The 72,089-nt window shown below is 41.6% G+C and overlaps 1 protein-coding gene across 1 annotated transcript; it reads left to right on the top strand.

Annotated features, from left to right (window-relative positions):
• Positions 1 to 23,555: 23,555 nt before the first annotated feature.
• KDR (kinase insert domain receptor) lies at positions 23,556 to 51,291 on the top strand. Its single transcript, XM_042812351.1, has 30 exons — positions 23,556 to 23,646; positions 24,710 to 24,809; positions 25,238 to 25,434; positions 25,860 to 25,984; positions 26,297 to 26,465; positions 27,474 to 27,613; positions 27,784 to 27,952; positions 29,358 to 29,469; positions 29,564 to 29,727; positions 30,518 to 30,674; positions 31,876 to 31,996; positions 32,540 to 32,648; positions 33,378 to 33,722; positions 34,679 to 34,825; positions 34,983 to 35,114; positions 36,369 to 36,475; positions 36,874 to 37,009; positions 37,272 to 37,376; positions 38,161 to 38,274; positions 39,245 to 39,333; positions 40,885 to 41,041; positions 42,439 to 42,539; positions 43,868 to 43,990; positions 44,121 to 44,232; positions 44,619 to 44,718; positions 44,833 to 44,938; positions 45,902 to 46,053; positions 48,398 to 48,494; positions 48,604 to 48,692; positions 49,481 to 51,291. The coding sequence occupies exons 1-30, from the start codon at positions 23,595 to 23,597 to the stop codon at positions 49,698 to 49,700; spliced, it is 4,047 nt and encodes a 1,348-aa protein (XP_042668285.1). The 5' UTR covers positions 23,556 to 23,594; the 3' UTR covers positions 49,701 to 51,291.
• The last annotated feature ends 20,798 nt before the right edge of the window (positions 51,292 to 72,089 follow it).

Genomic DNA, 72,089 nt, shown 5'->3' with positions numbered 1-72,089 from the left:
TCATGGAGAGAGGAGAGCCCTGGGAGTTGATCCAAGTTCTGCATCTGTGCTGTCTTCTCCTTGCTCCTTGTGGCCTACTGGCTTCAGCTGGATGATGAGAGTTAACGCTAACTCACCTTTGGCTGGGAAACCAACCGTTTTTTTTGTGACAGTCTCAGAAAAGATGGTATAGAAACATCTGAAGTGATTCAGAGTTACACACTGCACAGCGTTAATGCACACAGTATTATTACCATGGTTCTCCATCTTTATCCCATTTATCTGGAAGAAAGATTTAAATTTGAGCAAAGAGAAAACAAAGGATGCTAACAATAAGTGACTAAAAGGCAGTAGAGTTCTGGGCTCTTACATTTCTGCTACAAAATTCATCTGAAGCGTATCTTTAAATCCGAATCAATGCATCTAATAAAATCACTTCTAGAATCTTCAGTGAAGAAAAGCTCTTCCTGCTAACCCTTCACAGAATCTTCATCCACAAAAATGGTTCTCACAATGGAGTGTGCTTTGCACTGGCTCATACAGAAAGATGTAAACTGCTCAAAGTTACTCTTCCAGTCACATTTCTCCGTTGCTGAGACATCTTCAGAAAGTTTTTTTAGGTAACAGTGCAGCTGTTTTGCTCATCTGTAATAGAGGTTGTCCTACTACAGTGCTATTGGGCTCCACACAGTCAGTACTGGCACTGAATATCATTTTGAAGAGATCCCTCAAAGATTCATAGCTGTTAGAGTAAAAGAGGTTCTTCCTGTTGCTACACATTTGTATATGGTTGTACCTTTGCATTTTCTAACAGATATTTCTAACAGTTTAATAACAAGATTATTAAAGGAAATCCTTTACAAATTCAAAATTGCATAATTACTTTGCAAGAAGGTAAAATAGTTGTTTTCAGTGCAGCAGGAACTCTTTCCAACTGCACTGACTCTGAAGTTTTTCAGACTTGAAACATGCAGCTCTGCACAGCTTCAGTGCTGTCCTACAGACTTGTCTGGCATTTCTACCAGCCCTGCCTATGGGACAAGCAGAAAACTCAGACCATGCTGCAGAGGTGCCCTGTTACACATTCAGCTGGTTCAGTCGGTGCGTATGGCTTATCAGGTAAATATGTATTGACATTCAGCAAAAGCAATAAAAACTAAGCCCCGAGCTTAAATCTTATCCCTGAATTTCCATTCTTCCTCCTGTGTCCTGGTTCCTGCCAGCCATTTACTGCAGGAAGCTATACACTAATCAGACTGTAAACCGCTGCCCTGGGGGAGACCTGATCCCAGCCACAGGCTGGGGCAGATAATGAACTCGCCTCACTTGACAGAAAGATAAAAGAGTGCATTTTGTTCCTCGTTATTTGGCTGGTTTGGGGAGGTGGGTTCTCTCTTTTGTTTCAGTGACATAAACAACATGGAGCACCACAACAGGAGTGGGAGCCTGCTGATGCAGCCTATAATTAGAACATTTCCACATGTACGGCAAAAGGGGAATCTTCAGCCACTTGCCAGCCCACTCATCTGTAGATCAAAAACCCAGGGAAGACACTGATAAGACACTAGCCAGGAAGTGAAGCATACTTGAGGCAGCCTTGTTTTTTGTAGTGGTGTGTCTGCCTAGGTATGCATCTGCAGTGGATTTGAAAAGGTGGCAAGGTGCTGCCTTCTGGGTGCCAGGCATTTTGTCTTCCTTCCTTTGCTCTTCTTTCTTAACCAGAGTGTAACACTATGGACTCTGTGTAGCACCATGAGAGATGACAGTCTTGTGCTCATACAGCCAGGGTGTTCAATTCTCTGACTCCTGCTCAAGGGACATGAGCTCACCTGTCCCCAGAGGCTACAAATACCTCCTACACTTGACTCAATAGCTCCTGTTTTCTGCTACAGACTTTTCTATCTTTGCTTCTTTTCATTGCTAGCCCATATTTCTCACTTAAAACTTCGATTTTTAATACTTTCTGTCTGCTTACATGCCAGGGAGGTTCAGGTTGGATATTTGGAAAAATTTATTCTCAGAAAGAGTGGGGAGGCTTTGAAACAGGCTGCCTAGGGAGGTGGTAGAATTGCCATCCCTGAGGTGTTCATGAAATATTGTGGATGTGGCAATGAAGAACATGGTTAGTGGGCATGGAGTGATGGGGTTGATGGTTGAACTAGATTACCTCAGTAGTCTTTTCTAACCTCAGTGATTCTTCGATTTTATGAACCTGGCATCTCTCCTCTCCTCTCCTCTCCTCTCCTCTCCTCTCCTCTCCTCTCCTCTCCTCTCCTCTCCTCTCCTCTCCTCTCCTCTCCATCACTTTTTGGTATGAAGAGCAGATAGCTGACAGGCTGTTGCAAAGCCCAGCTGCTGGGACTAGGGAAGGCAGTGGCAGGATGAGTGTGGGATGAGTTCTGTGCAGTATGATGCAAGCTGAAGCCTAAGTTAAAACTCAGGGGGTTTTAACTGTGATGGCATCCAAGCTGAGCTGACTGATGAGACTGATGTCTTAATTCTCATGAAAAGACCATGGGCTCTGCAGCAAGGACTGGAGGCCAAGACCTCAGGCTCACAGCTCGGCAGAATGCATGCAGCAAATTCTCACAGGCCAGAAAGCTAAGATCATCTGTCAACAGCTCTGTCCCATAATGTGCTGAGAAGTCTGGCCCAGGTCCAGGACTAATTTTAAGCATGTGAGTAGCTTCTTGCAAGCCAGAGGGAGTGGTGTGGTAAGCTGCAGGCTCAGGCAGCAGGATGCTGGGCTCTGCTGTAACCGGATTCCAGGTGGCCCTCTCCAAATGTGAGCACACAGGGTAGCAGACCAGAGCCACCATGCACACTCCCCAGCCCCTTGAGCAGTGCCAGCAGTGCTGGACTGCTTATATTGCATAGGATTTCCTGTTCTGCATGGTCAAATCCCATGTGCTGTAGGACAAGCATATGGGACATGTCTTTTCCTGTATTTTTGCAGTGATCTGCCACGCTTCCGGATGCTTGGGAGTCCAGGCTGATTGTTGTCTGAGAGAATGGCCATTGCACACGTACGGATGGATTGTGCTGCGTGAGCCAGAACTGTTGTGCTGTGCTGTTCATTGGTATATGCAGTGCTGTACAGATGCTCAGTTATCTGTCTGGGACAAAATACAGTTAGAACCATTATCTGGGGCTCTAAAAGACTTAACACAACAAACCCAGGCAATAGTACTATCCTCAATCCTGGAGGGAATTGCTAACCTGTATCAGTGAAAATACACAAGGCAATGCTGCTTGTTTACGACGTTACTGTAGCGTTTTGCTTGACATGAACGTTTGTGAGTCAGTAGTTTTCTGCAGCTGTCGTGTAGATCTTATTTTTATCAACCAAACAGCTTTCAGCCGTTACAGTTGCAGTTACCTACTGAAACGCTCCTGGAGACACGCAATTATTAGGAGAGTAGATTAGTTTCAGGCGGCAGAATTGTTTAATGAAGTTTAAGTCTTCAAAGTCAGTAGCACACACATCTTTTATCCAAAATCTCTCATTATGTCAGTGAAGGTCACATCTATTAGGGAGCAGCACTTATGTGGAAAACTCTTGTTATCTGAGCATATTTAACTAGTGAGATTCCATGTACCTAGGGTCATCCAGATAAAGAAAGCTACTGTATATTTAGGACATAGCCTGCAGAAAAATTCTTAATAAAATATAGTATCACGTGAAACTCTGCTTTATTAAAAATGACTCGATCTTTAACATCCTTTTCAGAATCCCATCAAATCTAATCGTTTTTTTAGAGTTTTTTAGTTATGCCTCCCCAGCATTCTATCTAGAGTTTGTTGCTCTGTACTCATTTCCCGAAGACGCAACATCTTTCTTTGCTAGCAAATGCTATATAATGCTATATGTAGCATTACAGATACAGATATGATGTTAAATAATGCTAGATATATTAGCATCATAAACCATACTAATGTACTGAAAGGGTACTGACAAGTGATTGAATGGTTTGTGCTCCATACTGTGTTGAAGCAGGCAGCTATTGTGTTTATGAAGCTGCACCTCTGAGAACCAAATGGCGCTCCAGGCAGCAGTGGGTTGTGCTGGTTGCTACGGTTGGGGCATTTTTCTTTTTGTGAGGTGCACCATAGCCCTGCCCAAAGAGGTGCACTTAAATTCCTCTATCTGCTTCAGGGGCTATGAATTCAAAAATCAATCCAATCCACATAGGATGAAGTCAGAAAACACTGACAGTTGCAAATTAGAATCAAATGTTTTCTTCAGAGGTGCTTCTTCTTTTTTTTTTTTTTTTTCTTTTTTTTTTTAAATTTACAATAAGTATAAACTCAGGAACTCCTGTTATCAACGAGGAAGCATAGGAACAATAGCTCTTTCCTGTCACTATCATTAAAGTGATGGACTAAACAAGCACTCAGTAGCAAATCTACCTGCACTGGGCATGCATTGAAGGTAAGGATTGCTGCTGAGAAATGAAATTATACAGATTTACTAATATCTCCTGTCATGTTGCAAGAAGGGGTAAATGATCATGAGGGCAACAACATACAGTGAGTGCTGGTGAAGTGCAGTGAGGCTGTTTGGTATTCAATTACAGCTCCACATGCCTCCCATGCAGCTGTGCCACAGCTGCATTTCGAATTATGGTCTGGAAAAAACAATCACTGCTTTCTGCTCTGGCCTTGCGACCTGCTGGAGATAGCAGTTTTGTGTTTGACCCAGCTCTTAGTGGCTGTCATGCCTCACATGGGACCTGCATGTGTCAATGTGCATCAGACTGTTGCACGGCCGCTGGCTGCTCCCTTATCCCGGGTGTGAGAGACCTAGCACCAGTCACCTCACTATGGGTTGAGCATGGAAGCATCGGTTGCTCTCACTTAGTAAAATAAAAGCAAGATTATGAGAACTACGCCTTGAGAATATCATCTTGCTAAGTGCTTAATGGGCCCACACTGAATCCTGGGGGCCTCTTTTCCTGCAGACAGGAGCAGATATGGACTGGCTGTCGCCGTGAGACGGAAGTAGCTCCAGGAAGAAAGCAAGACTCAGAGATGTGGTGAAGAGGAAGCTAGGACTCCATGGGGAGGAAGGCAGGATCTCTGGGCTGCTGTATAAATGGTTCTTTGCAGTAGTGACATAAGGTGCCTGTGGGCAAGCCTGTGCCTCTGCATAGCTGGGAGTCTTTAGGTAGAATATGTGTTAGGGTCATAGCATAGTTGGAATCACTGCAGTTTGTTCGGTTACAGTCAGCTCAATAAAATGCTGTTCTTGTGTCACAGTGAGTGAGTAAGGAAAACCCCAACTTATTTCATTGCTCCAAGTCCCTCCTTCACATCATGACTTTCTTCCATTTCCAATGGTTTCAGTGAAAATTCTCCTTCAGGCCCACCACACTTCTGGCTCATCCTGCATCTGTGCAGAGGTGTGCTCCTCTGACGTGTGCTGCAGGCATTCCCACCTTGAATGCCCACGATGACAGCAAACGGCTTTTGCTCAGAAATAAAGCTAGGCAAATTCATAGGGAAAACTTGTTGAACTTGGCCTCATATTTCCAGGAGAAAGGAGTAGTAAGCAAATTTATTTGTCATAAATTCTTAGTTGAGTGATTTCGGCAGATAATTTTTTAAGTTTTTATTTAATATTGGAGATTTGCTGTAGGGTGCATGAGAAATTCCTTGGCTAAATGAATGTAACTACTAGAACTAGGTTTCTTGAGAAAATTATTGCGTACAAAAATCCGTATTTGCTTTCTGAGATAGTTTATAGTATACAGATGATCCTGCCAGGAACTTAGTGGACTGTCCCTTCTCCAAAAGGCCACTTATACCTGTGCTTAACTTTAAGGACAAGATTAGTACCCAGAAGTCAGGCTAAATGTAATTGGAGCACGTGTAAGAGAAAAAGCAATACAGTTGGTTTAGGATTATATGATCATGAAAAAATGTGTGTCTTTTCTTAGTCCTGAAAATGTAACAGACTTTCATTTTTTATTAAATTAGATAACTACTACAGGCTGCAGAAAGATGCTTCTCAAGTCCTCATAAAAAGCCTCGTATTGGATGCATGTTTGAAAATGCTGGCTACATTTTACTTCTAGCAAAGCATCCTTTAGCAGTCTGCCTTTAGAAGGGAGTCTGTGACTTTGAGACTAAAGCTCTGAGGTGTGGTGATCCAAGGAAACCAGGAGACCAAGTGGGCACTGATAGAATTTTGCAACATTTGAGAAGAACTTCGTTCTCACATCAGGGCAAAGAAAAAGGCACACAAGGGTGGTAAAGGAACTCTGTTTATGGTAGACCTATCATAGGCCACCACACTGTAGCTGATGTTCATAACACAGAATCACAGAATCACAGAATCACCCGGGTTGGAAGGGACCTCAAGGATCATGTAGTTCCAACCCCCCTGCCTAGCAGGGCCACCAAACGTACACATTTAGATCAGGTTGCCCAGGATCCCGTCCAACCTGGCCTTGAACACGTCCAAGGATGGGGCATCCACAACCTCCCTGGGCAGCCAGTTCCAGGGCCTAACCACTCTCCTTGTAAAGAACTTCCCCCTAACATCCAACCTAAATCTCCCCTCCTTCAACTTGGATCCATAACACAAAACACAACCTTATTTTCCTGGAATTGGTGGAAGAAAAATATTAAAGCAACAACTGATTTTGAAGGGTCCATGTTTCCCTTTAAGGATCTGCTCATCAGAAGGCAGTCTGGAGCATTTTGCACCTTATTTCACCCATTGCACAGCTCCAAGATGCCAAATGCTCCCTGACTGCTACATGTGACTTGTAATACCAGAACTGTAGGCTGACCTCCTGCAACCTAATGTTCTACTCGGGGGCAAAACTCCCTGCTGCCCTGATTCATCCTCCGTTTGTTCTGTAGGAACAGCAGTCACACCTGGTGGTGCTGTGTATGTATGGATCTTCTTCCTGTTGCAGGAAGGCTCCTGCCTCCCGCAGTGGGTTGGAACAATGCAGCAGGACCACAGCTTGTGTAGGAGACATCCCCATTTCCTTTTTGTCCCCTTTTCAAAATAAACTAATCAAACAGCAGGTACACTCACCTTCTTCCCTCTCGCAGGAGAGATTTTGGATAACCTAAGCAATTTTTGTACATTTTGCAGGAAAGCATTTATGAAATTTTTATTTAAAAAAACCTCTCAGTAGGACCTTGAATCCTCAGAATCACAGAATCACAGAATGGCCAGGGTTGGAATGGACCTCAAGGATCATGAATCTCCAACTCCTCTGTCACATGCAGGGCCACCAACCTCTCCACTTAATACTAGACCAGGTTGCCCAGGGCCTCATCCAATCTGGCCTTGGACACCTCTAGGGACGGGGTGTCCTCAACCTCTCTGGGCAGCCTGTTCCAGCACCTCACCACTCTCTCTGTAAAGATCTTAAACCTTAGAGCTTAGGACTTGAGCCTTAGCACTGAGCTAATCTTGCAAGAGAACTGAGTCTTCCCTTTCTGGAAGTGGTCCCTGGGATGATGTCTGGAAACACTGGCACTGCAATACAGAAAAGCTGCCCTTTTCTCTGTTAGGAATCAGAGGGCTTCAGATTCTAAACTTCACAATTGTCATCTCACCCCCTTCTGCTAAAGCTATTTCTATTAATAAATACATAAAATTAAGTGACAGCTTGAGTGAGGTCCCACCAGTCTACCTCAGCAGTTGTGGTCAAGCCCCATGTGAGAAATATGTTCTCACAGCTGCTATCCTGTTCGCTTTAGCTATTTTGTTATTTTGGCTAAGTTGTCAAAGTACTCATTTCCTGATGTCTGGGAAGCTGATGGAGCGGCATCGACAGCGCAAGGCTCTGCTGCGGGCTGTGAGATAGAGGGAGGCTGGTACTGGAGTGCAGGCCCTGCACAGGCGGTAAGGCAAAGAAAGAGCTGCTCTTAGTTCCTTAGTACAAATTTTATCTTATCTGCACACACTGCTCTTTCCAAATCAAGACCAGCTTTTTCATTATTATAAACAACTGCAGAGTGGGAAAATATTCCCTGAGGCAAGGAGCAGTACTTGAACTAAAGCACTGTAATGGAAGCTGTAGAATGCAGCAAAATAAATCACTCCTTGAGATATGCTTCTCCAAATGACATGCAGCCTGGTGTTAACTCCATGAGTCAGTGAGACCCTATGAGAGGACAACAGCTTTTAACAAAGTGAGGCTCAATCTCACAGTGTTCCTCTTCTAAGTGTCCCAGCCCCAGTCCCGCAGTGTCTGCCAGCATCTGCCTCAGCTCCAAAGCTCTTCTCCATTTGTGCAAGGCACAGCAGACAGTTGTGCTTTATACTGAGTACTGCTCTTGGGAGTAGCAGGACCAAGGTGAGCCAAGCCATTAGCAACTGGCCCTGCAGTCAGAATATGGCTCCTGTTATTCAGTTCCCTTCTTTAGGGATTTTTGTCAATGAACCCTGTTGCATTTTATGACCTTTCTCAGTACTTCAGGGTAAGAAAAGCAGCTCAAAGATTGTGAGACTGCCTCAAGTTGCACCAGAGGAGGTTCAAGTTGGATATTAAGAAACATTTCTTCTCTAAAATAGCGGTAAGGTTGACCAGAGAAGCGGTGCAGTCATCACCCCGGGAGGTATTCAGGGAACATGAAGATGTGGCACTGAGTGACATAGTGGGCATGGAGTTGTGAGTTGGCAGTTGGACCAAATGATCCTAGTAGTCTTTTCCAACCTTAGTGATTCTATAATTCCTCCTGCACTGTGGTGCTGCTATTTTTGTTAGTTGTTTCAGTCATTCCATCATTAGCACTTTTACTATGGGTCTGCTCGCTTGTTGTTAAATGCTGACTGGGTGTTTTGCTGTGCTCATGTAGGTATCACTTCACCTGGTATTTTCTCCAATACAGTGCCTGAGCCTGCCCCTAATCGGGACTCAGTGTCTGTGAGAGTGTGGTCAAAGTGCACTGCACAGCACAGGATGACAGCCTCAAAGTCAGCCCCGCAGCTGTTGTACTTCTCTGAAAAAGGTCTCAGTCAGCTCTTACAAATTTGCTGATGTTACTTCATTTCCAGAGAACAGGCCAGGAGCCCCAGAGCTGTCTCTTTCCCCATCTGCCCTTCCCACCCACACACCTTGCTGAGAGCTCTTTGTTTCAAAGCCTGACTGCACTCAGTCAGGTCACTGGAGTGAGGTGCTTGCAAGCAGTCAGAATGCTCTTAAAGAACAATTCCTTCAGTCAGGACTTTGCTTTTTAGTTGCATGTGAACCCATTTTGATCAACAGCTTGTGAGTATGCAGGATGGTCCTCCAGACTCTGTGCCCTCAGGAAGGCAAAGGAAAGTGCAGAGAAGGAACAGTAAATAAATGGATCTGAATTCCCTAAGGAAAGTGACAGTGCTGCTGATGCAAGTTCTGGAGATGAATTTTTGCAAAACAGGAAGCTGGTGCAGTGTACATCAAACACCAGCCTTGGTTGGGACAGCAGAATTACAGCACGATGTCATGCTTTAGATGATCTAGACATAACTGCTTGCTGCCAACAAGAGGAGGTACTTTTGCATTTTTTGTTGTACATTCCCTACCCTCTAGCAATGACATAGTTATGAAGGAATTGGTGTATTGGGCTGATCTGTTGCCTGGAAGTGTGTTCATTTTTTGCCAGACCAGCTCTGTGTAATGACTCACTGCAACAAGTTATGGCTGTAAGGTGGATCAATGACAACCCATGGCTGTGAACACGGTATAGGGTTCATCCCTTTCAGATCATGCTGGAACAGGAGACATACTCAGCTTCACTTTCAGGGGCTATAAATGAGCCATCAGGTAAACCAGCAGTGATCAGATCTGCCTTAAAATCACTGCCAGATTTGGGGGTGGGAGAAAACTGTGTTTCCCATAGAGCTGCAGCACTAATGTTGGCCCAAAGAAAGCCATAGGGATGCGTGGCTGAGGCTGGGGACATCCTTCTAAGAAGAAACTCTAGCTCATCCCATTGGTCAGGATACACTTTAGAGCTTGAACATACATTTGTGAGCAATGCAGGTGAAAGCTTCTGTACCCAGATAAGATGAATGATATGAAATGCATATTCAAGACCTTGTGTACTAAATACAAGGAAGATTAAGGATCAAGCCATGGCATCAGGACACTTAAGTGCCCAGTCTTCTCTTTCACATAGGGTCTTGCCTTTACTGTTACTGAATCCACTGCCATTTGTATTTGTATCCATAAAATAGGCATTCATTTTGAATTCTCTTATTTTGCTGGATCGTAAATGGCAGTGATTCAGAAGCTGATGAGATTTCCTACAGCAACAGCAGCAAATTTGAAGGAAAAGGTGACAGAAATCACCATGATTTTTTTCCAGGTCATGAATCAGACCTTCTATCAAAATAAAACTACTGCCTTCCTGTTTTCTTAACAATTCAAATTTCTTTTAAAATAAGAGACCTAAAATTTGTAGACATTTGTGGTCTAGCATCCTCCAGACAAAGGTACTGAAAGAAATTCGTTAAGGAGGAATCAAATGTTAATATATATAGAACTTTATCTTTCTTTTTCCCCTCATAGACAAAATAAAGGAAGCAGTAACTTCAAAATGTAGCTTAAAAATAGCAGAGCTGCTTGGACTCAGCATTAGGAAAGTATCAAAACCAGTGAAATCAAAGGCGGGCTTTCATCTTCTTTCAGCACGAGCAGAATTGAGCCTATCTGTAAGTGGTTGACAAAATTTATCACGTACCGGATTATTGGTGCTGGATTATATGTAAAGAGCCTGGTGTTTTCTATAAGTCTGGTTCTGTATTAGAGCCCTAAGATGCTTTCACTTCCATTGTGCCTTATTAATTAATTGCTGGCAACTCTTAATGAAAGTTCAGCTAAGAGAAAACTATATGAGCCCTCTTATCCAATGTTGATAAATAAAGAAACTTCACTATAAATTGTGTTTTCACTTTCCTCATAATCTTCAGACTTGGAAGTGCAGTGTGCTTTGGATGATAAAGGACAAGTTTACAGTAATTTTCATGGAGCTGGGGTATAAAGCAGTTCCTTCTCTAAAATACACTGAGGGAAGTGGGATGAAGTGGAACTGTGAGTACAAAACAAGAGCTCTGCTCTCTGGCAGTATGCTTTTCTATTGTTTTAGTCCACCTGGTTCTGGGTATATTTGCCACTTTCACTGGAAATTCATATTCCACTCTGAATTTTCAGAAAGGATTCAAGAAATAAAAATCAATTGGAAATATCCCCTCAAAGGAAGGGGTCTATCAGAGCCTTTTCTACAATATTCTTTTTATTTGTGGAATATATATTAGTCTTTGCCTGTTTGTTATTTGAAAGGATATTTGAACTGCTGTGTCCTTAGGGAATCCTGAGGGGAGCAGAGAGAATGTTTACAGTGAAAATGGTGCTTAATCTCCAGGAATGACAGGAAAAGATTAAGCAAACTACAGATAAACCATCTTATCATTCAGTAGTATACACGCTGAATGCGTTGTAAAATAAATACACAGCTGCTCTTTACATCCCTTGTGCATCAAAGGACCAGAACCCTAAAAAGGATTTATTCACCTCCAATGGGATTTATGTGGACTCTCTATCCAAGGCTGAGATCTAAAAAACTTCTACTGCACAGCGTTGTCTCTACATTGAAGGCTTCAGCAGCTCCACATTCATCTCCTTCAGCGTGATTCAGAAGCTAGGCAAGGTGCCTCTGTCCTTAACCCATTCCCATTGCATTGGACAATTATAAAACATCATCAGAGAACCTTTGTTATTGAAACATCTGCCCATGACAGCCTGTTTTATGTATGCAGGAGTATATATTTTGTGTACACGGGGGTAAATTCACATATCCATTAAGTGGGAGGCTTGCGTTTTATGCCATTTCTCATCAATGACAATTCAAAACTGCAGCTCCTAACGCTGGATTATAGCTGTCGGGAATGAACTGAACCTTCAAAAAACCTAAATATTTAAAGAATGTGACCTCTTGATTGACAAGTAGCATTTTGAGAAGAATTTCATGGAAGGAAAAATTTCCATGCCTCTATGACTTTTGTCAATACGGTGAGAGCTCATGAGATATTTTTCCCACTGATGTGTCCAGAAGGTAGTTCAACTGTTCAGATATGGGGTTATTTTCCCACCACAATTTTCTTTCCTCACAACTAGTTTTCTTCTACCACTAATGTACCAAACCCAGAGATTTCCAACGTTCATCCCAGTTCACTTTGCACAGCCCTTCCTGATGCGTGACATTAAAGGGAAAGCTCTTCCTCGTACAGTCTGTTACAATTCCTCAGAGGCCTAAAGGGTACATTTTTCAAGTGCTATTATGGCTACCATTAATGATGATTGTAGTGGTGGAGCTAAAGTTTTAATCTACACCTGGAAGTAGAGTATGTGCCAAATCTTCAATTGGATGGGTAAAGTGTGGAGCTGCCTGCCTTGCAGTCAAGCCATGCCACATCCAGCTCCCTTGCTGGAAATGCAAAATGTGAGACAAGGATTTTCCTGCATCAGAAATTCGTCTGTGTATCTCTGCAGATTGAGAGTCGTGTGGAAGAAACTGGTCTCTCTCCTCTTAGTATATAAAAGAACTCCCATATTTACAGTAAAGGTATAAGTTTTCTCTGCTTTGGTTGATAAAAGTACTGATTTTAAGAGGGTACTTGATGAAAGCCAGTCAAGAAGAATACTGTCTAACCTGCTCTGAATTCCAAGTATTGTCCCTGTGCTGAGAACCCAACAAATTCTGGTTCCCCTTTTTATAAAAACAGTAGATTTCTACCTGCTCTGCAAACATCTCATGACAGATGAAAGTCAGTGCCCCTCTTTACATAGATCCTTTCTCACACCTAATATTCAGGATTGCTTTTTAAGGAAACATGTCTGATACCAGCTCACAGGTGAAATTCTTTCTACTAGTTGGTGAAAGTATCTAAGAAAGGACTCCAAATATTGCAACCAAAAGCTCATATTTCAGATGAATAATTACTTGGTGTTTCTTTCATCATGCTGAAACAGAGAAATTAAGGATTACTGAATTTGGGTTACTGTCCAAAGAATGATACAGCAGAATGAGCCTATGAGATAAGTACAGGATTTTTTCTTTGGCGCTGTCAGGACATAGTTTTAAGTGACATTTTAAGACATGCTAACAGTAACCATTAAAGTATTTCCATATGGAGTTTTCCAGTCTCTATCAGTGCAAAGGAGAGCAGAACTGGATTCACATACCCATAGTTCCTTTGAATATATAGTTATTTCTGTTTGGAAGGCACTGGCCTTTCATCTGGTTATGATGTGAGATAAATGCTCTGGCACTTGACACCTGAATTACATCTAAACATATCAATGCAGAAACACATTGGGCTTTTGAGCAGTAGAACTAGCAAAGCTTATTTCCCATAGATTGTGTCATTTCAGGAATATGTAAACCAGATCTCTACCCCTAGGCTGAAGATGTTCTTGAGCTGGGGGAAGTCTGAGCTAGGAACAAACTGGCAGGCAGGATGATGTCTGTGTACCCTTTACTATCTATCTGGCCGCTGTCAAAGAGATTACCTGCTCCCCTATGGAGAGTGAACTGAGTCTTTCTTCTCTGCTTAGCTGCCAGTTTCCACAAACATAATTATCTGTGCTATTTCTAACCCTCTTTCAACTTAAACAGAATTTGGCCACTGAATTTAAAAGCTCGTAAAGAGAGTGGGGCTTACACATGGACAAACAATGCCATGGCACAGTTTATTTCCTTTGGACAGCAGAATCCATAAGGGTGGAAATTTCTCCCAAGAGGCTGAGCTATTTTAATTGTTTCCCTTTTCATCTGGGTACGGAAGAAACAGCAAGCCAGAATATACTAGATCATTATGAGTCCTGTTCTGGAGACAGATCCAGCTGTGGGCAGTAGGATTTTCACAGTCAGAATGGAGAGACTTGGCTAAAAGTTCCCTGTTCCTATCTGGCCCAAAAGAGACGCAGAAATATATTTGCTTCCAAAACCTTTCTGATGGCACACACAGACTGCCCCTCTGCTACCATCTGTCACACAGCAACAAAATGTAACGATTGGTGGGAAGGTTCAGCCTCTTCTGCCATACCACCACCACCCGCCTCTGATGCTGTGGGCTAACATAATAAAATAGGAGGCATTATTTTCCGAGTAGACCACATATTTCTCAACAAAGGAGCGTTTTGTGTGAATCACTCATCAATATGTTCTGAGCTCCTGTGGCTTTCCAAAGCCACCATGCAGTGAGATGCTGTTGTGTTGCTCTGTTCTCTTCTCTTGAGGAATGTAGCAGTGGGAGCTCCCCTTGAAGCACTCATCTGCTTGGTCACCATCACTGCATGGTGTGGACAGAACAACATCATTTGTGGTAGCACCAGTACAGACTGTTTCATGAGTTAGATCAATCAAGGTAATAAAAAAAAAAAAAGCATGTTGAATTCTGAGGGGACTGAAAAGACTACTTTTTCTTCCAAGACTGAACTTTCGGGTACAGATACATTTTTCCACCTACCTCTGCTTTTTAGGCTTTTTTTAGGCTCTGTCCGACTGCCTCCTTGGCCCTTTCAGTTGGGGCTATTTTCTTCTGTTTTCTTAGGAGAAGCACCTCAGAAGAGACTCATCCTGGAAGGAGAGGCTTGGAATGAGAATATAGGAGAAAGTGCAAATTACTTTTTTCTTGCACTCACAACAGTGCATCTGTTGGAAGGTGAGGACAGAAGTATTTGGAGGAACACTGCTCTGTTTTTTCACGCATACCATCACCTCCGTGAGGCATTTTGCAAAGGCCAAGGTCCTTTTTCCCATGAAGCACTTATTGGCCTACCCAAAAAGGCAGCCAGCCTTTTTGCAAGGTGGTTTTTGGTCCCTTCTCTACCACCCAGCTGATGTGGCATGCATCATGATGAAACACTGCTTTGTTTTCCCATTGCAAAAGCGATTTGAAACCAAACACATCCCCATCACACAACCATCCCTGTGGGCTGGTGAAAATAATGAATCCTGGACACAGAGAAGGTACAGGATGTCACTGTGATCCCAGAGCTGGTGTGCAGGTGGCAAGCCCTCTTGGAAGAGGAACCAGGGGTCAGGAAACATGTGGAACCCCAGGGGCGGAAGAGAAAGTAGTGAGCCCAGACTCAGCTTTCCTGATGACATGCATGTCCAAGAGGAAGGCTAGAGGTTTCGGCAAGCAACTTTCACTATCTGCGCCAGGACAGTATGGCAAACCTCCCTATGCATCAACGTGTCCCAGAGCGTGGCTGTGCTGTGCTGGCTGGGCCCATGCTCAGTGGGTCAAATGGGCTGAGGGAGGGAGGCAGAATGTAAAGTCTTTTAATAGCTTTTAATCAGGACCTGCTTTTCTTTCTTCTTTTTTCCTATTGGCTAGAAACCATATACCTACATTTTCCCACTCGCTTCCTTTAATAACTGGGTAATATTATTATATATCTTTAGGTGTGTTATTCTCTTAGTATATTTTGACATCCATATCTTGGGCTTGCCTGATATATTTTTGCACCACTTCAATCAAAATATTTTCACAGGTTTACATGAGAAAAACACCTAGTGACTGAAATGGTGATAAGAGCATAGAAAAATCCACAGTTAGACTCCGTGCATATGGTAAATGACATTATGAATGAGTCAGAGGGAAAGCCATGAGCAGACAGAGCATTGTTAATGTGGTGAATGTTCACATGTGTGCAGGTTAGAGAGATTCCTTTTTCACTGGTTCCAGTTGCTACATTTTTGGAGTAAAAAGGAAGAAAGTGATTGTGATTTTTAAGAATTTAGAAAATCTTAAATACTATGCTTGGATTCTCTCTCCTTCTAAAACAAGTCTTCCTGTATTTCTCAGTCATCAGCAATAAAATAAGTCTTGTTGGCAGGTAGCAGTGACCCAGAGCTCAATGTCTTCCTTCCTTGAGCTGCTCAGTTACCTTTTTCTTGGCACACGACAGTCAGCAGATGTCAAAGAATAAGGAGAAGTTTGGTGCCAACGGTTCAGTGCTGGCATACTGTTTTCTGCAATAAAGACTCTAATTTCAGTTATATAGAGAATTCCTGCTGACTTTTGTTCTGTGGCATTTTATGGATAAAAGTCCAAAAAATGGAGAATCTGAGGTAGTGAGAATTGTACAAAATTTTCACTCTATGCAGCTGATTGCAACACTCATTTTTTAGTGGCGATAGCTGTGGCTTCAGGAGAAAATTCTTCCTACCAACTCAGCCTTGTGGAATTGGCATCCCTGCCTGCTTTTGCACATGTTCAGTTTGCGCTCTCTCTGTCTGCCTGTAATTCTTGGACACCCAGTTCCCCATCTCACCTCTCTCGTTACCCAACACTACTCTGCCTGGATCCAGTGGAAAGAACAAGCAAAACACAGTCTCTGCAGAGAGAGCAACACCCCTGGCAGTCTGGCAGCTCTCCATCATCTGCCTCCCATGTATCAGTTGTCCTGGTGCTTTGCATCCAGGGCTTCTCCGGAAAATGTGATCCTGGTGATAGAAAGGAACAGAGCTGGGCGTTCTCCCTTGGCTGCAGGATGGGTCTCTAGGAAACCTCCAGCCCCTCCCAAGGTCCGGGCTTTTCTGAGAGCTTCCTTGGTGGTGTCAACCTTCATCATCAGCCTCTGAGTGGTTATTCCCTCCAGCTGAAAGGGCTGGGGTGGTGATGCACTTCTTGCAAACACTGACAGCAATTCAGTGAAATGAAATAATTTCAAAATGTTTATACATCAACTATGTTATTAGTAAATGTTACGCTAGTGGAATTCCAGAACTATTCCTGAACTCCCATGGAGCACAGGTATACATGTATATATGCGTGTATATATACACATGTGTACATATATATATATATATATATAAAATACTTCCCCATATATAAGTCTGTTACTGTACAGTTACTGTTGTCTTTTTACAGCTAATTCAGTAGAGTGCTAAGGTTGTTACTATATATGATCCCTAAATACTCCTGGATAACATGCAGGCCCTGACCCCTTCCCAAACCATACCCTGTCTGTCTCTAACTTTAGTTAGGCTCCTGCTACTCCTCTTCTAGCAGAATCTGTACATAAGTAACAGCAGGCACCAACAGGCTCCCTATATTTAAGGGTCAAACTACATCTGATATTTTCTTTTGACCTTAATTTTCTGATTTTCTGAATTTTGCACATTTCATCCTGGCATCCCCCTCCAGAAAACAAACTGATATGTATTTTTAACCTTCTCTTTGTCTGGTAGATGAGTCAAACTCAATGTACAATATGTACTCACTTCCTTTCCTTCCAGTGCTTTCCTTCTAGAAGCCACACTGCCACTCATCAGGTGCTAAAAGTTCAGAAAGCAGTGAAATATTGATATTGTATTTTTTATGACACTTCTGCTTGGGTGAGAAGTGTGAGAAAATAGATATTAAAAAAAAAACAACCATGTGATCTAACAATCAGTCAACTTGTTCACAAAGGCAAAATTATGTAGAGAACAAGCTTTGGGGTTAGACTTTCTGGGTTTGTTGTCTGGTTGTTAGAACAGAGGTACTCTGCTTCCCCAGACTGCAGAAAGCTGATTTTTGGCTAGAGAAATGGAGAATTTTGATCAGCAATTGAACCAAGATATTCACCCTGAAATGAGGATTTAGCTCTTCTCCAAAACTGATTGATTTGCTGCCTTGAAAGGGAGTCTGGACAGAAACAGAACATGTCACTAGTGGAACAGTTCTCTACTTTGGGACAAATGATGAACAGTATCTGATAGATTTGGCTACGAAGTAAAATGAGAAAAAATATTAACCGGAAAGTAGGGAATTCTTTTTTATGAACTTTTGTACTTGGTAAGAAAAAGACTTTAAAAAAAAGGTTTTAAAAACTAATTTATGCTTCACAATTTTAAAGTGATTCATCACTTTTAAGGTATCTGCTGTGCAAACAAATATTGATTGTAGGATATTTTAGATAAGGCTTCCTCAGTTCTGGAGTAAAAATAGCTCTTTGGAGGAACTGTGGTAGCCAAGTATGCCCATACCCTGAAAAGACTTCAGGACGGTGGTAGAGTGATGGAGATGCCTCCTGTCTTTAGGAGGGAGTCCTTGTTGTGCCCTTTTCTTCATGTATTCTTACACTGGGGAACTCTACTTAATGTCCCATAAGAGCAGCAGCTCCTCAGTCTGGGAAAAGCTATTCAGTTCCACTTCTACTGGCTGTGAAAATATTTGCAAAGAAAATTAATTACCTGGAAGAAGGCAGTTTAGACATTTCCCCAAAAGCTGCCTAGGTGGACCAGCAAGTATTAGCTGAGAAAGAAGTCATCATGTGCCTTTGACAAGTGTACTATGCACAGCCATTTCTGCTCATCTGGGAAAGGTGTTCTATATCACTTCAAATCATCAGCGCTTGTATTTTGGCAGCTACTGACATGTTCCAGAAGAATATGTTCCCCATCAACTTCTGCATTTCTCCTATCTCAGGAACTCCTACCTGGTGCTAGGGCTGTGTGAACAATTGTTTGGACATTGCTGTGTTTTTTGACAGTTTAGTTGCTGGACACACACTCACCAAATGACAACAAAAAAAGCAACAAAAGCACTTGCTCTGAGATGCCTCCCCCCAGAAAGAAGCAGAATAGGTATCAGCTCAGAGTGATGAAATATGATGGCACAAATATTGTGCCAAATATGAAATATGCTGGATGAAATATGTCTTGACCCAACAAAGTGCTTCATTTTCAGGCTGTTTTATTAAAGCCCAGGAAACCACAAATTATATTCCAATCAGTCATGAATTCATGGACTTGAGTAAATCTGAGAAGACTACATAATCCCTACTTCTGTTGTAAACCAGAATTGCATTTCACCCTAACAGAGATCTGTCAGACTTAAAGTCCTCAGCTGATGACAGTCCCAGGCTCTTCAAACATTTTTCAATGCTGGACTGCCAGAAAGGTCAGAAAATGTTCCACATTTTCTGAGATAAATCTCCTGTTCAGAAAGTTAGACTGATTGTTTCCTTTCCTACCCTTGGTGATTAGAAAGGTAATTGATCAGGTAATAACACTGGAAGGCTGTTATCATACCCATCTGTCTGATTAGAACAGATGACTGCCAGGGATTCCCTTGACTCCAAACCATTCTGCATGATCTCTTTGTCAGGATTTGAGCAGGCTCGATTCTTTCAGCTTTTCGTCACAGGCTGGATTTTTATTTCTGACAGTGCTTTGCTCTCCTTTGTGTTGCCTCCAGTTTGTCTTGTTATCTCCAAAAACATGATGCTCACAGATGTCTTCATTCTCATCAGTGTCAAATAATCATCTTGAGTTTACATTTACAGTTAATGGCATTGCAAAGTGGTGCCTTTAGCATCTTCCCCTTGCAGCGCGTGGACCCTTTCTGTAGTGACTGATCAGCTCTTCCTTGGTTTGCTTTACTTGTTTGCTAAATGCTTATTTAATGCATTTGATACTCAAAAGCATTCTGTTGTTCTTCAGTTGTTTTTAGCCAATGTTGTCTTACTTGTTTGGGACAATTCTTATCTCTGTTAGAATAATTTTAGGTTCTAATTCTTCTGTATGAAGTGCTGCCACATTTTTCCTGTGGATATGATCTGTAACTTTTAGGCTGATTTCCTAAGGAAGTGAGACTTGCCTAACCACGTTTTATGCCTGCCTATTCATTTTTAACTTCTTCCAGCAAATATGACAGCAGTCCATGTACCTGTAATTTTAAAAATGGTTGGATATAGGAGAGATGTTTTATTAAAGCTGTCATCAGGGAAAGGCTACAGCCCAATAAAATCCTTACTAGACACTGAGGAACCCCTGTTGCAGAAAGAAGCTACAGATGCTTCATCCATAACAAAACCCTGGAGATTGTTCTGTGTGGGATATGTGGGACACAAATCCACTGGAAGCTGAGGCATGTTGCTGCTACTCCTAATGCAACCATTTATTGTAAGACTGTGATGAACAGGCTGGCTCCCAGTGAGATATGTTCATAATCTTTATTTCCTAACAAGCCAGTAACAGATCTTTTTGGCTGGCAGTTTTTCAAGCTGCTGGACCTTCATTCTAAGTAAATTGCCCTGTAGGAGGCCAGTATAATCTGTGCGTTGAATGGCACCTGGGCAAATGAAGGGCTGCTGTCCTGGCATAAGCAGCTACTGATACACAGAATGAAGATTTAGGACATGATGGGGCAAACAAGCAAGAACTGAAAAAATTGAATTTTTGAAAGTTGTGTCCTAAAATGCCACAGGCCTCCAGCCATAACAAGGTGCCAAGGAGTAGTGACACGTAGTCAAAGTGAGTTAGCCTCATATGGGACTTGGAGCAATAAACCCAATCCTCCAGGTTTGTTGGAATCAGCATCCAGCCAGCCTTGAATTGAGTTTCCATACACACCACACTCACATCTTCCCTGGACACAGCCAAACACAAGTGACATGCTGTCTTAGTTTCAGCTGGGATGGAATTCTTTTCTTCAGAGTGTCTGGTATGATGCTATGTTTGGTTCTAGGAGAAAAACAATGTTGATAACACACTGATGTTTATAATTGCTGCTATGCAGTGTTGTACAGAACAAAAGCCATCCCCAGTGAAGGGCCTAAAGAGCTGGGAGAGAACAGAATTAGGACAGCTGAGTTAAACTGGCCAAAGGGATATTCCATACCATATGACATCAAGTAGAAGGAGTTTTGAAGGGAGTGGGAATTCATCTTTCTGTCTTCTGATGCTCAGGGGGCTAGCTGGGCATCGGTTGGGGGATGGTAAGCAATTCCTTGTGCATTATTTGTCATGTACATTTGTGTATACATACAGAGAGAGAATTTGGGGATTGGAATTATCTTAAAGGTGTTCTCAGTGCTCTAATCTGAATGAAGGCATTTCCCTGAGCAGCTGCACACTTGAGGCTGCAAAGGACCACTCACAGGCTTGCTCAGCTCTGTGAGCAAGAGAGCACGTAGTGCTGTCCTTATCTGCCCTGGCTGTTAATTGAATAATTGAGCAAACAAAAGGTGGCCGCGTTGTTCTGGCTGGGCTCCTGGCCGCTGCCCGGAGGTGCTGACGGAGCCGGAGGGCCCGGGGGAGTCGTGACAAGTCAGGATGGAGAGGGAAGGGGGTTGCTTTTCTTTGTGTCTTGTTTTCAATGAGCTTTAGCAAGTCGGAGACACGAATGTGTAAATAAAAGTTTGGCTAAGGCGGGATTGAGTGCCCACTCTATCCACAGTGGTTGTTTCCCTGCGCAGGGGCTGAGGCAGAGAAAGGTGTAGGGAGGAAGGAAAACAAACCCAATGAGATCTGTGCTGTGCAAGGTGTGCTGCAGGTCTAAGGAAAGGCACCACGGCTGTGCAGAGATGGTAGCCTAAAACAGGATAAGAAAACTACCACCACTCAAATCTCTGCAGTTTGGGCTTTGTAACTTCTATCCCTTTGCTCCTTAGCCTCACAGACATCTGTGGTTCAATGCCCTGTAGCCATCACAGCAGCAGTGCACTTAGATGAGTCTTTCATCTGAAGTTGGGTGATTGTCTTATGTGCTCAGGTTGGTTTTCCTTCCACATGTTTCCCACAGCACCTTCCGTTGACAAACCACTTGAGGCAGCCACACCAAGGCTCAAACCAGAAAAATCAGTATAGCAAAGCACATATCCTTTGTGTCAGTAAAAACTTTGCATACTTTCCAGGTTTCATATATACCAACAATTCCAGTGATTTTACTTGACCTTAACAGAAGACTCATCCCACGACTACTATGCCCATAGGTACTTTGATTCAGCCCCACATCCATGGAATGACTCCAAAGCGAAGTTGTTCTTGTGCTTTGATGTTGATAGGGCCTCATTCAAGTATCTGGAGTGTAAAAAACCTATCTTCTCATTTTCTCATTGGTGTCTCAACCATCCCTGGTGCAATGGGGACAGAGATTTGTGCAGCGAAGCAGCACTGCCTGCAGCATTGTTCTGGTTAACAAGATTACACTGGCAGCAAAGGACTGAAAGATTGTGTCCCAATTGGGAAGCATAGTTTAAAGACTGAGATCTCAATAGGATCACTGGGTGAAGCAGAAGTGCTGTGTGGCTCTGAGCTGTGTCCTTTCCAGAGGATGCCTTGCACTCAGTCTGCATTCTCCTGATGTTGACTGTGTCTGAGGGCTCCTTCTCTCTCTGAGTCTTGGAGGAAAGGCACATTTTTTCACCTTTGTGCCCCTTTGGGTGTGTGACTTAACAATATGAGATTTGGAAAAGCAGATGTAGCACTATGTGAAGAAGAATTCGTATATCTTTGCTCAGATCTGCTTAAGTCAAGCTGTGGGTATTTGTTCCTACGAAGCTTAGGAACCAAAATAATTTTTAGTGACAAAACCAACTGCCTTCTCCTAACTTAAGAGCAATAACTCTACATGAAAACAAGGTGTAAATAAAATTACAGCAAGCTATTGTTGTGCATCATCTGACGGAATTTTGGAAAAGCTATTTGTTAAGGCCAATATAGTGGTATATTATCTGCAGATAGCAATTGTGGAAGCTGTGGTTGGAGTGCAGAAAGCACTGAAGTGAGCTACCAGTGACTGCACTGTGTTTTTGGGGTCCTATGGTGCTTTCAAATGGCACTTTTTTTAGCTTTGTTGGCCAGCTGAACTGCTCTGGAAGGCAACGTTCTTGCACGCATGCCTTTCCCTAATAGAATTTGTTCTTTGTAGTTAGAAAAAAAGACACCAAGAAAACCATAAGACCAGCTTCACCATACAGTTATCAAAAGCCACTCTTTAGCAACAGGTAGGTTTGATGCTTCTCAGAGCCACAGGCTCTCATGCAGCAACACACAAACCTCTCATGCAGCCATCTCAGACAGAGTCAGCTGAGCAATCACAGACAATTCATTTAGAAACACCACTGGGCCAACATACAGCACAGCGGAGGTGGGAAAATGCTGATTTTCTGGTTGTGGAGCTCATAAGAATAACAAGAGTATGTGTTGTTCGCATCGTGCCAACGCACAACTGTTCAACCACATAAGTCCTCTGTGAGATATTGTGGGATTTATTGGATCTCTGGGAAAAATCATCAGAGAAATGTGGCTTCTTCCACTCCTTTATCTTTCTGCATGAAACAGGACTGTCATTTCAAACGGAATTACACTCATCCCCAGCCCAGCAAAACAGCCAGAATCGCACAGTGCGGAAAATAAAATTGCTGCTTCATTAACTGAAGTCATCAGTGGACATGTGCAGGGGAAGGCAGCACAGAGCAGCACATGTATGCACACACAGGCACAGCTCTGAGTACAGCGTGTTGCTCCATCCCTGATATCATCCACCTGCCTGTGCATACCTCTGTCCACGCACGTCTATTTATTTCCAACAGGGGCATCATGTGCACGGACAAAACGTTAACCTATGTTTGCTTCCCTTGCCTGGTCGACAATTTTACCTGAAAATGCATTATAGTGGGGGTTGGGTCGGAGTTGTTTGGGGACAAATCCAGCCCTCGCTGCGAGTAGGGCGGGGCGCGGGGCGGGGCTTCGGTCGGCTGGGCGGGGCATAGCGGCGGGTCCCGCCCCAGGAACAAGAGGGCGGTGCTGCCCCAGGGATCCCGCATCCCTGCGTTCGGTACGGTGTGGCGCGGCTCGGCTCGGCTTCGCGCTCCGGGATGGAGCTGGGGTCGCTGCGGGTGCTGACGGTGCTGCTGTGCCTAACTCCCGGTAAGCCGTCGGGGAGCCGTCGGGCAGCCGTCGGGCAGCCGTCGGGGAGCCGTCGGGCAGGGCTGTGCTCGGGTCCGGATGCGGCACCGGCGCAGTCCCGGTGAGCGGGTGGCGGTCCCCGGTTTCCTGAGGGCTGTCGGGGCAGGCAGAGCGGCTCGGTGCGGCATCACCTCCTGCTCGCTGGGATCCTGCCGCTTCCCAGAGCTGAGCAGAGCTTAGCTGAAGAAAAGCCGTCATCAGTCAGCCCGTGAGGATGCCGGCGGCTGCAGCACGGGATACCCCGGGGTTCCCCGGGAAATAGCGGGATAAAGGGGGAAAGCTCCACTCCGGTCTCGTTGTCTCGTTACTCGCCCCATCTAACTGCGCTGTGCCGGCCGGGCTGGGTGCTCGCCGTGATGCGGAGCTTCTCGCGGCACTACGGAGTGCTTGGCAGATGGGAAGGCTCTGCCCATGCCCTTCACCTGCCTAAGAGCAGCGCTGGCACCGGCATGTGTCCCTCGGACAGGTGGTCGGGGCGAGCTGCTAGCAGCGGGTTTGTCTCACACTGCTTGGGAAGAAAGGGGAAAGCAGTATAAAGAAAAGTGATGCTGAGCTCCTGGGATCTGAGATTTGTGCCAAAATGTGTAAAGTAGTTTTTCACATAATTCATTGATCAACAGTATCAAAGAGTATGAGCGTATTCAGTTTATTATGAGAGAAGCTTGTAATCCCTTTCCCCAGGGAGTGAGGTCATCAGATGTAGGTTCACTTTATTTCAATGTTCCACATCCTCTTGTTAGACCTTGAAGTTGGCAGCACAAGGAAACAGGAACTCCACCCTGGCCGGCTGAATTGTCGTGCTCTGCAGCCAGCTCCTGACCATCTGCCTGGCTTTCCTGTTATGACAGAGTTTTTGACCTTTCTGTGATGTGTGAAAAGTCATTATTTACCTTTCACTGTTAAGTAGATGATGTGAAGGTGTCTGCTTAAAGCATAGCACATATTCCTTCCTACAATGCTGTTCTGGTCGAGTAGCATTTCTTTTTGTTATTGTATTTGTCTGAGGGATGTTTTTTTATATCAGTTTTTGCAGGTTTGTTTATTTCTATGGATCAGCCAACCCTTAGCATCCAAAAAAGTGTTCTCACCATAACCACAAATGACACTCTGAACATTACTTGCAGGTAAGGGCCAATCTGTACATTCGTTTTGATAGGGGTGATTTATGCAGTGAGTTTTTGGACAGAGTTTCAGGTGGTTCTGTCTCTCTCCCAGTAGTGCTCATTTCCCCCCTTTCCTTTGCACCCGTCATCTGATTTTTCCCTGGCAAAGTTTTGAAACAATCTCTAAACTTGCAGCAAGGAAAGACTGCTGAAGAAAAGCACATCAGCAGGGCAGCCAAAGCAAAGCAGGCGTAGGATGGCGTGGGAGGGAGCTGGGTGCTCTGTGACAGATTCGGTGCAACTTTGTTCTCAAGTAGCTTCCTTTGGGATACAAGCAACATGTCAATTTATGTGAATTTATCCTGATGCTTCATAAGGTGGGATGAAAGCAGTTCTCTAGGGATCCTGCAGAGATTAGCACTTACCCCTTTTGAATGTTTGCCTTCCAGTGGTCAGAGAGCCGTGTTCTGGTCCTGGCCCAATAACCAGAGCAGTGCTGAGAAGCGCCTTGCTGTGACGGGCTGCAATGATGGCCCTTTCTGCAAGACCCTCACCCTCCTCAGAGTCATAGGCAATGACACCGGGGACTACAGGTGCCTTTATGGAGATAGCCAGGCAGCTACAACCATTTATGTCTACGTTCAAGGTAAGTTCTCATGTGGCTTGTTTTATAAGCTCATTTTTTGACTGATTCCAAAAAGGGTGCTGCCATTGGGGGAGCTAGCGTTGCATGTCACTGCTTTCAACTGGTATTTCCTGTAATACTTATGCAAGAAAAGTCACACTGGGGTAAATCAGATTTGTGTCGGCACGCAGACTGTGGTGGCAGGAAGCTGTTCTCCAAAGTGTGTACTGCTGTCGATAAATGTTTTGAGAATAATGATACTGTCAACCTGGGGGGCTGTCAAAACATGTTCTTCCTTTTTAGTCTCATCGCTTAAGTGTTTAACCAAGTAGAAAAGAACAAAACTGACTTGAGATAAAATAAATAGGGAAAGATAATTTAAAAAAAAGTTTCCTTGGTAATCACACGACTAATTGTATCCTCTTACCAACTGAATATTCTTCTAGATTACCGATCTCCATTTGTGACTTCAGTTGGTGATCAGCTTGGCATTGTGTATATCACTAAGAATAAAACTGTGGTAGTACCATGCCTTGGAACTGTGTCAAATCTCAATGTATCTCTACATGCGGTAAGGAAAAAGCTTGTTATTATTTTGAGAGTTAATTGAAATCACTGTGATGTAAATATTTTGCATGAGGTATAAATGTGTTTCTTGAAAACATCCCTTGTTGGGAACTTTGCAGCCTGTCGTGAGTGCTGTGATTGTGTGTCACCATGGTCCTGTGCTTTGGAAGTGTGGGGTGATTGCCCACAAAGGGAGAAGTGCCTGAGCTGAGATGCTAAAACTGGCTTCTGGCTGATATGGAAGATGTTGCACTTGAAAATTCAAAGTTGTTTGCTTTTGAAACCTGACGATGCATTTTGTCACTATTTCAAACAGAAATATCCAGAAAAGGTATTTGTTCCTGATGGTAAATCAATTTCGTGGGATAATAAAAAAGGCTTCACTATACCCAGTCATCTAATCAACTATGCAGGCATGGTCTTCTGCGAAGCTAAAATAGATGATGAGAGCTACCAGTCTGTGATATACATAGTCGCAGTTGTAGGTAAGCCCAAGTTTTTTCTGTATAGCTGATGTTATTTTGCTTCTACAGCATGCTGACACAATTATATTTGGTTGGGCCGTAGGTTACTCAATACTGACGATGTAGCTAATGCAAAATGGATGTTGTGATTAGCATTACTTTTCTGTTAAATACAATGTATTGTGTTCTTTCTAGTTGATCACTGGGTTAAAGGCTTCTATTTTTAGTTTAATATAGATGCCAGGCATTTTTCTTCCCAACAATGCAAGCCTTTCTTCCCCACATCACTCCCTTCTGTACTTAATTTTCTTATCTAGGATCCAAGTCATTGTTGAAGGGAACTAGAGGCAGGCACCCATCAGCAGCAGATGGAAAGAAATTGCTCTGAGGTGTACTGAGGGAATGGGGGATTGGAAGGTCGTATGAGGAGTTGGGTTGTCTTGTCTCACTTCAGGCTGACATCCTCACAAGGGAATTTTTGCTCTCTTGGTCTATGCTGTTAGTTGTTCAGCAAAGTCCAGAAATGCTGTAGCGCTGTGTTGGGCAGCAGGATTTGCCCTTGTGCTGTTATAATGTGATGGCTACTCATCAAATTTCTTCTCTCCTCATTTGGAGCTGTTCCCTTTCCATGCTGAGATGCAGGACATAGGTGCTCAGATTTAGTGCTGTGTTTGTGGGGGCTGCCTGGCTTCTAGCCACCTGGGGGTGAGTGGACCTCACTTGCCACTCCCTGGAAAAGACCACGTAGGTCACCATCTCCTGCTTGCACCCAACACCCGGGAGGATCTGAACAAGCACATACATCCTGTTGTGACACCGTCTTACATGGTTCTCACGTCACATGTGGGAAATGCTTGGGACTAGCAGATCCCCTTCCCTCCAGGCTCCTTTGCACGCTAGTCATCATACTATGCTGGAGCACTGAGATGCCTCTTTGTAGCAGTGGGTTTGGTGGGAGTTTTCATGAATTCAGCTGGGAAAGTTGGTACCGAGTGCTGTAACCCAATGTGTGCCTTTTTCTTCCTCCAGGTTATCGGATTTATGATCTAACAATGAACCCACACTACCAAGTTGAGCTGGCAGTAGGAGAAAAACTAGTTCTCAATTGTACTGTAAGGACAGAGCTGAACGTGGGAATTGATTTTAAGTGGGACTACCCTTCCATCAAGGTAAAATCATATTAACTGAAAGGTGCAGCAGAATTTAGTTTTGTTACAGTGTTACTCTGCATTTAGGAATGTTCACAAGACAGCTGATAATACAGAAAGAAAATGCTTGTATTTATGGGTGTGAGGAAGAATAAATTAAAATTCCCAAACACTTGTCTCTTCTATTGCAGGAAAAGCGTGCAACCATAAGAGATTTAAAAACCACTGCAGGAGAAATAAAGACGTTTGTAAGCACTCTTACCATTGACAGTGTGAACTTAAGTGACAAAGGTCGATACACGTGTGCAGCATCCAGTGGTCGCATGAACATGAAGAACAGCAGCTACTTCATAATCCATGGTACAGCATCTTCCACTTCAGTTCTGTTGGTTGTTCTGGCTTTGGGGTGGGTAAATGGGACACAGGAGGCATCATGGTAATGAACTGAATGATGGAAAAGAACCAAAGTGCAGCTGCAGCTGCTCTCTTGCACCCATTACCATGTTCTTGAGTAGTTTTGTACCACAAGCTTATCTGTTTTTAAAGAATAATTAATTGTTACTGAAAGCTGTAAAATCCCATAGGAAAATGGATACTTAACTAAGGTAAACCCCTCGTGCTCTTCTGTGTAGGATCTCAAGGTCCTACAAAGCTGGCTTTGCACAGATGATGTTGTGTAAGAGCTACCTGTTCTCATGCCAGGTGAATGTAAGCGAGGTTCTGGTGGCTCTGTAGGACAAGATTCTAGGTCAGCTTAAATGAAGCTAGGCAAAGAAAACTTTTGGCTTCCAAGTTACAAGGAACTGAATCAAACTGGTCTGGTCATACAGATACAATGCAAATGAAACAACTTTGACTACCTGTATAGATAAGTATGAGGCCACATTCTTACAGCCTTTTTTTCAAGCCCCTCTTGAGCACAGCCATAGTGACTCCACTGGCTTACTTCTAGAAAAAAAAGAAATTGCCAGCATGAGAATGGCCCTTTTTTATCACTCAGTCAAACAAAGGACTTTGTATCTCAAAGGAGGCTGGTTTTCCTGTATTGTTTTCAGAGGCCATACAAATATATAAACATTCAAAATTACTCTGTAGCATAGTGCTTCAAGATACTCTTAACTTTCTCTTAGATTTTTTCTATTTCTCTTGAGGAGCCAAAACCGGATCATTTGTGATTCTGAGCACAGTAGATACCAAATTGATAAAGTCTTAGCCAAGAAGCTTGTTGCTGTTTTAGTCTGAATGCAAATTTAAAGTACTAAAGCATATCATAGTATTCTGCAACTGCAGAGTTTCAAGTAGATAAATTCAGCTTCTTCTCAAGTGTGTAATGATGACATTGTAGTTTTAAACACTCTTTTTTCCTAGAATGAGTCCGTCAAGCCAGTTTTACACTATATATATAGAAATACTGAGAAGGCTAAAAAGGGGATGCTATGCAGCTGAGCACTGCCCAGAATTGCTCCTTTTGCAACATCACAGTGGCTCAATAGACCACGGGGTCTGAACGTTGGCATGCTGAGGTCCCTTTGGTCTCTGCTTCTCCAAGCTCCCTGGGAGGAAACCGGTCAATTCCTCTGTGCAAGGGAAAGGACTTGGTTTTTATGCTTCTTCAGAATTTAGAGATTACTGTGCTTTTACAGTGCCTTCCTGTCACCAGCCTCTGGTGATCTGGAGTTAGATGTTAACCCAAGCAGAGACCACTGACAACTTTTGCCTCTGCAGAAAAACCTCTGTATTTTTTATCTTTTTTTTTTTTTTGCAGAAAGTCCTTTTATTCATCTAGAGAAAATGGAGAATGTAGTTGAGATGAAGTTGGGAGATACAGTCAGTATTCCTGTGAAGTTTAAAGGATATCCTTCTCCTGAGGCAAAATGGTAAGAATCTGGACAAAACAAGTTTGAAAAGCTGAGCTATGATTGGTTGAGGCAAATCTCTAAAGTATTCAGAGCACTGTGTTTTTTTCTGTAGGTACAAAAATGGAAAAGTCATGAATGCAAATCATACAATTAAGCTTGGCTACACATTAGTAATCACTGAAGCAACTGAGAAGGATGCTGGGAATTACACTGTTGTCCTTACGAACCCTACCAACAAGATGCAGAGGAGGCATACATTCACCCTGCTTGTGAATGGTAAGTGATGTGCAGGGATTCCACCCTGCCATGTGTAGACATCATGTGTTACTGTTCTTCGGATTAATTTTACATCTGAGCTATGAAGCCTTAAACAGGGGTGGGGGCTTAGATCAGAGCACTTTATGCTTAGCTGGGGTGATGCAAGGCTGGGCTGTCTCTCTTGGGCCCTGCCCTAGGATGTTCTGGTAGAGGCTCCTGTTGTTGTTGTGGTGCTGCATGGTGGGTGTGTTTTTGTTTTCTGCGTATTATTTCTTTGCCTGTGTGTCCTGTCCTTTTCCTGTCCTCCTTGCTCCCCGGTGCCTCCCCCACTCCGCTCCATCCTGACCCTGGTCTGCCTCGCCCATCCTTCCTCCTCTATGCCAGCTGTCCCTCATCTTCTGCCCTGCCCTGCACAGCCGCCCTCCTCCTCTTCCTCCCCTCTGCTTCCCAGGAAACAGCCTTTCTCCTGTGCTTTGAAAACAGCAGGTCTTGGAAAGGGCAGCGAGGTTAAATTCTGGAGTGTAACAAACATTTAATAGCTGGGGATAGGGGCAGGACCTCAAGGGCTACCTTCTAAACATGAGCGTAGTGAAGGGAGATCTCAATGGAGATAATGAGCATTGCATCTTGAGATCCTGATCCTCAAGGCATTGGGCAGGTTCAACACTTTCCAGTGCATATTGTTCCTTGGAGATGCTCTGCACTCAGATGTCCCCAGCTTCTATAGGGACAAAGTGATATGGGGTATGTGTGCAGAGTGCCATTGGGAAGCCTTGAGGGAGGTGTAATTTCTTGCTCTCTCCTCCAGTACCCCCCCAGATTGGTGAGAACGCGCTGATGGCCCCTGTTGACTCCTACAAGTATGGCTCAACGCAGGCACTCACCTGCACCATCTATGCCGTCCCACCGCCTGCCGCTGTCCTGTGGTATTGGCAGCTGGAGGAGGAGTGCACCTTCAGCCCCCAGTGAGTAGCAGTGGTGGGGCCGGATGCTCATCGTGGTGTTGCTTTGTGTCTGGGCTTTGAGGTGAGCTCAGCTGAGCTGGGCTGGTGGTTTGGGGCCTCGCTATGCTATGCGTGCTGGACAGAGAGTGGTGGACGCTGAAGGGTTCCACTCTAGGATTTGGTTTTGCTCCCTCTTAAGTCATGAGAGAGCTTCTGCTGATGGCACCTGTAGGCCTCAAAATGACTTCAGTTGCCAACAAACAAGATTGTTGTACTCAGTAGGCACTCAGGCTCTGCTGACTCATGGGCAGGGAGTTGAGAGACAAGGGCCACCTGTGGTGAGGAGCTGTCAATGCTGGCTTGTTACCTTCAAGCCTTCCTCAAGGGTATCTTGACCCATGATGGGTTTCAAATACAGCTATTTTTGTGCCCCCCACCCCTGTCAGCTCTCCCATTGGGCTCAGTCCCAAACACAGGAAACTTGCTGTTTATGCTAATTGCAGACCTTTGTGGTTGTTGTTTTTTTCTCCTTATGCTCAAGTGCTGAGTGTGACAGTGCACTTTATCTGTGTGAAAGTGTATCTCAAAGGAAGTGCACTGATTGATGTTGGGGAAAGATAGAGAGAGTGCCTGACTGAGATTCACGCAGCTTCCCTTATCTGGGCCTGCCACAAGCCCAGATTTCCTTTAAAAAAAAAAAAAAAAAGTCAAGGAAAAAAAAAAAAAGCATTCTTCTTTCCTGTTGTTGTTTTTAAAGTGATTTCCACAAGTTTCTTCCTTTGGTGCCTGGTTGCTTCCTACACAATGGCCACTGTCCTCAAGAAATTCTTGTAGGGAGTTCAGTGATTTCTATGTCTCTCTGTCTTCCTTTGAACTAAATTAACTCGAATCTTGCATTTATGAATGGAGGTTTGTTCCCAGAATAGCCACTTCCCTCCAAGCATCCTGATGGAGCTGACACAGGCAGATTAATTAGGGAATTCACCTTTCAGCTTGGGGGCTTGTTATTTTACAAAGCACAAAGGTTTCAGAAGGTTATGGGGTTCAATTTAATAGAAATATTTCAAGAAACATACTTTTTCCCTCTGAAATGTAGGCTGTAGCCAATGATCCATGTGGTTTGTTGATTGGCATCTTCATGTTACAGAGAAAACAGAAAAACACACTAGGAAGGGGCTAATGTTTCCTGTGAGCTAATACATCTCTTTTCTTCTTGTTTCAGAAAAGTTCGCCTGGGAGCCAGTCCATATGCATGCAGAAAATGGAAAGTGATCTCAGAGAGAAAGGGTGGGAATCAGGTTGAAATCAAACAGCGAGTTGTTACTATTGCTGGGAAAACAAAGGTGAGCAGATTTTTTTTTCTGTTGGTTGGGAATGACTAGCCCTGCTCAGCAGTCCACATATCAGAAGTATATCACTAGAGATGAGAGTCTTAACCTAGTGTTAAACTGGAGGATCTGGTCTCTTGTCATATAAACTCCTATTGAAGCTAATAGGTAGAGATGGACACTTATGTCTTTAGACAATCTCCCCAAAGTGAGTCTTCATTGTGAAGCTTGCTTACATTTCATTACTTCTCTTTTAGGGGTATGAATTAGGTGAGTTAATTTTGTCAGTTAACAAAGAAAAGCTAGGAAAACTGAAGAGCAGAAAAGCAGCGGGTCCGGTATTTATGGGCATGAACACCGTAGCCTGCTTTTTGTTGTTTTCTTTTATCTGATTGTCATGCACTTATGCATGTGAAATCAGTAAGGGACCGAATAGCCACTATGCTATGGAGGGTGTTTCAGTTTGCATAGCAATTTGCTGAGCTGTTGTGGTGGTCAGACTCACGCAGGAACCTTAACACTGATGTGGTATGAAATTTCTTGTTTGTTCTCTTGTAGACTGTGAGCACCCTTGTGATTCAAGCAGCAAATGTATCTGCTTTGTACAGATGCATGGCTACTAACAGAGCTGGATCAAGTGAAAGAGTTATCTCCTTTCACGTGACCAGTAAGTATATCTTTCTGAGGAGTCATGTTAAATTAATGTTATTTTGTATTTCTCACTACTTAGATGCGCTTCTGCACTATTATCTGATTCCTGTCTTTCACAAATCCTTTAATCTTACTGAAGGTTTTCCTAAAGCGGTTTTTAAAGTCACCAACTAACTTCAACCAAGACATTAGTTTTGCTGGCGTCAGCGGACTGGGTCCCATGAAAATAATACAAAGTGGGCACTAATATCCAGAGAGGGATTGCTGCTGGCTTTTTGCAGTCTTTTGGAAGAGTTAGAGAGAAATTTGTGTAGTTTCACAAAAGGAGTAATATAATATCATATTACAAAAGCTAAGGCAAAAATTTTCAAAACTGATGGCAAAGAGCTTCTGTCTTTTTGAAAATTTGTTCCCATATTCATGTGAAATAATATTTAAATCCATATCAAAAAAGAAGCTATAAGATAATGCTAAGAATCATCATTGCTTGCCAGAAGTTTCTGTAGGAAGAGGAACTGTATTAATTAGACAAGCCTGTCTTTAATCCATATAAATACATTGCTTTTAATGAGATTGTGCTCCTTACCTAAGTGATTAATTGATTTTTCAGTGATTGTTCATTTATTTAATAATAGACAAGATGAGGATAATGCTATGTTTGTAAAAAGGCTTTTCAAGTTCATTTGACAACAAAATATACAACCTGATAGGAATTTATTTCCTTTTTATTTTTCTTAATGTGCAGGAGGTCTTGAAATTAATCTCCAGCCTCGGAATCAACTGACAGAGAAGGATAACACGTCCTTACAGTGCACAGCTGATAAATTCACATTTGAGAAGCTATCGTGGTACAAACTCAGTGCTCACGCCTCACAGACACCCTTTGGAGGGCTGCCCATGCCCGTTTGCAAGAACCTTGATGCTCTTCAGAAGCTGAATGCAACTATTTCAAATACCAATGGTGAAAATGTCACCTTAGAACTCATCCTCCGTAACATCTCCCTCCAGGATGGAGGTGACTATGTTTGCATTGCTCAGGACAAAAAGGCTAAAACACAGCACTGCCTGGTGAAGCACCTCACTGTTCAAGGTATGGATCTCTTGCTGTGAGCTACGATGAGGGGCTGCAGAAGAAAACAACTCCAAGAGCACAAGGTTTTGGTGTCTGCCTGCCTTGTATATGTGCGTTCAATTTATTAAGTAGATTTAGACTATCTGTTGTAAACAAAGGGCATGTTAGTTGGAGATGCTGATATCTGCTGAATGCAGGTCTGAGTCTTATCCAGATAGAAAGGACTGACCACTTCATCTGTACAAGTGAGGAAAACACTGACTGTAGCACTGAGCTCTTGCAAGGTGATAAATTTTGCTTTTGCACAAATGATGACATGTATTTAGATTAATAACTTCTCAGTTTTACTTTTCCCAACACTTTTTTCTCTACAGTTATAAATGCCTGTGTGTATTTATGGCATTAGTGCTATTGCATTTTGTCACTGAATCTTGGGTCGGAAGTAGCGTCTATAATTTAAAACTGTCATGAAATAGCACTGGAATTCAGGTGCAAGCAATAAAAGCTTGTAATCAATTAGCTTTTCACACAAATAATGATGACTTTGTTTCAGGGCCTAGATGTCTGGTCTCATTAAGCAACTGTGGCGTTGATTCAGGAAAATACCTACATATGTTTATTGGCTGTCTTAAATGAATGCCTGATGGACAGACAATGTCAGCATTCTCATAATGAGCCAGACACAGAAGTGGGAGGGAAGCAATTTCTCACCTATCCCTCTTTGCATTGCAGCCCAAGTAGTTACAAATTAAATGATCTAAAGCTGCTAAAATTTTCTTAGATACTATGATCGTTTTGCATCATGTGGAAGATTAACTATGATTTTAATTTGAACTCTGCAGCTATTGATTTTATTGAAAAAATTGAGACTTCATTTCTAAGTCAAATATGTAGAGCATCATCAACAGCTGTTTCTGTAAAAATAGATGCTTTTTTAAACTTTCATTGACCTAATCTTGTTTCCATACCAACAGAGCCCATGGCACCCACACTTGTGGGAAATTTGGAAAATCAAACAACAAACATTGGTGAAACCATAGAAGTGTCATGCACAGTAAATGGCATTCCTCCTCCAAACATCACATGGTTTAAAAATAGTGAAATGCTTTTTGAAGATTCAGGTGAGGAACTTTTCTTTTGTTACGGATTTTCTGTCACTCAGGAGCTTTGATTCCTAGGGTTAACTGTTAATTTTCATTTCAGAAAGCTTCATTTTGCGTTGTTATCACAAACCAACATAAAAACAACCAAATTAAGTATGATCTTTTTTTTTTCTAGGTATTGTTTTGAAAGATGGAAACAAAACACTAACAATACGTAGGGTGAGGAAAGAAGATGGTGGGCTGTACACCTGCCTTGCCTGCAATGTTCTTGGATGCAAAAAAGCAGAGGCTTTTTTTTCAGTGCAAGGTCAGTATCTGTTTATTTTCAGTCTGTGCATGAACTTGTTATGATCACTGAAATAGGAAAAAGGGTGAAGTCTTTGTGCACTCTATTGTGTCAGCTGTCCCATTTCACTGATAGGAACAGATAGTGTTTTTGGATTAGAAAACTCCAGGCTTCGTCCACCAAGATCTGAAAGTGTTTGTGAGGCCCATTTCTCATTTGCATCAGTCCTACTGTAGCCCACCAAAATGCAGCTTGCAATAGGAAATAACAAAACCTAACAAGAGGTTAGTCTCCAGTTTGAGTAACTGGATCTATGATGGACTTTGCACCAAGGGTTAGGATTCTGCAAGTAGAAAACTTCAAGTAAAAAACTCATTGTTTTTGATACTGGTATATTTATGAAAAGTAGTTACTGAATAATTCACTAATCTCTGTCTTATAAGTTAGGATGATTGTCTTCCTATTACGTTAAGGTAATTAAAGCACTATCCTGTATTTTCATAGCTCTCGTTAGGATATTAAGATGAATTAAGGGCAATAACATTTATGTGGGATGTTATCTGCAGTTGTTAATTTCAGCTGAGTTGGTAAATGTAGCTGGGGCATGATTTAAAGGTCTGTAAAAGTTGGAAATCTGTGTATTGCATACTGTTTCTCTTCAAGTAATGTACAGTGCAGTTGGGATTATGAGGTGAAGTGTGCTACTGTGTAGGAAAATGAGTGTGGTGCAAGGCGTGACACACAAGACCATGATGTGTGGAATGAGTGCTGAAGAAAAGAGAGCTACTGCTGTACATAATCAGATATTCAAGTATTGTTATAAGTCCTCATTTTCATGTGTTGCTGTAAAACCTCATTTTTTATGACCCAGCTGAAGCATGTCTAGAGACAAGAGGGAGAGTGCTCCGTAGGTCATTCTCAGTACTTTATTTACTTTTTCTTAACACATAATTTTTCATTCGGGGTATTCTGAAACAACCATTTATTTTTAAAATATGAAGTTTTGCTTTATATTGGTTGCTAAATATCCAGATTCTGCCCATGGAACAAAGCTGGTGCTAAGAAATTGTGTGGCGTTTAAAACCACTCTGAAATAAGCATAATATTCTAACATTAAACCCAAGCTTTTTGTTTCATTTTGCTTTCGTTCCCTTGCTCCATGTTGTGCTTTTAAAATGAACCTTTAGAACAAGAACCTCCATTCTGTGATTTAATGAATGAACAAAACCAATACACTTCCAGCTATCACTCAGATATTCATTTATTTCTTCCCAGGCGCTGAAGAGAAAACAAATCTGGAGCTCATTATCCTTGTTGGCACTGCAGTCATTGCCATGTTCTTCTGGTTGCTTCTTGTAATCATCCTTCGGACCGTTAAGCGGGTAATGAAAAAATTCTTGTACTGTCCTATCAGCACTGGTCTTGCATGACAAATGAAAGCTGACTTGAATCCTTTTGTGTTGTTTCTTTCCATTGTTCTTAAATCAACAGACACATTTTTTTCTCTCCATGCTGTAACATTCTTGCCTGGAACTGAGGGCACAGAAATTTGTTTTTAATTGAACAGGCCTTCATGAGAAAAAAAGTTCTTCAGCTGTTTTTGTTTATTAAAAAAAAAAAGTGCAGTAATTAATGATGATCAAACTCCCAATGACACTGTGTAGGGGAATGGTAGCCAGGCATTTCTGGGAAACAGCAAAACGCTTCAGAGTGACAAACTGGTACTTTGCACATCTCCACCAAAAAACCTATGCATTTAACAACTAATGCCATTTTCCAGGCCAATGGAGGTGACATGAAGACTGGGTACTTGTCAATCATCATGGATCCTGATGAAGTGCCCATAGATGAGCACTGCGAGCGGCTTCCATATGATGCCAGCAAGTGGGAGTTTCCCAGAGACCGACTGAAACTAGGTGTGTTTTCCCTGCACTGGCCATTATGTGACCCTGCAGCCAGCCCTGCTCCAGGAATGGCTTCAGAGTGGGTGGTGGGACTGCCCTGATGCACAGCCAGCAGGAGCAGGGAGCGCTCCAGGGTCCCATAGGATATAATACAGCCTCTCCCCACTGTCAGTCCTCTGTTAATTTCTCATTTACAAGTTCAGTTTGCCATTTATTCTGTGTCTTTTGACCACTGTACCAGGGAAATGAATCAGTCTGTTCTTCTCACTTCAAGGTAAACCTCTTGGGCGTGGAGCTTTTGGCCAAGTCATAGAAGCTGATGCCTTTGGGATTGACAAAACTGCTACCTGCAGAACTGTGGCAGTCAAAATGCTTAAAGGTAAAAAAGATGACTAAGACTTCACCTTGAATGCTGAATATATGGATATTGCCAATCCTGTAACAGCAGGGATGGAAATGAACCAAAAACAGTCAAAGCATTCATATCAATAATGTATTAAAATTTATCTTATCAATTGGTGTAAAATACCTTTACTTCATCAATAATTGGAGTAATGCAACTGTGGTTTTCTAGCCATTGCTTTTTAGACTTACCCACATTAATAAGATAAACTTGCACCAGCAAGCAATTTTCAAACGTCCTTATTTGACTGGGTGGCTTTCTGCAGACTTCAGACATGTTCCAAAATTGGGGAGAAGTTTTGGGAAGCTGGGACAACAAAATAGGATGCAGGGAATTCAGGGGCTGTATCCCACCCTCTGCTGTGATAGAGGTGGATGGGAAAGCTGACAGGCTTGTGACAGTACAGTGTGAGCAGTTGCACAGTTTCTAGCTCTGGTCAGCTGTATGGGCTGGCTGCTAGGGTCAAATGGCAGAGTACAGGTTGTTCAAAAGCTATGTGGGGAAAAAAAGGTATTTGACAATATATGTTTGTGTCTCTGGTCTAATATGCTGTCCTTGGCAAATTTTGTTCAAAAGCAAAGCAAAACCAACCTTGTAATGCATATGGCTAGTTTCCATCAATGTCCTACAGCAAAGCTGATCCAGGATGCCAGCCAACAAGACTTCTCACTAAATGGGCTAGAAAAATAATGGTAGAGAAGATAGAGGAGAGGAGAGCCTTTCTGTTATGCTCCTGACTTGCATTGTTTTACCTCTGCAGAGGGTGCAACCCACAGTGAGCACAGAGCACTTATGTCTGAGTTGAAGATCCTCATTCACATTGGTCATCATCTCAATGTCGTCAATTTACTTGGAGCCTGCACAAAGCCAGGAGGTGAGTAACTTCTCAGTGAGTGGGAAAGTACTAACAAAACCCCTATTTCTGCCATTTCTACTGCCGAGAATGTTGAGTTTCAAAATTCAGGTTTGAAGAAATTACCTTTTTTTTAAAAAAAAATTCCTGGTAAATGTAGCAGATCCAGAGATGGGATAAGAGCTCAAAGCCTTCTGTAGTATGTACAGCTCCATCCCTTATTCATTTTTGCAAAGCCTTCAACACCCCTGTTCTCTCACTTCACTTTTCAGTACCTCATATCCACTTCCACAGTGGATGCTTTGCATATAATGGGCTCTGGTTCTAAGTCTAATAGGAGATTTCACAAGTTGGTCTTATTCTTTCCACTGGCTACAGTGTAACTGCAAGTAATGGCTTCCCTGCTTGGCTTTGGACAGGGAGTGGGTGCATCTGTGTGTGAGTGGGAGGGGAGATTGCATTTTGAAGTCCAGCTCTGGGTGGATGAACCTATTTGACTTTATAATCTAGGACAGATGTTTCATTTAGCAAATTCAGCAGTGAATGCTAATTTGGAAGAAATTCAGTGCGGAGTAGGTTGGTAATAATTTTTCAGGAAAGCTGAACTGTTGACTTACTGTGTGATTAGAATTTAATTTGCAAAGTTCTGTGAAAAAGTGCAGTAGTTGAAGGAAACATGATACATAAATATTTCTTTCTTTGTTTATCAAATAACAAAATTGATATGTGCAATATTTGGAACTTAGGGTGAAAATCTGTCATTGAAATAAATGCTTATATGAGCATAAATTACCACATTTTGATTGTAGATTAAAGCATCTATATTTGAAATTGAGTTTCTGATTTAAGTTGTTAGAACTTGAACTACCTAGACAAAAACTAGATGATCATAAATGCCTCTTCCTACCTAAACCCTGCTATGATTCTGTGATTATATGATTCTATAATATATAATATATAATTCCAAGTAATTGCTTTGTATGTTATGCAGGTCCACTCATGGTGATTGTGGAATACTGCAAGTTTGGAAACCTCTCAGCATATCTACGGAGCAAGAGGGGTGAATTTGTCCCATACAAGGTGCAGTATAATGGTCTATTTGGTGTTTTTTCTCCATACACAATTTTTCTGTTTCTTGGGGAGAATGTCATGGCAGTTCTTGTGGATGCTGGCTATTCAGTGCTTCTCATGGGAATGAGAGATGACAAAGACATCAGAGGTCATCTGGTCTTTCCCCTGGCCCCTGAAATGTTGCTATTTTGTTATTGTTAGCTTGAAATGTGCAAAGGAACTGGGCTTCCAGTATTTCCCTTGGCAGATTGTTCTACACTTGGCTGTATCTGTCAGGAAGTTTTTTTCTGATTATCAGCCTGAATTTTTTCCTTTCTTAGTTAGGCTCCAGACCACCTTAAATAACTGCACTCCCTGCTTAGTATATATATCCATCACATCCATAGATATCTTTTATCGCGTAATCCTTTCCACTTTCCCCTTGCCTCATTGCTGAGCCAGATTACCCATATTTTGTGCTGTTAATCATGTCGTATAAATGATATATCCCTTGAGTTTTTGCTGAGGTTTTCACCTCCCAAATCATTTGGAAAGGAGAACTCTCATCGCAACACTTCATATTTGCATCCTGCTTTAAAGGAGAGGGAGGACGGAGGTTGGCATTTTCAAGGTCATTTCTGGACACCTTTGCAAGGAAGTCTGATGCAGGATCCATCCACTCTGAGAGTCAGATGCCAGCTGAACAGCATGGCTGTAGATGTCCAGTACTGAAGAGCATGTCTGGGACTCTAAACTTTTTCAACCGCAGCCAAGAGAAAGGCCGCTCAGTGCTCTGCAGCACTGATAGACGCGTTCTTCAGCCTTCTTGCAGCGCTGTGTTTAGATCAGAGCTCCTTTAATCTGTTTGTCAGTTCTGCAGAGGGTTATTTTTCTTCATCCTTGGAGTCATTGTTTACTATTTCATATTGGCAAAGGCAGCTTGCTGTATCCTTTTGCGAGGTAAAAAAGATAAATATCTAAGGGAACTTGAGGAAAGAGGCAAGGTTTCGCAAGAGTGATGACCCTTGCTCACCAAAGTGATGGGGATAGGAATCAGCAACAAGAAAATGCAGCACTGCCATGGGAGCAAAGTAACCAGACCGAACCAGACTGAGAAAACGGAACTGTAGTGGAGGAAGACAGCAGGAGTGGATCTTATCCAGGGTAATTTGATGGGTCTGTGGAAGAAGGTAATAAATCAGATTTTGAGGGCAGCTAGGGTTTTGGCATGGGTGTAGAAGCTTAGTCAAAGGGCCTTTGCAGCAACAGAAATTAATGCAATAGAGATGCTCTATAGTTTGTGCGGAGATTCAGCAGCACATTTGCTTTGTGATTTGTGGGGACCAGGGACTTGGTAGGAGGCTGTGAAAACCAGATTCCTGAGACCTGTAAGAGCAGGTTTTCTCTAAACAGTGTAGAGGTGGCAGTGAGGGGCAGCTGGGAGGCCATGGGAGCAGGCCACTGTGGTGCTGTGAGGGGATACTCATGACGTGCACTATAGAGAACTTTGTTGCCTGTCCTGGTGAAGTTTCTGATATACTTTCTGTTTCTGATTTCTCACTCTTTCTCTGTCCTTTCTAGACTAAAAGTGCCAGGTTTCGGCAAGGTAAGGAGAACTACATTGGAGACGTCTCCACGGACCTGAAGCAACGGTTGGACAGCATCACGAGCAGCCAGAGCTCCGCAAGCTCCGGGTTTGTGGAAGAGCGGTCCCTGAGCGATGTGGAAGAAGAGGACGGTAGGATATGTCTTCTTCTAGTTTTGGAACAGCTCTCATTGGTAGAGGCTGATAAGGGGTATCAGAGACGGGGTGTTTTCCAAAAATCCCTCAAAGCTGTTTGCAAAATATTTCTTGGATGACCAAAGTTGTTGAGCTGTGGATCATTGTAGTTCAACATCTCAGACCCCTCAGCCCATTCCCATTCCAGGATAGAAAAGAAGCATTTTTACTGCACTGCGTTCTGAACATCTGCCTGTTTAGTATCCCAGTGTCTTCAGAAAAAATCAAGGGACACAACCTCCAAAGGCAGCATAGAGAGGATGCGCCTGAAAACTAAATGAATTTCCTCAATGTTTACCCTGAAGTTAAATACCATGAAAAACCATCTGCTTTGGTGCTTATTCACAGAGAAGTTGGTTTGCCTTCCCTGGTGCAGGTGGTCCACCAGGAACAGGAAACCTAAATTTTCCGCTCATTCAAAGCCTCCCTTGGTTATACATACTCTCTGCAACAGCTTCACATTTACCATGTTCTCCTTTGGTAGCAATAGTACAGAACGCTCAGTGCTGCCCAAATGTTTCAGAGAGCACTGACTTCAGCAAGTAGTGGGATCAGACCGCTCAGGAGGGAAGCCATAGCTCAACTGTTTGTGTCTCAACTGATACTGAAAATCATGTAATGCAAAGTCTGCACTTCATTATGCATTTCTGCACCATTTTGGACCTTTTCAGACATCTCTGGAGTGACCACTAACTTTATGAGCTGAAGTGTTGTAGAAGTGTCTAGGCCTAAAGAAGGCCTTGAGATGAGGGTTTTAGCCAGCAAGTTGTAGTTTGTGGCAGGTTTCTTCTAAAAATTTAGAGCTCTACAAGGAACTTGAAATATTTCTATCAGCAGGAGCTAAGTGCTGAGGTATCTTCGTTAGATACTTAATTATGTTATTTCTCAGGGTCACTAGAAATGAGGTTAGGTTTCTTCTACCTGAAATTAGCAGTGCTTTTTGCCAAACTTGAGTCTTTTCCCCTGTATATATTACTCCCCCATAAGGACTAGGTGGGGCTTCTCATCGGTTTCCAAAGTCATCTGCTGAAACCATAGCAGGCCTTTCCTGTCCTAGGAGTTAGTGAGCTAGAATTTTTGGTATTGTTTCTTTTGTGATTTTTTTCACAAATCTTTCTACTGGTGAGAACTCTGCAAGTAAGCAAGGAAGTCTGGGGTAAAACTCATCATCTAAAAGTTAAATTTGCACAGGTCTGGTTTGGTTGCTAGTGTTGATTATACAGCCAAAAAAGAAGGGCTTGATTTGCTCTTTCAGTTTACAGTGACATGAAATTAAGATGAACATTTACCTACAAAGCATTCATGGGTAAATTAGTGACAAAGGGCATGCTTGACTGTTGTCTGATTCTTTGCAGCTGGTTCTGAAGACCTTTGCAAGAACCCTTTGACCATGGAGGACCTCATCTGTTATAGCTTCCAGGTGGCGAGAGGAATGGAGTTCTTGGCTTCACGCAAAGTAAGGAACTTCTCAGGAAGAATGGCATGTTATTTATTTGACTGTAGGAAATAGTGCTGTAGGTCTGTAGAAGGAAACAGCGTGTTCATCTTTGGACTGGCAGTCATCCACAACATTTTCTTTTTGCCCTAAGAGATATCCAAATCATAAATATTACGAAGTGAAACAGCCCATATGTTTATTGACACAAATGTTAGTGACCTGTGTAAGGTTTGTGGGTCACTGAGTCATAGAAGAATGATTAAGTACTTGGTGGAAGGAAACTGGCATATGAGGATGACTGAAGGAATTAAAGACAAATCCCTGGAAAACGGCTCTAAGCTAAAGATCTTGCTCTGAGGAAGTTGCTTGTGATTTGTGCATTAGGACTGGAAGGACAGTGCCAGGAGAGAGGATGCTCATCTATGAAAATTTGTGGATGTCTCTTTGATGAGTCTCTTAGCAAACAATGCCCTGGGGACTAAAAGCACCTCAATTGCACTTTAGCTTTATATAAGTCCATCTCTTTGATTTGATCCTAAATAAATATAGTGCATGTTTCAAAGGATACAAATGCCAGTAAGAGTGAGGAATTGATTTCAGTGTTATAGAAACAAAGTTACTTAGAAATGAGGAAAGGAAATAGAAGAAGGGAATGTAACACTGCTCTAGGTGTGCAATGCAGACATCAGAGCCTTTTCTACAAAAAGTTTTTTATATACTTTTATACATCCTGGTTGGTACGTATATGTAAAATTATGCCTTTCCTCAATCTGTATTTCTAGTCCATTCTAAAAGCAAATCTGCAGTCACTTGCAGAACATAGCTTTTTTTGTTTTTAGCTATCGAGGCTTGAATTTTAAAGTCCTTGGGTTCTTGGTTAAGTTCTCATTCTGCATAGGTAAAAACACAGACTTTTCTTTCTCCAAGCATGTTAGTTTGTGTTGGAATCAAATTGGCATTTTAGAATAGTGTGTTTTTCAGAGAGAGAATGGAATATAGAGATTTTAGTGAACTTCAGAAAATCTAAAGATAATCAGATCTGAACCTGCTTTGTGTCAGCTTCTTGGGATAAATAATTAGATAACTTCAAAGGACCTCTTTGCGTAGTGGATAAACAGATGCATGTTTGGACTTGGAAATACAAGTATTCCTGAGCCAAATCAGTTGTGACCATCAAAAAAGCACTTTAAATCAGTAACTGTTAATGCTGAGGTTTCTTTTTCTTGAGAGGTTTTAAGAATTATCTGCCCTTTGAGGGTAGGAGAGCACATATGTGAAAGAGATCAGCCCCACGGTCAGAGCAGTGACAACAGGCAGCGCTTGAAGTTGTTTACTTCTCTTTGCAGTGCATCCACAGGGACCTGGCTGCTCGTAATATCCTCTTGTCAGACAATAACGTGGTCAAAATCTGTGATTTTGGCTTGGCTCGAGACATCTACAAAGACCCAGATTACGTCAGAAAAGGAGATGTAAGTTTCAGACTCTCTATTTGAGAGAGAGTTAATGTGAAGTCAGAACTCAAACCCTTAAATAGGTGTTTAGAAAATCAGTTTTTAATGAGCAGTGATGTATATATGTTTTTAAATTAAATGTTTTCAGGCTAGGCTACCACTAAAATGGATGGCACCAGAAACCATTTTTGACAGAGTATATACCATTCAGAGCGATGTATGGTCATTCGGAGTTCTGCTGTGGGAAATATTTTCATTAGGTGAGTCACTTTAATTTCATTGACCATCTTAAAATCTACACAACAGTCTGTTGAAGAAAATAGTCAAAATGTTCTTGGATTCCCTTCAGTATTTTTTACTTCTTGAAGATTTCCTGTTTATTTTCTCCTTCAAAGCGAAATAATCAAATTTCTTTAAAATGCAAATGTTAACATGGACTTAAATGCATCTTCTTGTGATTTCAGTATGTGATTATGTGCCTCATTTACTCATTCACTTGCTTCTGCCATTGTAAATATAATTTGTTTGCACATCCAAATGTACTGAACTACCTTATTAACTCAGGCCACAATGAATTATATATTAGAAAATTAATTCCAGAAATTAAGAATCTAATGCATTAAAATTACCATTGCTCTCATTTTAGGTGCATCACCATACCCTGGAGTGAAAATTGATGAGGAATTTTGCAGAAGACTGAAGGAAGGAACAAGAATGAGAGCACCAGACTATACAACACCGGAAATGTAAGAAACCATAATTTCAGCTGCCAGAGTTATCCCACAGTAATAGCTGGTGTTTAAGAAAGTAGTAGGTTCTGTTTTCTTTATGCTGGTATTTCACTGGGCTTGTCCTTCTAGGTACCAAACTATGTTGGATTGCTGGCATGGAGATCCTAAGCAGAGACCAACATTTTCAGAGCTGGTGGAGCACTTGGGGAATTTACTGCAAGCCAATGTCCGTCAGGTATGTGAAATTTTTTAAACTTACTAAAATTACTAAAACTACCAACCAAACCCATCTGTCTCACTAGCTACCATAAAATGCCATGGATGAGTACTAGAGCTGCGGGAGAACCCATTCTTCCACTTCTCCTAGCCAGCAGCTGGAACAACTGGCAGAGAAAAATGATTGAGTAGAGGGAAAAGATCACTGAAATCAGTCAAGATGACCGAAATGCACATTGCCTGGCCAGCAAGGGTTTCTCATGTTGCCACTGGTATTGCTACTTTGCTGTTGTGTATGTGTCACGTAATAATTCAAAAGAAATGAATGAAAAACAAATTAGAAAAGAGTTGTAATCTATTAAAGGACTTCTTATGGGACTATAAATGGATATACAGTACCAAAGAATGCATAGTCTCATTTTCACATTTAAGAGCAGAAATTTAAGCAAATAGAAGAAAATTTTAAAAATGTTAGCCTATTTATTCATATCAGTTGAGATGCTGAAGTAAATATATACATATATAGAAAAGTTACTGTTTTTGCAATCTGTATTTCATTCCTTTTTTGTTTACTTCTTATGCATAATTTAGTCCTTATATGCTGTAGTCCAATCTCATCTTCAATTTAAGGTTGGTTTTTTTTTCAGATTCATGCACTTCATGTTATTGGGATTCAAAAATTACTAAAAATTATGTTTTTAATTTCAAAGATATCAAGAAAAAATTCTATTTACACATATTTTGTAGTACATCATATAAACTTCTCATTTTTTTAATAAGAAACAACTTGGCAGTAGATCTTTACATTTTCTTTTTTTTTTTTTTTAGTGTATCTGCTCCTACAGAGGCAATATAATTCTCACAATTCAATAAAAGAGCCAACATATCTCTCCTGGTCTGATGCATTCTCCATGTATGTGTGTGAAACTGTGTTTCTCTGTAGCATTTTTCATTTTTGTATTTTTTTCACTGCATTCTACAGGATGGTAAAGACTACGTTGTCCTTCCTTTGTCAGTATCACTGAATATGGAAGAGGATTCGGGCCTCTCTCTCCCAACTTCACCTGCTTCCTGTAAGGAGGAAGAGGAAGTCTGTGATCCTAAATTCCACTATGACAACACAGCAGGAATTAGGTATTTTATATGATCGACATCCTACTGGGCCTCGGGGCAGTTTTTGTTCATGCTGGGGGCAGGGAAAATGAAAGGAAGAGACTTCAGCTGCTCTGGTCCATATTTAACCTCCTCCATAGGGATATAAATGAATCTGTAGAGTTTCAGTAGGCCAAACCTGTTTCTTACTTCCCCCAAATGCTAATGATAGATCTTTAGATTTCATTCTCATTCAAAAAAAAAAAAAAAAAAAAAAGCAAGAGTATTGAAGAGCATTGTTAGTTTTTAAGAAATAGAACAAAGTTGTACTGACCCAAATCAGGTGTGCTCAAGCTCTGGTATTGCAGCACCCTCAAATATGAACAGTAATAGATCTACTACTAAGACTTGTTGGACTGGATGATCTTTTTCAACCTTGGCTGGAATCCTGCTTGGCCTGAATCCTCCTGAATTGGAATGTTGGTAAATAGCTCATGAACTGAGAGCTAAGGGGAACGTGAGGCAAACAGTATTGTCACTGGGATTATTGTCACTGCTTACGTCTGTTGTGCTGCAGGAGCATCCACAGTAGACCTGTAGAGATAGTTGATCGATAGTTGAGAGAGATGACATAGCAGGGGTTAGTCCCCCAGTAATGAATTTATAGTAATTATAAAAGCACTTAAGTGGGGGCTTATGCTGGATCTTGTGAGAACTTTGGGCATGGGGCCTTTGTGGAGGTTTCATTCCATAGTATGTAAGGGAGAATGTCATTTTCTCATCAAATGCTGCTTAAGAGCAAATGGAGCAGCTTAGATTCTGAATGTCCTGGGGTGCTTGCTGCAGTGTAGGAAGAAAGAGGGCAGGACATGGATCCAACCATCAGTGGAGAGAAGGACTCTGCTGGCAGGTTTCATGTGGTTTCCTCAAGGTGCTGTCTGAGCCCCTCTTCCTCACTGTTTGTGTTACACTCATCAAAGACAGACAGGGTTCCCAGTAACCTGGGGTACTGCAGGATCACATTTCTGTGTGGTCCTGGAAAAAACTAGGTAGTCACAGTGCATTTCATACCTCAGCTGAACTGAGGATCCTAGAGCTGAACCCTAAGCCCTATTTTTAAATAGTGTTGCACTCCAAAATACAAACTTTTAAAATACCTGAATTGTGATTTAACACTGAAAATGTTACACTTATTTTCCACTTCTGACACTTCTTACATGGCTGTTCCTGGTGCCTACTTATTGTTATGAACAGATGTAAAATCTCTCCATCAAACTTTTGAAGAGACTTATCATCTCTTTTTCTACAGTGTGACAGAATTAATGAGAAAGCACTTGTGGAAACTGTGCTAGGAGAAGCAAAATGGGGAACATAAGACTTGTATTGAGTCTTTGTTCTTCTGTTATTTGAAAAAGAATTTTGTAGACATGGCTCTTACTGTTCACACAGTAGAGAAGATTGATCTGTTCAATAATGTCTCTTTCCACAAAAATAGTAGCTTTGAGTAGCAAACTTCGAATCAAAGCTGGAGGAGGAGAGGCAAGCATAGGGAAAATCGAGAATATTGAAGAATACTTGAAGCAAATTAAAATCGACAGGAGACTGGCAGGACTTGACGTAACTAAAGTCAAAGTTGGGAAATGGGATGAGTATTGCTTCCACCTTTGCAAGGTATATGCAGATTTCTATTCTCAATCCATAGTGCCCAGAGTGTTTTTTTCTCCATAAGCTGTTAGGAACATAAATTGGAGCTATTTAACTGAGACAGCATTCATTTTATTCCAGATTCACTTAGAGAGAAGGCTGTTGTGTTTGCTTTATTAGTACTTCCATGAAACTGCAGTTTTTCTATTTGTTATTTTTTGGTCCGTATTTTTTATGGACGTCATCCTGACCAGAGGTCTTCTTTTGGAGAAGAGCCTTCAGGAGAGATGCAGCCCTGCCTTAGCCGATCCCCATGGTTTAAGGGCGTCAGTCTGCTGAGTCTGCTGTTGTTGTCCTGAGTCCAGGCAGGGGTCCCAGAAGTTCAACCCAAAGAAAGAGACACATGTCTTTGTTCCAGGCTCCTCTGTTTATTATACTTCTGAGCAAAGCTTGCAGGAAGTGAAGCCCTCCAGAGTAACTGAGGAAAGGAGCTGTTTTCTCAAATCTGTTTCTTAGAATTTGTTCAGAGATCAAGGTTGTCAGGAGCAGAAGGTCAGAAACTTGTCACTTGTTAGGCAGTTTGTCCTTTTCAATAAATGGATATTTTGAGGTTTGCAAAACATGTTTTGACAAAAGGATTAATTTCTCTGTAGAGAGATAAAAGGATTCTGATATCACTGTGCTGTTTTCAGCCAAGTTGTGGATAGTGGACACAAAGTGATTGTTTTTGTTTTCTTTTCAGTCAGTACCGACAAGGTAGCAAAAGAAAAAGCCGACCTGTGAGTGTGAAAACTTTTGAAGATATCCCATTGGTAACCACTGTAAAAGTTGTTCAGGAGGTGAGACTGTCTGCTCTTTGCATGTCTTTTCCTTTTATTGAGAAGTGTGTTTATTTTTAAAATTTTTTTAAACCCCTTTCCATTTAATGCATTTTCACCATTTTTACAGGAAAACCAGACAGACAGTGGGATGGTTCTTGCATCTGAAGAGCTGAAGACACTGGAAGAGCAAGATAAACAAGTCAAAATACCCTTCAGGTAAGGTTCAGGTTGCAAATAGGATTGAATAAGAATTTTTTCTTGCAGTAATTCAGAGCACTGATAGGTTTGTAGATTTTATTAAAATACAAAATTTTTCTTACTGTTTTTTTTAAAACCACACAAATAAAAGTTGTTTATTCTATGTCTGGTCATCTGCTTTTGGTACCAAGAGAGGGAAGATAGCACAACATAGAAGGGACTTGTATTTACCAGCTGCAAAAGCATCAACCACCCCTTGAAGGAACTGAGCCAGTACACACAACTGGGATGACAAAGAGCTTTTATTTTTGTTATTCTTTCTTTCTTTCTTCTGAAACCAGCTCTCAAGTTTTCAGGATGTACCTGGGTGTATTTTCAGAGCATTGTACAGGGATTCGATTGTGCAGTTCACAGGAAATACAGTGGCATTCATCTGACTTATGCTTTCTGAGAGCTTCTCAGAGGAATTATTTTGTATAAACAAAGGTGTATAGCAGTTACAACTGCACTGTGGCTGTATTGTACAAAACATATCAAAGTTTTGTCTCATCTACAGTTGCAATCCAACTCCCTACTATCATAAAATTAAATATTTTTCATTCATTAGGGTTAGTTAGGACATATAAAAAGATCTCTCCTTATAATCAAACACACGTTTAAAAGGGCTTAAAGCCAGTTTTGTTGAATTGACTGTTTTGCTTTTATTGTTGCTGTGATGTGAAGCAGTTGCCCACAGGAGTCACCCACTTGTCCTCCGGAAGACATATCTGTTTCTCTCTGACTTGACCTATCTGGTATTTTTGCAGCACACTAGCCCCCAGCAAGAGCAATGAGTCCGTCATGTCCGAGGCATCCAACCAGACAAGTGGCTACCAGTCGGGGTACCACTCAGACGACATGGACACCATGGTCTGTTCCAGTGAGGACACTGAACTTTTGTGTGCCCAGGAGGCCTCCCCTGTGTTGCCTCGTGCGCACGGCCTGGCATATGACAGCCCTGCACCTATGGCGTCCCCACCACTCTAAGCCAAAACAGGTGGCTCCAGATCCCCTGGGATGTGCCTTCCTTGCCTTGGCTGGTGGTATTCACATTTGGTGTGTACAGAGACTGCGGCCGTGGGCCTAGGGAAAGACATTTATTTTTTCAGGAAGAAGATACAGAAGCATCTTGCAGCCCAAAGGCAGTGCCAGGCTGTGGGGTGCTATCCTCCAGAGACACTTGTGGCTGAGGACACGAAGCTGTGGTTGTGGTGTGTGGGTGCAGTGCCAACTCTATGGCAGAAGCAGCGTGATGGCTTTTAGGGCCTTGGTGACAGGCTGAGCCCAACACGGACAGTGGCATGGCGTTCAGCTCAACTGTTTGTAATTGTACGAAATAAAGACACAGCCTTGCTCTCTTGTTTTTCCCGGCTGGACTCCAGGAAGGAAACAGCACAGCGCTGGCTTCTTGTTTCTCAGAGTTATCCTGTGCCTGCACCTCCGCAAACAAAAAAGGGAACCTCCAGCTCAAGGCTCTGACACTCACCAATAGCCTAAGGCTAAACATAGGCTGGGCTAAATATAGGTGGGGGAGGTGATCTCTATCCTTTGTGGAGAAAGATGTTGCTGTACTAAACCTCGTGATCTCCATTTCCTTGGTGAAGATGTACTTGTTGAGATTAATGAGGAGGAGCAGTGTGATGATGGAACACGGGGTGCATGGGGCACATCTACCATGGTGATGTCTCTGCCCACACCCTCCCCAGCACCCTCAGCCCTTGACAGGCACTTGATCACCTGTGAGCTAGTCAGGAGTGCTGCAGAAAATTCCCCTCTGAACTGCCCCTGGGGCAGAGGTAGAGAGGGAGGGTTAATTTACATTGGGACCATAGACAGCCCTGTGGTCTTGATGGGTTATCCAAAAGGCACTCTGCCTTCTCTTCTCATCCCTCTTCCCCAGGTATAAGTCACATCTGTCATTGACAAACTAAAAGTTTGTTTACACCAGCAGAGATTGTGATTTATGTAGTCTTGGGAATTTGTGACTGGTTTCATGGCAGCTCCAATCTTCTCCAAATGGTGAGATTGTAGATGTTGGACAATTTCTTACTGTGCTCTTGTAGTCCCAGAGCTCTACTGATAGACACAATGCAGACTTTTAAAATGTAAAGCTATTTCTACTGAGTTCTTTTTTGTATTTTTATACTGTTGGGTTGTTTTGTTTGTTTGTTCTTACTATTAAGTCAGATGCTGGGAACCATGAATATAAGGCATATACAGTATTTATAGCCTCCTTATGTAGAAATAAATGTAATATATTAAAATATAAATATATATATTATATAATGGATATTGTACTATTCACATTTTATATCAGTGTTCTGTAGCCTTATGAGGGTCACAACATTTTTAATAGATAAAACTTTTCATTTCATTATAAGAGACTAGAAACTTAGAGGGGAGGGGTTATAAGGTAAATCTTTTCTGTATTTACTTATATCCTATCTACTGACAGGGAAACTTATCAAGTGCTAGTTATTGTAAGTGCTACTTAACAAATCTAGATATTTCTACCATTGTACAGTTCCATGAGCATTTCTGAGGGTATCTATAGTAAAGAAACTTCAGTAATTTTTAATGGTTGAAAGTAATTGCATTTAAAGAATGGCTCATAGAAGACTGCTTACACAGCCTGAATCTTCTCTGAGTTTATAGAGCTCGGTTAGGGAGTGGTTAATCTAATTGTATTGTGGCTTTTGCCTGAGGAGTAGCAGTTTTCCTTAAAGCCTTATTTGTTTTTTTCCCCACTTGTCTTTCTTCCATCTCACTTACATTACAGCTGAAATGTTGGCCCTTGCTCTTATGTAAACATGCATCATTTTATTTTGATTCCGTACTTAAACCTGCCATCTTTTCACTCTGTTTTCTACTTTCAGACTTTCTCATCTGTTCTGTGCACACCTGCATTCTCAGTTTGACCACTGTTAAGGTACTAGTTCTCCAAGAATTATAACAGTTTATGTTAACAAATGTGCAAGAGAAATTAAGCCGCAGCATCAGACTTGAACTCTCCATCTCTTTATTGCAGTTTGGAATACGATCTTTGTAAACTACATAATGAGATCACTTGCCCAGCAAGTGGGAGATATCACCAGTAAACTCTACCTGAGCTGAATCCAGGGCAAATACCTTCTTTGTACTAGATGAATTCCCCAACTACATAGTTGTGGGCATCCAGATTCAGGTGTTTCTCCATTACTCTCCTTGAAGCTAAAGCATAGTACAGCTGAGAAAACAAAAGCTGGGAGATCAGACAGTAAAATAAGTGAGATGCTTCTCAGTTTTGCTGTGAGGGCTCCCAGAAAGGATGTAAGTTTTCATGTATGTATTTGACATTTGTTTTCATTGCCAGGCAATATTCTGGCCAGTAGACTACACTTGATAGGAAATGTTGCATTCCTCAACATCCTCTCTCTCTCCCCCCAGTATTCTTCAACATTGTTTCTTCTGTCTGTTATTATACGCTGATATAACTACATGAAGGAAATTCCTGGCACAGGAACAAAAATGGAGACAGTCATCAATATTCATCTGCTCTAGATCTGAAGCTCCCCCGAAGTTTGAAATGTTCAGCTTAGATGTTTAAATTTTTTAGTTTTGGTTTCTCTCCAAGATGGTGCAACTCATGATATGTGCCACATGTACATAATCACATGCTTCCCTGTGTGTTTGCAGTACCTGTAAAATGTATCCACCGTAATGCAGACTGATGAAGTTACAATAGAGCCATTCCGCTTAACGAGCTTTCATTTACAGTGCCTGGGAAATCTGGGAACAGGCACACACCTGGTTTAGAAGAGGAAATTAGCTTAAATTTAAAAAAAAATAATAATAAAAAAATCATATATATAGCTTCAAGAGCAAGCAGAGCTTCTATAAATACATTTGTGTATTTGGCACCCTGTCCCACAATTCTTTTCTTAGACCATGGCTTTTACATCCTTGAAAACACCTGGACTTTTTGTTGTATTCTGAATACATGTTCAGCTAGCATGTTCAGCTAAACTCCAGTCAGGCTATATCTCCTGGTGGATGTTTTACATTCCAAAATGGCTATTTTCTGTGAAGCAGCAGACGCAGTGCAAATCTGCAAATGCTTCACAAACATATTCTTGGCTTTGTCTCCATTCTGCAGCTATGCAGCATGGTTCAGTATTATCCTTACTCATGAAAATGCATGGGAGATTCCATGGATTTGAACCCTTTAAGTTGCAAACTAAAGAGACATTTGTGAGATTAGGGATAAACATACTAGTATAAGCAGCTAATAGGAGTGAGGGAAAGCTTTGATGGGGTTGACTCCTCCTTTTCAGAAGAACTACTAGAAAAAGTGGAATTGCTGCTGCGTTTGAATGTGAGAAATCAAGCAGAGTGACACCTGAAATGGAAGTTTTGGAGCTTGGAGATGGGTCTGTGTTAGGTCTCATCAGCAGAAACACGCATATCTGGAGAATGCAAGGGCCCTCAAGCACGATAGCTAGGTCCTTCTTCATGCAACACATAGTGTAAAAAGGATCTTACTCTTTTCATGAACATGTCTTGGCACTGCCTAAACTTTTCGTACGCATAGCAATTGCATTTTGCACGCACATAAAGACATGCAAGTCTTAAGCTGATCCTTCTTCTGATGTGATTATCCCCACATACCATGCTGGACTTTTGGGACCAACTGCTCACTGATTCTAAAAGCAGCATGTAACTAAAAAGGCTACAGTCCCAGAGCCACTGGAACTAGGGACGGAAATTTCCCCCTACTTGGATCTCTCTTTGGTGGTTCTATGTCTGGAAAACATGCTTGGATATCATGGGTAGCCTCCAGATATAAAGCTGGAACTTGCTATTTTTGTGTGAAACATTCCCAAATCATGAATCATCTGAGGTTTCCCCTCATCACTGATACTTGAGTACACACCCTGCATTACCGCGCAGCGTGGGTCCTAAGAAAGCAACAGCAAGGGCAAGGAAAACAAAGTTAACGTTTGTTCTTACTAATTGACAAATTTATTAGGGACAGAAGTTAAGCAACAGAGACCTTTTCTTTGGACTCTAGCCCTGAATTTTTATTCTGCCTGGCTGAACGCTGCAGTTTGTGTCATAATATATGTCTTCAGCTCCTGAACCCCTGACACTTGGGCTGATTAAGTCCCCGAAGGTCATTGGGAAACATAGCAGGAGCTCTTAACATATGTTGCTGATAAGCATCTCAGCATCAGAGATAAGGAGCTGCTCAGAGTAATCTTAGGAAGCCGGAGTTTTGTTACCATAAAACTATACAATGTAAAGCCTAATCCCTACACAGATTTAATTAGCTGTTAAAGGTATCAGGTTCATGATGAAGGGTGTTCTGGTTACCTAGATGTTACTCGCTGACTGCTACCAGTTGGTTCAAAGGCGAACTATCTCTGCCTTGCAGCTTGTTAGAATGACATGTTATGGTGAATGATGGATGCTTTGTAGATTTAAGAAGAGGGGGGGAAAATGCAAATTAATATAATTTCTAGGCCCAACTCCAGACACAGCCTCTGGTGCCAGTAAAAATGTCAGTGTCGTGTCATTTCCTGAGTCTTCATCAAAAAAGGATTTTTTGAGGGGTGGAATGTGTGAACTGAAGCTCATAAGGCTTAATTCTCTTTCACAGGGAGAACTGGAGATGTTCAGCATCCCACAGGGCTGCTTCTCTGGGCTCCATGCTGTTCTATCTTGTGTAATCATGCTAAATGGCTTCCAAGCTCCCAAGCTCCAGCAATGGTTTCACAAAAGTGAGTGGAAATGAAGCTACTATTAGTTTTATTTCTCTTGGTCTGCTTTCCCAATGCAGTTAGAATTCTGACTCAACACTTTATAGAAATACCTAAGATAGTTTAAATCCTGCCAATTTAAGCATCAGTTCCCACTGTGTGCCACAGTCCCACCTTCAGCTGCAGTGTGTTCACTTTTGGTAATAACCACAGGTGTGCAAGTAGCATTTGATGACTGGAGCTTCTTGCACCTCTGGGTGTACTGCACTAACCCTTGGCTATATCCGTGCCATGCACCATGGCAACAAAGACTGTATGTGATGTATCATTTTTTGGAGTTTTATAATACAATTCTCATCAACTCTTACTAGATTTATTTCAGGCTGAAGACTGCTGTTTGTTTTCCATCATTTGCTCGTTGTGCACTGATCCCTGCTGTCTGCACGCTGCAGCCAATGGGGCTGATGGGCAGCAATAGCCTTGGGTCTGACCCTGCCCATACTCAGCAGTGTTGCGCTGGCATAGGGCAGGAGACAGGAGAGAATCAAAAGGCTGAAAGAAGTTATGTTAATTGCATATATTCCTTTTGAGTATACATCTGTCCCTATCCTGGAGAATTTTACTTTAGCACCAGGAACCAAGGAAGAGCAAAGGGATTTTACTCACTATGGTTGCATCACTGGACTGGAACACCAGCAACACTTATAGCTGTCATCTGAAAATTGCTTTTTCATTTGTATTTCATGCAGAAACAAGGCCTCTTTTTCACAGTGATTTCCTTGCAAAATTGCAAGCAGCCCATTGCTTATTATTCTGTCCTCTATGTTCAAATTTTGCTTGAACTTGGTGGTGTCAGCTGTTGTCCAGTATGCTGGCCAACTATTCTCTTCTCATTTTCTCCATGGCATTAGGATTCGATGAACATTTATTCCCCTGCATCATCACCCTAATAGCCTCAATATTTGCAAAAATAGTAAAAACTCTTTGTATTTCCAGCATCTATAAGGAAGGCCTCATGATGAGGAGTGCCAGGTTTGGCAGGATGCCCAGTGCATATCCATGAAATGTTCAGCTCCCTAGAGAAGGAAGAAGGCTGTGGGCTGGCCAGCAAGAATGGAGCAACTCCAGCAATTTGCATGATGGATACACCACAGCCTTCCCAGCATCAGTCAACATCAAGACCCTTCTTGCTGGTATTGTCTCCACTTTGCTATTTTGGGCTGATGAAAGGGCGCATCCTGCACATCCAGATCCATTCCCAGGCTGTTTGTGCAGCTTCTGTCTGGCTCCAGGGAGGGATAAGGTGCAGAAACAGAGGCTGTATTGCTCCAACACTGCACAAGCAGAGGCTACACTTACTGGTGCAAGCTAACAGAATGGAGTGAAAGTATGGCCTATCTTATCAGTGACTTAGGGAGTTAAGACTTGAGGATATAAAAACTCTCTTTAAACTCAGGGCAGTACCCATAAATGGAGCCCTGAGGAGATAACTTCACAAGTGGAACTTTTTGGGTGCACTTACATGCAGATTTAGATTACAATTGCAAAGACATCTTTATGTTTTCTGATAAACTTCTTCAGCTGAAAATAACTATTTAACATTACAGTTTAGTTAAGTACTAAAACAGCAGGGAGAGCGCAGATAAAGAGGTACAATTATTAGCATATGGTTTGGGAATGCTATCAAAACAATAGCTTTAGGGCTTTCAAGCTTGGTCTCAGGCTAATGTTGCTAATTTTTCAGGAAGATTATTAAGTTTTATTAGCAATTTACTTCTCAAAATAATTATATGGATATTAGAGAAATCAATATTGTATAATGTAGAGTCCCCTAATGACTACACAGTTTGTTGACTCTGTTATGGAATCAGCTTTAAAGTAAATTTAAGGAGGAATCTTTATAATTCTGCCAGAATTGGGCTTTGCATGATGAGGAGATGCCTCGGAAAGGGTTGGAAAACATGCCCTTAATCTTGAATATTTGAATGTGAGTGACAGTTCTACAAATAGATTACAGAAAATTGTTGCTGTATGTTTAAACATACTTCCCACTCTCTGACTGCTGTTGATTAATTGATATATTCATTCATATTCTTGATCACTGCAAAGCTTTCATATATCATATGTCATAAACACATTTGTCATCCATTAAACAAATTCACTGACCTGAGGTGCAGAACTGTTGACTACACTAGCTCTTGGGAAAGATTTACCATCTGACTTCATGGAATGCTTGTGTTTCTTTTATTACATGGTGTTTTCTCCTCTTTCTTTAAGGGCTTTTTAAAGGTCTGGGCTTATGAGAGTGATCAGAGCTTAAGTATCATAACTTTTTGCCTGCTGAAAAAAAAAACAAGATGAACTTGGATGAACCAATAATTCATAAATGTCATCTTCATTAGTAGCTATGAAACTTCAGCAGAGAATTTGGAAGAATCTCCCATCCCAGGAAGCTAGACAGACTTAAACAGGCAAAGGTATACTTTTCAAGCAAGAAAACCAAGTTGGGATCAGTGTTTTAGAAGGAGCAAAAGCAGAGATGGGGCTCTGAAGAAGGAATATTGCAAGAGCAACAACATTGGGAAAGTAAAATCCAAGGCAGAAATCACCGGGGACAGGATGGGAGCAATGGAAACACAGAAAGAGTCACTGGAAGCTGAGTTGTTCAGGATGAAGAACCTGACACATCAGTTAGACAGTGATGAAGACAAGTACCTCCCTGGTCCTGTTGACTACACTGTTTCTGAGACAAATCAGATGCCATTGCCCTTCTGCCCCAAGCCTGTAGTACCTCAAGAGATTGATTTGACCAAAATGTGGGACTTGACACTTGATCTTCTTGAATTTCATACAATTGGCTTCAAGTCATCAATCCAACATATCCATATCCTTTTGTAGAGTCTTCTACAGAGGGATCTGCAATCTACCTTAAGGTAGATAGACACTTCCCCCCAACTTGCTGTCATTTGCAAATTTACTGAGAGTACACTCAATTCCCTTGAACTAAATGTAAAAACATAAATTCAAAATCAAGAAACCTCTGAGCTACAAATCTTGGACAACTGGGACAGGATGTTTGGGAGAAGTTCCTCTGTGTGCTTATCCGGCTCTTTGACTCTTCCTTGGACTTCCACTGTTGACTGCTAAATTTGCCAGGATGGTTTCTGGTATTCTGTGGGCTTGATAAGTTAAGAAAAATGTTGGCTTTACACAGTAATTCTCTGCATGAGTTACATCTCTCAAGCTGCACATGAAAAATTCTAATGGAGTCTTTCAAACATACACTAAAGCAGTGACACTTAGCTAAAATGCTCTGCAATGAACACAGTTTTGGTTAATGAAGGGAATTCTGTAAGTGCTGTAAGTGATTTTGAACCTTTGGAAAATACTGTGTCTCCAAAAAGAGAATGAGCAGGCACTGGTTCATACACTGAACCACTGAGCCTTTTCCATTGAGTGCAGCCTGCAGTTTGTTCCCAGAGCTTCTTCAGTGCAGTAAGGACCAGCGGCACAGACTATGCAGCTTGTGCACAGGTTGTGCAACCTTTGGAAAAGAGACTCTAAGCCCAGATTTTCAGCCCTTTGGCTGCAAATAAGCAATGCATTCCTGATATTTCAAGTACAGAATATCCTCAGCTCTGGCAGGCTGATGACAGGTTGTGCAGAGGAAATCTTCTACAGCCTCAGGAACTGATGGGTTTCCTACTCATTCTGAACGGAGTGACTAGTGCTAAATATATATATCCTGCGTTTCCACACAATCTTGGCAAACAAGCTGACATGTTTACTCTCTTTTAAAGACAGCAAAAAAAAAAAAAAAAAAACCACCAAAAAAACCAAAACAACAAAAAAAATAACCATAAGGTGAATGTAAAGATGTAATTAATCAAGGAAAAACTAAGTTACATTTTTTCTTAACACTCCATACCTCTTCATGGAAATAAAAGCATGGAAGTTGCAAACAACTTCTGAAAGTCAGTGAGATATGAATGATGTTTACTTCTGTGTCATGATGTTCCTCTGCTTTGTTAACCTTTATGAGATATTCAGATAATTTTGTCATGAGATCCAGTGACAAGACACAGCTAAATGAAGTGTTCTCAGCTCTGGAGATGCCGGGAATCCCACATTCACAGTTCCTCTGCAGAAAAAATGACCACCTAGAATAAAAGTTAGAGCAGAAAGGCCCTCAGATGTGAGGTCTGATATTTAAAGCTTTCAGCACCACTCTGCTGGTGCTACAGCTCTGCCACTCTACACACAGGACATGGTTCAAGTGAGAAGATGTGGATGCAGGGATTGTATCAGTTGTGTGCCATGCATGCTAGCTAGACCTTCACAGGACTTCAGTGCAGCAGTCATCTTGTCTGACTCGTTCCAAGCCATTTCCATGAGGCCAAAAAAACCCTTATAAGGCTTATAACTCTTATAACACTGCACTCTGTAATGTCCATTTGGCAACCCAATGTCTCACTGTAAATATTCTCTCGTGTGAGAGAAATAAAGTTTTTACAGGCTTTCTCTGCAAATATTCCTGTACAAAAAGTTCAGGAAAACAAAACAAAACAAAACAAAACAAAAAAAAGCCCCCTTATTTTAGCTCTCTTTACTACGCTTTCAGAGTTTAAGATTTGCCCTTAAATGTTATATATTTAAAAAGCTTTCTCCTTTCTTACCCCCTTGTTTCACATGCTCACTGACATCTCAATATTTCAGTCACCCACCCACAGTCTTTAAAGCATGGTTTGTATGAATTTTGTATTTTCTTTATTGCTGGGGATAGATGGAGATGAGCAAAAAGGCTGTGACTGGAATTGTCAGAGCTTTGAGAGATTGCTTTCCTTCAGCCTTCCTCATATTCCTCCTCCTCACATATATGAACTTTGAGCTATAGGTCTCCAAGATGGCTGGTGTGGGTGATCCCTTATCAGAAGTACCATCTTGTCTGCCCCCTGAGCATGGAATGGCCCCTTGTGATCATGTTTCTTAGTCTCCATTAAGTCAAACTCTGCTTGAAGCCCTTCTCCAACACTGAAATATACATAAAGTAAAAGAAAATGCAAAGCTAATGAATTTAAATAGCCAATAAAATTAAATTTACTGTTAGGAGAAATAAAGGACTAAGAGATTACCTTAGAACAATCTCCTGGCTGGGATCTGCCTAAATCATCAATATTATGCAAAAGGTTGAATGCCAGAACTTAGATACACAACATGCCACAACAACTTAATATATTTTTTATAGATTTCAAGGAAACATTCAGTGTCTTCTGTGAAGTTCACTTCATCCTTGTTTTCAGTCAGGCCTTCTCCCTGCAAGGAATATCATCTTGTAAAAGGAACTGGGTGAAACTCAGTCCTCATAGGAATTTGATTGTTTCACCTTTCATTTTAATCCAGCCATTGCTGTCTCATTGCTGTCTCTGCAAGATCTCACAAACTGTGCATACAACAGTCACTTTTCACTAGTCTCACAGTTTTTGAAGCCCATGGGACAGTTTCTGTGGAAAAGAACAAGAAGGCAAATTGGACAACAATAACCTGGATTTCACCCTACAAAGCAACTGTACCCTCCCAGTGCAGTTAAAGGAAGCAACAAGTCCGATGAGGAAGGTAAACTTGGGATCTGAGAGGAAAGATTTTCTGGTATTTAGAAAAGTCAGAGGTTCACACGGAAACTTGGTTACAGCACTGCTCCTCTCCCATCTATTTCAGGACATACAGTCCTTTTTTGACTGCACTACTTGACTCATACGTTCTGGAATATTTCTCCTCTTTTTAACTCCTTTGAGCCCATACTGATAGCTAGAATATATGAAATACATATATTGACGTTCATTGCTTGAATAGAGAGAGTAAACTCAATTACAGCTTCAGCATGAGGTCTTCAGTGGAGTAATCTGACCCACTCTTTTCTGTGATTAACAAACCTACAGCATGGAGAAAGAGGAAGGAATGCAGCTTGCAGCTTACACTGTAATGTAGTACAAACAGTGCTGATATATATTGCATTTCAAATACCAATAGCCTTTGCAGGAACAGCATAGGCTTCATTTAATGCATTCTCACAGGATCACAGGGTAACTCTAGAGCACTGTAGAAGACCTCTAGCTCTGTCTCCCACTGAAGCGCGTCCAGCTCTGAGATCAGACTGACATTGAGATTTTGGAAAGGGTCCAGAGGAGGGCGACTAAGATGATCAGGGGGCTGGAGCACCTCCCCTATGAGGACAGGCTGAGGGAGTTGGGCTTGTTCAGCCTGGAGAAGAGAAGGCTGCGGGGTGACCTCATTGCAGCCTATCAATACCTGAAGGGAACCTACACCCACGAGGGGAGTAAACTCTTCAAAAGGGCTGACAACAGCAGGACTAGGGGAAATGGATTGAAGTTGAAGGAGGGAAGATTTAGGTTGGATGTTAGGGGGAAGTTCTATACAAGGAGAGTGGTTAGGCCCTGGAACGGGCTGCCCAGGGAGGTTGTGGATGCCCCGTCCTTGGATGTGTTTAAGGCCAGGTTGGACAGGGTCCTGGGCAACCTGATCTGAATGTGTGTGTTTGGTGGCCCTGCTAGGCAGGGGGGTTGGAACTACATGATCCTTGAGGTCCCTTCCAACCCGGGTGATTCTGTGATTCTGTGATTCTGTGATCAGATGAGATGTACTCCACTCTCTCCTCTGGGTCACTGATAAACACAAGACATCCCAAGATAGATCCCTGCGTTATTGCACTTGTTACCAGTCCATTCACCCTATGTAACAATTGGTTCTGAATTATTCATTACTTTTTTGCACTGACCATGATTCTTGGATTAGCTGCACTGCAAGATTGGACTCTGCACTGTTCTTGCTCTGGCTCTTGCAAGCTTTCTGCTGCACTTACTGCAGAAAGCAGCAGCCAGCCCACAGAGACGTCGCTATTACACCCTTACGTATACTAAAATATTATATACCTATTGCTTTTCAGCTGCTGATAAGTAAATGGAATTTCATATTTAGATCCTTGGAAATCTCAAAACAGGTGCCTGGATCCTTAGAAATACTTAAGCTGCTATGTCCAGCTGAGATCAAGAGAAGAGATATGTCAGCATTTGGCTTGGTTCCAGACAATTTCTGAGAACTGTTTTCCTTTTATGTGAGCTGCCATCCTGGGAAGGACAGATGTAGGTGCAGCCAGAGTTGTCCAGCATAAATACCATTCTTTTCTGTAGGAGTCTCTATATCACTGTTAGTCTCCACTCTGCCCAGATCTTCCCTGAGACTTGTTAATGTAAGCCTTTAGGTTTTCTTAACAAATTGGTTAGAACATTTTAACCTCAAAGGTTAAGCCTGCTACTCAATGAGCGTCTTATATTATCTGTCTTTATAAACTGGAAGAGGGCCTGTGTCAGCCCAGCTGTAGATACTTGCTTGATTCTTGGTGGGGTTTTAACATTGCAGGATACACCTGTTTATTATCTGGAATGAGAAAAGCAACGTGACTCTCTTTGTAGCAGTCCTCTGTTTATCTGAATACTCAAGCTCAGGATTGTGAGATCCTCAGGAGGCCACATTTCAACTTGGTATCCTGATTTGTGGCCTCTAATTGTTTGTTTTCAAAACAGAACTGTCACCAGCATCCCTTGAAATCAGAGCTCCGGGCTATAACTATGTTGTAGAGGTCACTTGATAGTGCTGCTAAAATGAGTGCGTGTTAGTGTTAATTGAGGTCAGCATCAGATGTTTTTTATTGGCTTCTGATTGCTACTACTACAATCATTATTACTACTGCTTACCTTTCTGAAACATCTTTGCTCTTCCATCAGGTAGAATATTAGGTAAGTGGGAGTCTTCCCATCACCATAAATGGCAAGGTAAGCTTTTTTAACTACTCCAAATCGAGATGGGATATAGTATTTTGATTGCTACATTTCTATATAACTGTGAACATTTTATAAATTTGTACCATAATGAGATATGTTTTCTATTAAAACATTAAGCTATTAAGCAAATGAACAAAGTCTGCATTTTCAAATACTTTTGATAAGGTCTTGCTGGTGTATCCAAATCCACAAATTTTGGAATCATTTCTGCAAACTTTTATTGTTTTTTTTTTTTTTTTTTTTTTTTTTTTTCTCCTGAGAAGACAGGATAATAGATATCCTGTTATATACTAACTCATACAAATGCTAAAATGTGTCTCACCAGAAATGTTGCCTCACGTAGAAGCCACCTGTATTTTTGTTCCAGTCAGAAAATATTTATTGTTATCACTGATTGCTTCCATTCTGATCTCTGTATTATCTGAATGATAAAACAGATGTGCCCCCAGACTACTGCAGAAACTTTTTCTGCTTCATAATTCAAAAAAAAATTTTCATCAGAACCTTTTTCCTTCTGATTAGGAAGTTCTGACAAGTGCCCTTTTCAATGCCTTTGGTGACACTATTCAAAGTAATGGGATCTTCTTTTGCATCAGCTGCCAACAGTTCAGGAAACCATCCTTCAAGGAAAAGATGAACTCAATTATTTGTAAGCTGGGCAATCGGACCACCCCTGGATTTTCGGTACTGGGTCTCTAATAGTTAATCTTGGTTTCAACATTTAGTGTTCCTCATTCAGTAAAATAGATGATTGTTTCTTTTTCTGCTCTTGCTCGCTTGTATCCATCCAATTAGCTGTCTTTTCTTCTTTTTTTTTTTTTTAAGCCAAGCGCCAGTTGTGTTTTTACTCTTGGCGTTAATCTTGATTTAATTTGATTATTTTTTTCAAGATTTTGTAAGTTAACATAAGGGAGACAGGTTTTGCAATAACCCAGTTCACATTTGCAGGGGTGTAAGGGAGTTTGAAATCATTGCTTGAACATTCACTTCTCTCTCCCTGCTAAGTGAGGCTGAAAAGCCACCAACCATAAGCTCAGAGATGGAGAGAAATCTGACCATATGACTGATGTCCTCCAGCTCCTGGATAAAGTGAGGACATGTAAAGATAAGAAGCATGTATAGCAGATATGTTTCCGCCTAGCTAGCCCTATAACCAGAGAGAAGTGTAGTGAAAAGGAGTCTAAAATAACAGCAATGAAAGGGCTGTCTTGTTACATTGGCCAAGACGAATGCTGTGGTTGGGGCAATCTCTTCAAGAGGCTTGAGAAGAGATTGAAAAAAAAAAAAAAAAAAAAAAAAGCAAGAGAATCTTCCTCTCCTCCAGCTTAATTGGATGACTGGAAAGCTCTTTTGTGTGTGTGTGTCTTAATTTTCTTTTCTTGCATAGAACTAGCAGAGAAGGACAACTGCAACGGAAATAGCGAAGGCTAGCCATGGCTTTCCTCCTAATCAGTAGGAACAGGTTGTAGAGGCTTAAGGGCATGAAGTGAGATGTGCTTGGAGGGACAAGGTTTGAACTGCATGTAGACAAACCATTTTTACCATTGCCATTTGGATGCCATTTGCATTCACCTTATCTGTTCCAGAATGAAGCTGTATGCATCTAAACAAACATATTGTGTTTGTCTAGTCAATACAAGTGACTGGAATTGCTCTTATCTTGAGGTGTAATATTTTCCACAGAAAAATAAATTTGACCAATAAAAGCTTGTTATTAGCAGCAATAAAAAAGTGATTCACTCATCTAACACTTGAGCATGACTTAAGAATGGCACTTTAAACCGATCTGTTGAAAGACCAAAAAGAAAAAATCACCATTCATCTTTGCACTTCTCTTGACTGAAGTTAGTTTAGGGATCATCTTTCTGAAGAAAAACAACCTCAGCATATAAACCACTTTGGTTAGTGTTTATCCAAGCCAAAGTATGAGGACACAATTTAGATGTACGTAAACGCTTAATTTCCTGGGGAGACAGTCCATATTTCAGGGAACAACAGAGGCGGTAAGGCACAATGGGCTTCAAACTGGCATTGGAACTCAAAAATGTTGCAAAAGTTTAAGTAGAATATGCAGTGTTACTCACAATATTTATTTCTGCAGCTATTTCTTCCACTGTGATGGAAGTTTTTTTATTTGCAATAACACTAGAAAACAGATGAGGCAATAACAAAACAAAAACAAAACGAAAGCCAAACCAAACAACAACAGCAAAAAAGGAATAATCTGTACTTGCGCAGGCTCATGTGAAGGTTTGAGACTGTCCTCTCTTCATTTTACAGGTGGGAAATCTGAACTGCTCCTGATATGTCCAGAGCTAGATGTATCTCAGTGATGGAGTGAGAAGACTCCCACATGCCAATATTCATTACATTTTTAGTGACAGTCGCAGGCTGTCAGATTTCTTAGGCTGGAACACACTGGAGCAACCATTGTCTTCTCCAACAGTGAAAAGCCCTGCACTCAGAAAAAGCTTCATGAGAAATGTCTTTGTTTCCTCACAGCATTCATTTTGTACTGGGATATCACTGGAAGAAAGAGAGCCCAAAGTCCCTCAGTGACCAGAAGGAAACTTAGAAAACTTACCTTCCTTGCCTTAAAAAACCTGAGAGAAGGATCTGAGTGGAAACTGAAAGAGGAAATGTTTCAAATGAACTAGAATTATTTTTCAAAGGAAATTCTAAAGAGAATCTTATTGCAACAGTATCTCTTTAAGGGGAAAACATCCCTCAATTCAGTCTTTCATAGGAAGCAAAGTACAGCAGCATTAATAACGCCTACTATGATTTTTAGACAAAAAGTGTATTTAAGATGTAAGTTTATTTCTGAAGAGATATCAACTGGAAAATTGCCATTTCTATCTCAATTTTTTCAGAGTATCAGCAGAAGCTGATGAGCACCAAGACCAAAAACCACTTCCAGATTTTGCCTCTATCTACTCCGTTTTAGGTTATAAGTTTTGAAAGCTGGACAGACAAAAATAAGGACAAGGAGGTATCAATGCAACCAGGAGCATTTGGGTGACTGCTGCTCATTGGGTATTCATTCACTTGCTGGCATGCAAGTCCTCATGCAATGCTGATTGTCTTATTTTATAGCAGATTCATCTGCTGCATAGAAGCTATGCTAATGAACGGCTGTGGAATGTGATGTTGCTGTGGTCTCAACAGCTTCTGGCAGCAGGGGTGTCACACTGTAAGGTGATCATGACAGAGAAAATATCGTGACAGTAAAATTATCATAAATGAGGTTGCTGCATGTAGGTGGATGTATATTTCTCATGCGTGTTTTAGACAGGACTGTAGCCTGTAGGCACGTTTAAAGTTGTCTGGGGTGCTTGTTTGTTTGTTTTAAATCTCTGCCTTTCCCAGTAATATTCTTTATGGGGAGTCCCCTGTAAAATCCCAGCTCTTCAGAATAACACTTATTTGCCTGGACATTAATTATGTGCAGGAATATTTGCCTTGTTCCTGCTTACACCCTACAGTACTCATCTGTGGGCTCTGAATCCACATCATGGCCTGTAGCTGTGTTTTTTTCTGAAGCTTTTGCATTGAAGCATATTAAAGAAAAATAAATATTTTAAAAAATCAAAACACATGATAAATTATATCATTTAAGTTTTGTTGTTCAGGTAAATTTCAAATCACATGGGGAGCTGGCTTGCTGTTTCTCTGCATGATATGGCATTTAGTGTGAAAAAAACAAGTCAACAAGACCATCAGGATTCTTACTTCCAGGAAGCAATCTATTTTTAATATTACAAATGCCTTCCTGTTTTCTTTTGGCCAAGATTTCTCCAATGCCTGTGAAAATCAAGGGTTTAAACATTTATTTTTTCCTTGGACACGGTATGCAATCAAGGAGAGAGATCAACATTTGTTATTTATTTTAAGAAAGTCTCTGCGCTACATCAACGGGGCAGGACAACACTGATATGCTTTGTGGTTCACCAGTGTCACCCTTGTTCTAGGTGAAAAGCTACTGCTGCTAGAGGGCCTGCACACTGCTGTGCACCCAGTGTACGTGGGATGTATGTTCCAAGACTGCAGTCAGGATATCTACTGATCTTCAATTAGATTACCCATGTTATTATTTTTAGTTCTTATTGAATTGGACGCAAAGTGAGCTCAGAAAGAAACCATCAAATGGCTCCAACTGAGATCAGCGATAAACAATTTCTTTTTTTCAAGCAGCAAAAAGCAGTGTAAACACAGTCTAGGCACGACTTGGTAAATATGCTTGTAATATAGCAAGAACATCCTTTTCGGATTCTTGTCCAGACTGCTGCCCCATGCAGGGTGCCTCCAGAGAGACTTTCCCAGGTTTTACGCAGTCTCTGTGGCAGCTGCAGCACAGTGTGTGGGGCCCTGGGAGCAGGGAGCAGTGGTTACGTGCATGGCTGCATGTAGAACAGATTCTTTTCTGGGACAGGTGGCTGATCGATGCATGGGTCCAGCGTATACTAGGAGGAAAACCCAGTGATGGAGCTGATTGCTTTTGTGGGACACTAAATATCAACGAGAAAATTATATTCCCTCTTTCAGTTCCATAAGAACTTTAAAAGGTGAAACTAGCCAGCTTGCTGGTGCCAGAGCATGGCTTGGTCATTCCCTGATTTTGCTCTGCACAATACCTTTCACAGGAAGCAGACATCACAGTCATTTCTGAAAAGAGGTTAAATAGTTTAGCTGAAAATTGCTCAGATACTACATAAACTGTGTTGTAAAAATAGGCACTGCCTTTGGATTTGCCAGTGCATTATACTACTCCTGGCTGTTACTACAAATTCAGAAGCTGGAGTGCTGTCTGAATGGATTTTTTGTGCTGTCTTCTCTGTGCAGTGAGAAGTCCGGTTTTCAGCCTTTTTTTTTTTTTTTTTTTTTTCCCTGTTTCTGAAACAAGATACATTTCTTATCTATTTTGAATGCAAAAGATGGCTTGGTTTTTGGTACCTCTTAGTCTCCACACTGCCTTGCATGTCTTGTCTTACAGTGTTTGCTATTTCTGTACATTATGTGCCTAGTAGTGAAATTACTAAAATTGTTCCTTATGCGAGACTTCACCATAAAGATGATTTTCATATTCTTAGATGCTTCTGTTTCTGCTCAATGTCCCTTCCCTTACTCACCTCAGAGAGTGAGCTGTATTTGCAATGTTCCTTTCTCATCTGGTTTGTATCTATTTTTGTGACAATTTCTTTATTTTTGAAACTGAATGAGTGCCCTCGTCTAGGCACTCTAGTGATTGACTTCACTAGTTTCACAAACTGAATTTAACTGTTCTTTGGTTCTTCCTATGTTGTAGTAAGTCATACTAGAACAGCTGATTCTCAGCAAGATGCAGAACTGAAGTTACTTGACTCAGTGATCTGCACCCATCTTCCTTGCTAACACCTGCTTCCTTTTCTGGCATACCACTACAACTGAAAAATAATGTAAGATGGCAAATTCCAGAGCCATTCTGAGCTGCTTGGCTTCCGTCCACTGACCTTGGTTCACAGGTTGAAGACAGCTGAATGCCTGTAAATCGGTTCATTGCCAGTTTATGCTGGAAATCCTTGGTAGATTTCTTATCCGCTTGGGGGTCCTCCAACAGTTCAGGTAGAGTCATCTGTTTCCCTCCCAGCCCAAAGCCTGCATGCCTTTGTCTTCATTCCCTGCTGTTGCCCTGCACTGCACATATTGCCTATGAGGTAAAAGAGAATACCTTCTCTCTGCTATTTTTGTGAAGCCTTCAGATACAGTTCGAAACACTTTCACTAAACATCCAGTGATTATCTGGTTTATTCTTTACATTTGTACATCATGGACCAATTTTAAGGTATCTGAGCACCACTTTTTTATTCTTAATTCAAGAGAATGACCAGGTCATCCATGAGAACCATTAACTTTCCATGAGAAACCAGTCACAATCTCTGACACTGGCTAACAGCTGCTGAAGTTCAGGGCTCCCCAGAAAGGCAAAATCGGAGAATGGAGTCAGGAATTACAGTTGTGTATCATCTTAGCAAATGCTTTATTTCTTTTTCCTGTTTTTTTCCTTTCCTTAATTAATATTGGAGGAGGTTAGTTCTTTTACCCAGAAGTCCTTCCTCAAATGTATGTATCACAGAAACGTTAAGGTTGGAAAGGACCACTAAGATCATCTAGCTAACCATGCTTCCTCTCAGCTTGAATTCTGAGGGCACTAACATGAAAGTACAGTGTTTATTATTCCCATACTCTCATTTTAAGAACCTCTTACCTTTTTGCTACTTTTCTCCCAGTATCAGTTCAAACAAGCAATGATTTCCTAGGACCCAGGAGTAAACATACAAGGTGAGCTATTTAAAAAAAAAAAAAAAAAAAAAATCTTTGGTTAAAAGCTTCTGTCACCTCTTGTTTTGGGCAATGGCTTCTTCAACTGAACTGCCTAGAAAAGCTTTATATCATCTTCAGGTTTTTCTTCAAGGAAAAAAGTCAGGGAAGTTGTCAACATGTAATAAGATGTAACTTACTATCATGGACCTGGGCTCGATAAACATTGGACTTAAAAAGACTCAGATGTCACAGGCAGTGTTCTATTCTCCGGAGCTCACCTGTGTGTGTAGCACCTAACAACCTCCAGAGATACTGTACTTTCAAACAAGAAATCACCAACCACTAGGTACACAAAACATTACTGGACAGTGCAGGTGCATTCCAAACTAAAATATACTGAAATATATGAGTTACTAAGCAATAACCTGTGTTTCTTCTTTTCACTGCTCAGGAACTTATATTGTAGATACAATCCAATTCTCTAGCCAATATCAAACGCTGACTCCCAGACTTGCAAAGATGCAGGCACTCATCATGGCAGGTTAATACAAAGTACTGCTCTGCACTGGCATTTATTAGTGTTTGTGGCTGGCATTCTCTGCTGTATTAACTTTTAGTTCCTTCACTTTCATTACCAGCAAATAGTGATTTTTTTTTTTCCATAATTCGTAAAGGTGCAGCCAAGAAAAAAAATATACAAAACAACGAATGACCACTGGGCAGGAAATGAATCACCCTGTCTGTGAGTGTGCTGACTACAGATACTGCAAACATACAGAAACACTTTGAAAACTTTCCAAGGACAATGCTCTGTTAAAACTTTAACATATATTCTGGGGATCTGGATGTATTATTACAAAGCTGTTTGAAAACAAACATACTAAGCACGCAGTAAAAAATCTGTGGATGTATTTGGATGGAAACATTTGATCTGAGTGGACTGAGAGATAGTATTCTCAAATAGCACTCTGTAGCCAGATATCTGCTCTCTTTTCTAGGAAGGACTCACCAGGCTACTGAACAAGGGTGACATTAATTCTTGTCGTTAACTCTTTTTTTTTCTGTACACTGGTATCTTGTCCAAAGGATGCTACAGTAACCTGCTGTCTTTGAAGAGAGAGAGAGATGTGCTTTGTCACAGAATATCTGACCATTTTTTTCCAAAAGGAAATGTAAGGGGTTTCTCCATGTCCTGCTGGGCTACATGGTGTTTTTCAGATCTTGTGTCTGTTCATTTGCCATTTGTCATCTTGACAGTTTACGTAATGTTTCTGACTTCATTTGCTTGATAGGATCCCACTTGCTCAAAAGGGCTGAAGAAACATTATTAGGATCAAAAGTTGTCTCTAAAACTTTTCAGTCTCCTTCACCCTTAAATTGAAGCAGGAACAGAAGACAAAATTTAAAGACAAGATACAAATCATGGGCAAAACTCAGTTCTTAAGCATCCTCATTTACTCCGTTTCAGTCATGGGGAACACAAACAGTTCAGATAGGATCCATTGCTTCCCAGATTTTATATAATGTCATTAGCAGATATTGTGTTTGTTTCCTTATCTTTTTAGGTACGTGCAGAAGATGACTAAAAATCAAAAAAACTATTGACCTTTTGGAGAATTCTTCATTGTGATTTCTGTTTGAGTTGCCCAGATCTGGCCTGAATAACAGGTGACTCAAACAGGGGGGAAAAAAAGCCCAAAGTAAAACATCTGTGGTTAATTTCGAAAACATCGTAACAAACAATATAATGTGAAAGTTCATGCAGCTTTATAAACCAAACCAAGCTCACTGTGTTTCTTCTTCTTCAAACTGCAGCACAGAATTAGGTTGTTCACAGCCACTTGGCCTTCAGTTGGGTCTGCAGCTGGCTCGGCTGTCAAATGTGGAGGTGCTGGAAAGTTTGTTATTCAAAAAAAGTTGAAGGGGAGAAAAAACAGTAAGTAACAGCTGTTACTTAATCAAAAGAAAATTCAAATGGAGATATTTTGGCCACATTTCAGGCACAAGTATAGCAGCAAGAGTAAGGAAAATGCAGGTTTGGTGTTTAGCTCCAGATACAGAACAATCTCCCTTTCCCACTCAGCTGAATGCTCCTCCATCCCATGGAATGAAGAGCACAGTGTCCTGCTCAGCCTGGATAGAGATGGCAAAGCAACATCACATAAACCCTCTGTCCAACTGACAACCTTGCCTACTTGGCAAGACACAATGACTATGGTGTCCCAAGGATCTCTGATAATTCCACTGCAACCAGCCTGGCTCTGCTAAAGAGTCACAGAGGATAATTCCCTCACTGTGGTAATTCGATATACATACAAGAACATCACGTATCACAGCTTCTGCTCCTGCTCTGCTTCTGGGCCCTTTTTCTCCCTGTAAAGGTAAATTCAGCATAACCAAACCACCTTTCACCTGCTGCCTACTGATCTTCTGCAGTCCTTATATTCTCAGGTGAAATTCATCCTGGTGAACTGAATCATCTAAAACCAAGGCAGCAAAGCAGGGTCTTTATCGATTGTATTGCTTTCAGCTCATGGGAATTTAAAAAAAGGCTAGTAACAAACATACTTTCATCTGATGATGTCTCTGCTATGCCTTGTGGAGTACCGTGTCCAGTCCTGGGTCCTGCAGCAGAAGAAGGATGCGGACATGCTAGAGTGGGTTCAGAGAAGGGCCACAAAGACAATCACAATGCTGGAGCGTATCTCCTTCGAAGAAAGGATGAGGGAATTGGGCTTGTTTTGCTTGAAGAAGAGAAGGCTCCAGGAAGACTTCATTGTGGCCTTTCAGTACTTGAAGGGAGCTTATAAAAAGGAGGAGAACCAACCTTTTGTATGGTGTAATAGTAATAGGAAAGGGGGAATGGCTTTCAACTAACTAAAAGAGTGAAAAATTAGATTAGATGTTAGAGGGATATTCTTTACTCAGAGGGTAGTGAGGCACTGGAACAGATTGCCCAGAGGAGCAATGGATGCCTGGAGGTGCTCAAGACCAGGCTGGATGGAGCCATGCGCAGCTTGATTTGATGGGTGGCAACCAGTGCACGGCAGGGGATTGGAACTGGGTGGGCTTTAAGGTCCCTTCCAGCACAAACCATCCTATGATTCTGTAATTCTATATTGATATGCAAACAGGCCAGTGTACAGCTCTTGGATGTAGGGGTTGTGTTTCACTTGCCATTATGTACAGTGTTTACTTTCTGCTAAGTGATCCTACCCTGCTTCTAAGCATTGACACGTAAACGCAAAATAGTAAGTGAGGCTAATAAATGGGACCAACAACTCTCTATCATCTGCTTCACGTTTTTCTTCCACAGCATCAAGGGGAATGGGCTGGGCCTTTATCCTGTAGTGACAAAACTGCAGTTTCACAGGATAGCACAAGAACCTAGCTGAGTACTCCAGGAAATGTATAGCTATATACTATTTCTAGAAATATAGAACTATTTCCTGGTGCAGGAAGAAGTTCATAGTGCTGTATAT

The sequence above is a fragment of the Centrocercus urophasianus genome, unplaced genomic scaffold (genome assembly GCF_019232065.1).
Source record: "Centrocercus urophasianus isolate 14NV4802_14NV808 unplaced genomic scaffold, USGS_Curo_1.0 seq_13, whole genome shotgun sequence".
Lineage (NCBI taxonomy): Eukaryota > Metazoa > Chordata > Aves > Galliformes > Phasianidae > Centrocercus > Centrocercus urophasianus.
This window is presented reverse-complemented; position numbering and strand designations above follow the sequence as displayed.

Excerpts from the sequence above, each read along its gene's own strand:
- KDR (XM_042812351.1), top strand. The coding sequence starts at position 23,595 with ATGGAGCTGGGGTCGCTGCGGGTGCTGACGGTGCTGCTGTGCCTAACT. Across the intron at positions 25,435-25,859 it reads CATTTATGTCTACGTTCAAG|ATTACCGATCTCCATTTGTG; the intron begins GTAAGTTCTCAT and ends ATATTCTTCTAG. Across the intron at positions 48,495-48,603 it reads CTGTAAAAGTTGTTCAGGAG|GAAAACCAGACAGACAGTGG; the intron begins GTGAGACTGTCT and ends CCATTTTTACAG.